The 55,742-nt window shown below is 41.7% G+C and overlaps 8 protein-coding genes across 15 annotated transcripts; 4 read left to right on the top strand and 4 right to left on the bottom strand.

Moving 5' to 3' along the window:
• Window positions 1-877: 877 nt before the first annotated feature.
• Window positions 878-2,955, top strand: LOC140356211 (uncharacterized). Its single transcript, XM_072441022.1, has 4 exons — window positions 878-1,231; window positions 1,478-1,593; window positions 1,729-1,840; window positions 1,994-2,955. The coding sequence occupies exons 1-4, from the start codon at window positions 988-990 to the stop codon at window positions 2,899-2,901; spliced, it is 1,380 nt and encodes a 459-aa protein (XP_072297123.1). The 5' UTR covers window positions 878-987; the 3' UTR covers window positions 2,902-2,955.
• Window positions 2,956-5,446: 2,491 nt separating this feature from the next.
• Window positions 5,447-9,099, top strand: LOC140356215 (nuclear factor 7, ovary-like). The gene is made up of 7 exons (XM_072441027.1): window positions 5,447-5,742; window positions 6,164-6,481; window positions 7,425-7,517; window positions 7,708-7,792; window positions 7,868-7,957; window positions 8,036-8,098; window positions 8,442-9,099. Exons 1-7 carry the CDS (start codon window positions 5,488-5,490, stop codon window positions 8,996-8,998), a joined length of 1,461 nt encoding a protein of 486 aa, XP_072297128.1. The 5' UTR covers window positions 5,447-5,487; the 3' UTR covers window positions 8,999-9,099.
• A 671-nt stretch (window positions 9,100-9,770) lies between these two features.
• tox4a (TOX high mobility group box family member 4 a) lies at window positions 9,771-14,048 on the bottom strand. 2 transcript variants are annotated; one of them, XM_072441020.1, is made up of 9 exons: window positions 13,608-14,048; window positions 13,455-13,520; window positions 13,080-13,349; window positions 12,518-12,742; window positions 12,149-12,442; window positions 11,690-11,770; window positions 11,084-11,605; window positions 10,445-10,581; window positions 9,771-10,298 (listed from the first exon to the last, which is right to left on the bottom strand). In XM_072441020.1, the coding sequence occupies exons 1-9, from the start codon at window positions 13,704-13,706 to the stop codon at window positions 10,241-10,243; spliced, it is 1,752 nt and encodes a 583-aa protein (XP_072297121.1). In that variant the 5' UTR covers window positions 13,707-14,048; the 3' UTR covers window positions 9,771-10,240. The 2 variants fall into 2 exon arrangements, with proteins under 2 accessions (XP_072297121.1, XP_072297122.1); XM_072441021.1 differs by having other exon boundaries at window positions 12,149-12,373.
• A 615-nt stretch (window positions 14,049-14,663) lies between these two features.
• On the bottom strand, window positions 14,664-28,654 carry chd8 (chromodomain helicase DNA binding protein 8). 3 transcript variants are annotated; one of them, XM_072441019.1, is made up of 40 exons: window positions 28,545-28,654; window positions 26,713-27,712; window positions 26,341-26,640; window positions 25,319-25,432; window positions 25,035-25,254; window positions 24,758-24,971; window positions 24,566-24,677; window positions 24,223-24,429; window positions 24,073-24,141; window positions 23,925-23,980; window positions 23,731-23,848; window positions 23,569-23,652; window positions 23,349-23,486; window positions 23,150-23,271; window positions 22,831-23,074; window positions 22,570-22,746; window positions 22,336-22,479; window positions 21,585-21,683; window positions 21,353-21,512; window positions 21,040-21,250; window positions 20,758-20,953; window positions 20,505-20,675; window positions 20,127-20,417; window positions 19,826-20,040; window positions 19,552-19,754; window positions 19,328-19,484; window positions 19,135-19,224; window positions 18,952-19,055; window positions 18,752-18,875; window positions 18,560-18,635; window positions 18,109-18,380; window positions 17,779-18,008; window positions 17,055-17,696; window positions 16,891-16,982; window positions 16,599-16,814; window positions 16,402-16,494; window positions 16,184-16,297; window positions 16,009-16,110; window positions 15,751-15,855; window positions 14,664-15,665 (listed from the first exon to the last, which is right to left on the bottom strand). In XM_072441019.1, exons 2-40 carry the CDS (start codon window positions 27,613-27,615, stop codon window positions 15,300-15,302), a joined length of 7,551 nt encoding a protein of 2,516 aa, XP_072297120.1. In that variant the 5' UTR covers window positions 27,616-27,712; window positions 28,545-28,654; the 3' UTR covers window positions 14,664-15,299. The 3 variants fall into 3 exon arrangements, with proteins under 3 accessions (XP_072297120.1, XP_072297118.1, XP_072297119.1); XM_072441017.1 differs by having other exon boundaries at window positions 24,758-25,254; XM_072441018.1 differs by having other exon boundaries at window positions 24,223-24,426; window positions 24,758-25,254.
• Window positions 28,655-30,110: 1,456 nt separating this feature from the next.
• On the bottom strand, window positions 30,111-31,737 carry cbln12 (cerebellin 12). The gene is made up of 3 exons (XM_072441016.1): window positions 31,195-31,737; window positions 30,921-31,040; window positions 30,111-30,849 (listed from the first exon to the last, which is right to left on the bottom strand). Exons 1-3 carry the CDS (start codon window positions 31,465-31,467, stop codon window positions 30,652-30,654), a joined length of 591 nt encoding a protein of 196 aa, XP_072297117.1. The 5' UTR covers window positions 31,468-31,737; the 3' UTR covers window positions 30,111-30,651.
• A 1,561-nt stretch (window positions 31,738-33,298) lies between these two features.
• trim110 (tripartite motif containing 110) lies at window positions 33,299-37,082 on the bottom strand. Of its 2 annotated transcripts, XM_072441014.1 has the most exons (9): window positions 37,014-37,082; window positions 36,650-36,752; window positions 35,821-36,322; window positions 35,233-35,328; window positions 34,927-35,160; window positions 34,609-34,631; window positions 34,325-34,470; window positions 33,964-34,235; window positions 33,299-33,644 (listed from the first exon to the last, which is right to left on the bottom strand). In XM_072441014.1, the coding sequence occupies exons 3-9, from the start codon at window positions 36,286-36,288 to the stop codon at window positions 33,375-33,377; spliced, it is 1,509 nt and encodes a 502-aa protein (XP_072297115.1). In that variant the 5' UTR covers window positions 36,289-36,322; window positions 36,650-36,752; window positions 37,014-37,082; the 3' UTR covers window positions 33,299-33,374. The 2 variants fall into 2 exon arrangements, with proteins under 2 accessions (XP_072297115.1, XP_072297116.1); XM_072441015.1 differs by lacking the exons at window positions 36,650-36,752; window positions 37,014-37,082 and having other exon boundaries at window positions 35,821-36,376.
• Window positions 37,083-37,801: 719 nt separating this feature from the next.
• Window positions 37,802-45,271, top strand: sall2 (spalt-like transcription factor 2). 3 transcript variants are annotated; one of them, XM_072441010.1, is made up of 4 exons: window positions 37,802-38,363; window positions 39,809-39,948; window positions 40,653-44,191; window positions 44,282-45,271. In XM_072441010.1, exons 2-4 carry the CDS (start codon window positions 39,873-39,875, stop codon window positions 44,573-44,575), a joined length of 3,909 nt encoding a protein of 1,302 aa, XP_072297111.1. In that variant the 5' UTR covers window positions 37,802-38,363; window positions 39,809-39,872; the 3' UTR covers window positions 44,576-45,271. The 3 variants fall into 3 exon arrangements, with proteins under 3 accessions (XP_072297111.1, XP_072297114.1, XP_072297112.1); XM_072441013.1 differs by lacking the exon at window positions 39,809-39,948 and having other exon boundaries at window positions 37,803-38,363; XM_072441011.1 differs by lacking the exon at window positions 37,802-38,363 and having other exon boundaries at window positions 39,432-39,948; window positions 40,931-44,191.
• A 747-nt stretch (window positions 45,272-46,018) lies between these two features.
• mmp14b (matrix metallopeptidase 14b (membrane-inserted)) lies at window positions 46,019-55,095 on the top strand. Of its 2 annotated transcripts, none has more exons than XM_072441009.1 (10): window positions 46,019-46,232; window positions 51,480-51,628; window positions 51,702-51,824; window positions 51,911-52,218; window positions 52,556-52,717; window positions 52,800-52,948; window positions 53,045-53,183; window positions 53,276-53,426; window positions 53,691-53,806; window positions 53,871-55,095. In XM_072441009.1, exons 1-10 carry the CDS (start codon window positions 46,134-46,136, stop codon window positions 54,317-54,319), a joined length of 1,845 nt encoding a protein of 614 aa, XP_072297110.1. In that variant the 5' UTR covers window positions 46,019-46,133; the 3' UTR covers window positions 54,320-55,095. The 2 variants fall into 2 exon arrangements, with proteins under 2 accessions (XP_072297110.1, XP_072297109.1); XM_072441008.1 differs by having other exon boundaries at window positions 52,556-52,723.
• The last annotated feature ends 647 nt before the right edge of the window (window positions 55,096-55,742 follow it).

Genomic DNA, 55,742 nt, shown 5'->3' with positions numbered 1-55,742 from the left:
TTTCCCGGCACCACCATCACCCGGGACCTCAAGTGGGAGCTCACCATCAGCTCCCTCATCAAGAAGGCCCAGCAGAGGATGTACTTCCTGAGGCAGCTGAGGAAAGCCAAGCTGCCAGCGGAGATGATGGTGCAGTTCTACACAGCCATCATTGAGTCCATCCTCACCTCCTTCATCATCGTGTGGTACGCTGGAGCCACAGCCAGGGACAAACAGAGACTACAGCTCATTGCCCTCTGCTGAGAAGGTGATCGGTTGCAGACTTCCATCTCTGCAGGACCTGTACGTCTCCAGGACTCTGGGACGTGCAGGTCATATCACTGCTGACCCATCTCACCCTGGAGATGGACTATTTGAGCCGCTCCCCTCAGGCAGGAGGCTACGGTCCATCCAGACCTGAATCTGCCGTTGGACTCACGACGGCAGTGTTGTGAGTTCGAGTCGTGATTCCAACAGTTTGCTGCATGTCCTCCCTACACTCTCATCCCCATTTTACCCTGTCCTTTCCTGTCTAGTAAAGGCTACAGGTAAAAAAGTAATCTATATAAAAAAAAAAACACCTGCCACTTTAACTACAATTTAATCACTCACTGCACTGTTCAGTTTCTGCACTACATCTGTAAATTTAACCTATTTTATCCTCTTTAAAACCTATTTTTAAACCTATAGTAAATTCAAATTGTTTTTCTTTAATGCAATCCCTTTTTGATTTTATATATATGTTGCTTTATTATTGTTCATCGTTGTATGTCGCACCAAACCACCAAAGAAAGTTCCTGTGTTCGTGAATGTTGTCCATTGGCAATAGAAACAAACCCTATTCTGATATTAGTCGTTGCGCTTCAGTATGAGCTTTGCGCCTGCGCGGTCCGTGGACACGCCTCCTTCCTAAGCCATGTGGTGGTCTTCGATGGTAAATAACATTTAACGGAAAGCTATATTTTGTTGTCGTATTACTTGAGCTCCTGCACGAAGCCCAGGCGCAGCATGCAGTCCCGGGGCGCGGTGGAGCTGCAGCAGCAGGTGGAGACGCTGCTGGGGACTTTGGTGAAGGCGGCCGCGGTGGAGTTGACCAAATTGTTCGAGCGCACGTACTTAGCCACGGCTGTAGCCACGGACACGGGCCACGGCGGAAGTGTGAAGGCGGTTGACCCTTTAAACGCTGCAAAGGCAAAACAAAGTGTCGGAGTGCAAGTGGACGAAGTGAATTGTACGTCGACGTCCTTGCCTAGTACGTGTTGATTGTTATTTTTGTTTTTCTTCAATGGGCTACTTCCTGGTTTAATACACGGTTTCAGGCGTCGGTGTTATGCTCATGCTGGATTTGAATAGAAATGCATTCACTCCCTCGTGTTTTGTTGCATGAATTTGTGCAAGTTTAATGTTGTTTTGTGGTGAGTGTTGCTTGCTCTGGAATCCCATGTTCCGCAAAATGTGCACTGAGCCCTGTCTCTTCCCCTCCCCCTTGCTCTTGCAGATCCATTCTTGTGCTCGGATGGTTTCAGGGTGGAGAGACTCACGCCTTCCGGGCTGTTACGGGGAGAAGATGAAGCCCCCACAGACCCCCTATGGTCACCGATGAATACACAGGAGGTCAGTGGTTCAGTTGGGAATGTGAATCATCCTGAGAATGTTATTTCACCAGCTTTCAGTCTCAATGAATTATTATTATTATTATTTTAAACATTGAGGGAGAGGTTAAACTTGTTTTTTTTGTGTGGGTTTCAGGATTTTGAGGCTGGTGACTTGTTGCAGAATCTTCTTCAAATAGAACCTACTGCTCAGAGTCACACCCAGACAGAGTCACACATGAAAAGTGAACCTCAGGATGAACCCACGGGTATGTGTTAAACCATGTGTATTTGCATTAAAAATAATGTCCCATAACATGAAGAGGATGTCTGGAGTAATTAAACATAAGCATGCAAAAGCAAATATATTTTATATACCTGTTGCTTTATATTCAAAAACATTTTTTTTTTTCCCCCACCAGCATCTACAGACAAATGTCTCAAAAGTCCACAGCGCTCTTCCAGTAAAAATAAGGTGTACATGATCCAACAGAATATCAGTGATGGCACGCTGGACCAGACTAAGTTTGTTTGCCCAATAGTCCTCAAGACGCGCTCTGTAAAAGCAGATTCTGAGAGCTCAGGGAAGTCGTGTCAAGCAGAGCCTCAGCAAGCCAAAGTGAGCACAGCTAAAGGCAGAGCCCACAGCCCGTCTCTGTCCGACGGGACCATCACCCCTGCTCAGGCTGCTGTGTCTCCCCAGAACCAACTCGCGATTAAGCTGCAATCTCTGGATTTGAAGTTACTAACACCATGTGTGGTACAACTGGTCAATGTTCTGTCAGTGCCTCCGAGTGTTCCCAAACCTCAGGATGGGTTTGTGAATGGGAAAGTGGGTTGGTGTCTGCCCAAAGACCTCCGGCCTCACCAGAGTCTTCACACGGGCCATCGTCTGTGCTGCTTCACAAAGTGTGACAACGGCGTATGGCGCTTGCAGAAAATTGTTACTCATTGTCGAAATGGCTACGCATGCAGCAAATGTGGGAAAACGTTTAAGCACAGGAAGATTCTTCGCCGTCACGAGCGCTTCCACACTGGAGAAAAGCCCTACGAGTGTTCACATTGCTCAAAGCCTTTTGCCCTTAGGAAGAGCCTACGGAGGCACATGCGGTTCCACACGGGCGAGCGGCCGCATAGCTGCCCTCAGTGTGGGAAGTGTTTCCGGCTCCGAGAAAACCTGAAAGCTCACGTCCGCTTCCACTCTGGAGAGAAGCCTTACAACTGCTCGGCCTGTGGTAAAACCTTCAGGATTCAGAAGAACTTGGAGAAACACACCTTGAGCCAGTGTAGCTTCTTTGTTCCTTCTTTCAGGAGAATCGCCGGCTTGTAGCGTCACACCACACACAGAACATGTGCAGCTTTACCTCAGGGGGACAATGAACTTTAAGAACACTATGATACTGAAGATTATAAACCGTAGAAAGGTTTGTTTTATATATGCATTCTTTACACTGGAACATTCTTCCTGTTAACAGATTGTTAATCTGTTGTTTACATTAATCTATAAAATCAACATATATATATATATATATATATATATATATATATATATATATATATATATATATATATATATATATATATATATATATAATTACACATTACACATTACACTGGAGTTTCTCTTAAATTACTTAATGCTAAAATCCATTCCCATGAGAAAGTAGCAACCTTCTGGACCTTTTTTTTTTTTTTTTTTTTTTTTTTTTTAAAGAGCTTTGTTCTTCTCATCAGGAATTGTAATTGTTTAATTTTACACTAATAGAAACATGTTAATCTCGGTTATAGTGATGCTAAAGCATACTTTTCTGCTTCTCTGATTTGTGTGCCTATCCTTTTTGTAAAAGAGTGATCATAATTGTAATAAAATCTTATATTTTGTGAAGTGTATATGTCATTATATAATGCCATACTTTAGGTTTCCTTGTAGTCAGAGGTGAGTAAATAAGTAAATGTACTAGCAAATTTAATTTGGGTTTCTAATAAAATTGTACTTGCTGCTAGTTTTCAGCTACCATTTTACTCCTACTTAACAGTCAATATATTGTATACTTAGTGTACAGTAGTTCACTAGAGTAAAAGAGAAATACTAAATGATTGTAATGTGCAATTCTTGCACCTTTCAAATATTTTACTTTTGGGGTATATTAAATGTGGCACAGCCTTGGGACGTTCCTATCAGTCAGATAAAGCTGTAGTCATAGCTGCATTATCTTATCTGTGGTTGGCACAAGTTAGGCTTTCAGGTCACAGACAGTGAGCGCAACTTTTCTTTTCTGTTTAGATTTGTGAGTTTTCAGAGTTGAAAAAGTAAAGAATAATGATAATTGTACAAATTACAAAGACCACTGATAAGAGCTGTTGTGTTTTACAAAATAGTATAAACAAATAAGTAGGTTACGTTGTATACACCATATAAACATATAAATCTATTAAATTATTGAACTGCTGAGAATCTGTTTGACCTTTGTCCCTGAGATTGTGACACACTAATAATATTCCCCTTGTTGAACACATGAGCAACTATTATTTTATGCCTTACTGTAAATTAATAAACAGCAACTTCTATATTTGGTGAAGTCTAATCTCTTTAGTAGATAAACAATGATAAAATGACATTTACAGTCTGAACCACCTCTGAGACCACGCCCACAGGAAGTGCAGCAGCGCTTTCGGTTTGAGCTTCAAACGCACAGCAAGAGAAACAGAAAACAACTCATATTACAACCAAGACTACTGCTTCACGATAAATGGTATGATTCTATGGTTAGACTTTTAAACTGTTTTTATTGCCTATAGTTTGAAGTTGTCATTTCAATAATAGCCCATTCTTTTCCGTTAATGCTCTCGTTATAGCACGGCTATTTTGTACGTTTTAGAACTTTTTTTTTTTTTTGTGGTCGCTTTTAATGTAATTGAAACATCCCTCAGGCTCATTTTAGGATTGAATGAGCCATTCACAAACTCCTTTAGTTGGTGGTTGGTTATCACTTATATGAACGAATCTGAATATTAAAGTTGCCCTCTGCAGTTTTACTGGTGTCTCCACAGAGATGTTATTGTTTTGCCTGGCATGTTCCACACTATGGGATTAAACACATCCAGCTTCACGAAGACTAGCAGCATGCTAGGCCAAGATACAGGTCTGTTCTGTGGAGAGGCAACCCCACTCACAGAATGAAATCCGTTTTTCTATATGTTTTTCAGCTATAAAAATGCCTGTAACTGAATAAAGCTAAATAGATTATAAATAGATTTAATTCCAAATCTGTGTCACATTCTAATCTAGACAAGGCAATAATATCACGTCAGTGGTGGGCACCTGAAAAGCTGCTTCTTAAAAGGGCTTCTTCTTTTTTTAAATAAGGCAATTTAGTGTTGTTCCTCTAAGAATAGAGCAGTATGTTGTGCTGTCTGCATGTAATAATAACAACAACAACAACAACAACAACAACAACAACATATTTTATATCTCATCAATCTGGAAGTAGGAGCTGAAAGCAGCGTTCTGATTGGTCTTACTTTGGTGGTCCACCCAGTTTTATCTGAAAAAAGCGTTAAGCGTAAAGCCGTGCACACAAGCCTGAAAATGTTTGCTTGTGAATATTAATGGTGTGCCAAAGAGTTTGTGAGAACTTGGAACAAGTTAAACACATTTTAAAAATGTGTTCCAGTTTTGCAGTGTGAACATTCGGGTACCCCAGCTTTAATGTGCAGTAGGATTTTAAATGTTTTTTCTATGTAGGACTCATCATTCTGTAATTTAAAATGGTATGTGTGAATCATTTCAAACTTGTTTGAAATATAATTTACTAATCTTGGCCATTCAATACAGAAGTACACATTTCAGTACCAACTCCGGCAGTGGATTAATATTGTACTGTCTCTCCTGTGAAATAAAGCTTGTGGAACCATCATGGCAAACACTGACGAGAATGAGCGACTGCAGTTGGCGCAGTTGTTGACATGTCCCGTGTGCCAGGACATCTTCAAAGACCCACGGCAACTGCCCTGTGGCCACAGCTTCTGCCTCACCTGTGTGCAGAGGATGGTCACCTCAGGGGTCCCCTTTCGCTGTCCTGATTGCAGGGCTGACTTTGGACTGGTCGTGGAGATCCAAAACAACTACACTCTGTCTGGTATCGCAGAAGAGTACAGGAGCAAGGGTAATGTAAGTGAAATATCTACAAAATAATATCAGATTTGGCAAAATTGAAAACTGATGGAAATGAGCTTCTTTGCTATAATTTTGATTAATTTCACTACAATTACTTGTTACAGACGTTCAATAATATGCATTATCCCATTCAAATATAAATATTGAGGTCTGTATTTTCACACATTTTAGAAATATGTGATAAAAGTTGCAAAAAACCTTCATGAAAAAATACAAATAAATTAACGTACGTTTGTACTTTACGGTCAGTTCACTGTTTGGGCAGCACAGTTTTTAAATTAAAACATCCCAGAAGTGTTTGTTCTGGTTCACTACGCCATGATTTGTCTGCTGAATTCTTTTTACTTGAGTATCGTTTTTTGTATAAAGTGCGTTCATTCTGATCTATAACCACTATATTGTTTTCTATGCACAGGAGAAAGAGGAGAAGAACGTCTACTGTGACTGTTGCCCTGATAACTCGACTCTGGCTGTTAAAACATGTCTGAAGTGTGAGGTGTCTTTGTGCCAAACGCATGTCAAATCACACCTGGAGCTGCCGGTTTACACGGGACACCCTCTGGTCGAGCCCCTGAGCGACCTGCCCGAGCGCAAATGTCCCCAACACGACGACCAAGTGCTCCGATACTACTGTCGCATCACCAGAAAGTACATATGCAACTTGTGCTCCCTCAAAACCAAGCAAAATGACCTGGCAACTCAGACCTGCAACGTGATGAAGAGGCAGCTCACTGTAAGTCTGAGGGCTTCACAATGTAGTTTCCTCCTGGTTCTGCGGTGCACTATGGGAAATTGTTCTGTCCGGTGGTGACCAAACCTAGCTCAAGATAGTATATTTTTAACTAGTAAAATGACTATTTCTTTTGTACAATGACACTTAGCATTGTTAAAAATTACACATTTTTAATTAATTTTGTGCCATTTTGATTTAGTTATGCCGCTGTCTTTGTGCTCAAACGTCTAGACCAGGGGTGGGCAATCATTTTCCTCCGAGGGCCATATTCGAATCCAGGCAAGGAGCGGAGGGCCGGCCCGCGATCATTGGTGTGAAAAAAATAAATAAAAAAAAATTAAATATCAAATAAACTATATTGGCTATTGAATCTATTATTTCATAATTCATTTCACATCATATTTATTAAAGATACAAGTGCAGAAAGATGCTTGAGGGCAAAAAACGAAAATAGAAATAAAAAAAAGATATAAAATATTACTTTGCATGTTTGGCTTGGCGGGGCGGATTATAAAGACAAACGGGCCACATGTGGTCCGCGGGCCGTAGTTTGCCCACCCCTGGTCTAGACAATAGTTTATTTTCTTGATTTCACCCAGGGAACACCAGTGTGCCTTGCGGGATTGTCAGGTGCGCCTAAAAAAGAGAAAAGTGTTCACAAATTCACACAGATATTCATTTTGGAGAGTCTTGAAACCTGATCAAACATATCAACCAGAAGAAGACACAATCTGACCACTAATGCAACATTCACAGAGCACCGCAGCGACACAGACATTATTTACACCTCTATATAATAATAATATGATGTTTTAATGGATGGTGTGCTGTGGCATCTTTCAACAAAAACCTCCAAAAAGTTAAATTGTTACACAGTTGTATAGTCCGGGGACTTCTTATCTTACTAATCTGGCGCTAATATATTTTATTATTTTGTTATAAGGAGTACATGAATGGACAACTCAAAGTACTTCAAGAAAAGCTGTCGGAATCTACCTCTTCTGTTAATAGTCTCCAAGAGGAAATCCATCGAGACGTGAGTTTCACAAAGTCAAAAATCAAGCAGATGACTTAAAAAATCACTCCTTTTGCAGTGTATTTCTATTTTGAGTGACTAGAGAAAATAATGGCTAAAGAAGGTTAACACCGGACAATCAGACTGTCAATAATAAATGACCAATCTTCTGTGCATGTCTTTTGATAAATTGTATAAATTCTTTTGACAGAGAAAAAGAATGAACTCCCTGGACTCTTGTTTTAACAGCGTCACGGTCGTCCTACTGTGTTTGTGGTTCATAGTTCTGTATTACGGTAAGAATCAAACCAACGACACCGAACGGCTCCTGAATACAGATTTTTGTTATCGTTTTATCCATTTCCCTGCAGCGTACAACTACTCTTTGGAGAATCATAAACTGACCGACAAGTGGGAAAAGCAGGAAACGCACGTGCAAAAAATGTACTCCACAATAGCAGGTGGTCGTCTTGCACGGTTTCATGAAAAATCAATAATTATGAAATAGGTAACATTTTGTTGTTGTTTGTCCTGCATAGAGCTGAAGTTGGACCAGGACTATTCGTGCAGATGGCAAGCTCCAGTACAGAGTCACGATGAAGGTAAAAAGGTTTGAACACAACGTTTTGTTTAAAAGAGATACATTTAGAATAACTTCACTGATCCTTTCTTACGAACAGTTCAACATCGGTAAGAAGTGTTGAGTTATTATGGATAAGCAGAGTAAAAGTGTTATTTAGCAGATATTTATGCCAGATAGTATTTTTAGAGCTAACTGAAAGTACCTGCCGCTTTTGATATTTCACACACACACACACACACACTTAGGGGTTAAAGCCACCTGTCACTCGTCCAAAACAAACAGGACTTTTATTGTCCTGTTTTTTTTTGGACCAGAGTCTTCTACATTTATGGAAAACATTTCATATTTCTCTTTCTCTCCAGAAAACCTGATGTTGGACCTGGACAGTGTGAGTCCTTACCTGAAAGTGTCTGAGGACCTGCAGACGGTGCAGCGGGTGAAGGCCAAGGTGGAGTACCCCAACAGTAGACACCGCTTCATGGCGGTCCCCCAGGTGCTCTCCTCCCAATGCTTTACCTCCGGGACTCACGTTTGGGAGGTGGAGGCCGACGGGTCCTGGGAAATCGCTGTGGCTTTCAAGAGCATCCAGCGCAAAATCAAAGAAACAAGTTCATTTGGGAACAATGCAAAGTCGTGGAGCCTCGCACACACCGATAAAGGCAAACTGTACGTGCTTCACAACAAAGAGAAAACCGCTCTGGTTGAAAGTCTAAAGACCAACCGCTTAATAGTGACCGTGAACTTTGTCAGAGGAAGCATCGCGTTCAGCACCGGAGAAGGCAAAGTGACAAAGCTTCATGAGTTCAGTGTTGACCTGACGGAGCCGGTGTGCCTCGGGTTCGGACTGTATCGAGCTGAACTCTCCAGCTCGGCCTCCATCTTGAAGGCTTTTAGAGTCAGAGAAACCCCAGTCTCATGATGTACTCTGGCGTTGAGTAGCTCTGCGTAATTGTGAAAGGTTCTTACAATGGATTTATTTTTAATTGAAACATGACGGCAGATTGTAATGACAGGGTTGTGTGTGGTGTTAAAATACACTGGAGTGAAAAGCATTTATTTGTTAAGCTGATATTTATATAAAGGCTTGTCTGTCTTGTCTGTTTTTAACGTGTATAAAATAAATAAATACAATTGTAACCAACTAATGAAGAAAATAAAATATTATAATATATAATAATATATTATTTACTTTTACCCAAGCACTACCAAAGAAAAGAATCATAATGAAAAGTTGGACTAAAGTAGTTCCCGATGAAAAGAGTAAGCCAAAGTGGGACAAAAGCCTGAATAAGTTTGATTCTAAATTGAACAGTTGGTTGCAGAGATGTGTAGCACAACACCAAGTACAGGACGACCTAATGATGCAGGTTGAATCCCTTTGTAAATATCAATTCATATTTGAAAAACAGGACTTTTTAAATAAAAAAAAACTATGGACTGTACCAGGTTTAAAACAGGGCTTCGATCAGCTTTAACCCAGAACTGAATCCTTGGGTAATCAGGCCCAAGTCCCCAATTTAAAGGCATAAATGAATTCAAAACAAAAAAGCCTGTGTACCACCGTTAGACAAACACCGATTTAATAAAATAAGATGAGCAACCATATTATAAAACTGACTGCAGGCAACACTATTTTGTCATATTTATTCATGTGTGTGCACATGAAAATAATAAAAAGATAACTACCGAGAGAAGTTTGTTCTCATTTATTTAGAAATCAGGAAAATTAAGCACTTTGGTGGTCATAGAATCCAACAGTTTTGTATAAAAATGTCTGACTTTGTACAAAATGAATCTTGCATTAGAACATGTATGAAAGAAACAGCCTTGATACCAAGAGCAACAACACAAATGCGAACAGTATCAACACATTTTTAAAAATTACTATTCAGATTCACAGATAGAAAAATACTGTAAGAACAAGTCAAATACAATTGTGGTAAAATGTCTACTGTCTGAACACATAAATCTCTAGCTGCCTAAAGTCTTCAGTTACTGATCTAGTGCCACTGCGGACCAGTTTTATTGCAGTGCCATTTGATGAAAGTTCAACGGTGCAATGTACAAATGAATACGAAAACTATGACCTTCACGTTATATTTTAAATACAAGTAAGACTAACAAACAAATACTGGCAATGAGTTTTTTGTAGGAGCAGAGTTCACTTCACAGCCGCAACAGACTGGCTTTTGATGGAGCACCACGCCTGAAAAATGTCCCTGGAAACAAACATTATTGAGTCGTTACAACCCCGGTCATTTATATTGGAGGCAATACTTTGATCATAACTGGCCTCAAACATGGATATTTTGGCTCAGTAACGGAACTCTTATTTGAGCACATTTCTGCTTCTCGTGTGTCTTACCTGCAGTGAGTGGCCACACATTCGTTGCTGCAGTATTCTTTGTCCCAGTCCTCACTGTCCACAGCGGGTTTGTTACAGCCGGCTCTGAGGCAGACCATCTTCGATCTGAGCGAGGGCGCGCTCACCTCCATCACATCCTGACAATACAGATCATATACTCAATTCTATGTAGTCACGATAACACGTTTCAAGTACTATATGTTCAGAAAATATCACGACTAACAATATCACAATAATAAAATAACCCTTAAATATATTGTTCCATACAGTGTTTATATTGTTTTATAAAGTGATTATAGATACGTTTTAATAAAATAATTTGTGAATGCGATAACAATTATACCTTAATGATAGAAGAAAATATGTTAAGTATTATTATATTCAACACAAAACAATGTGTGATCTTATAATAGTTCTGATATAGATAAAGACCATTCTACAACTTTTCCAATTTTGTCCTGGGTGATTTGTCAGTATCGATACTCGTTTTGAATAAGTATCTTGTTTTGATTAAAGTTTTAGTGTCGATTAATATCTGGGTATCGATTTTTATACCATGGGCGATTGGACAAAAAGCATCTCTGAAAATATACTACAACACTTGCTTTAAATATTTCTACAAATAAAAACGCCGAGCACCTCTTCCACAGGCTCCACTTCCGTTACATCGTCATCTTCGGTGTTTCCTTGCTCATCTGCGGAGCTCACCAACTCCACCGTCGCCGGCTGCACTGAAGCGGGCACTATTTTGATCTGCAGAGGCGGCGGCGCGGCAGAGACAGACACGCTCTGAGCTGTGGAGGGCTTGGCCTGCAGCCGCGGAGGGGCCGGGGCCATCTGCTGAAGCCGTGGAGGTGGAGGAGCGTTTTGCATCTGCTGCAGTGGAGGTGGCCCACGAGCAGCACCAGAGATCAGGAGCGTGGTGGGCTGTAACATGTGCACCCCACCTGGCAACACAGTGAACACCTGGCGCCCGGGCTGCAGCATGTGCTTAGGGATAATAATCTTAGTTATGGTTGGAGACTGCGCCGTAGCTGTGGGTTTTGTCCCTGTGTTTAATATGATGTTGGGAGTGCTTTCTTCTGTGGAGGAGAGGGCTGAATGGGGACTGCCTTCACCCTGAGGTGACGTCGACTCGGCCTCCATCTCTTCAGAGATACACTAAGTTAAGAGCATTGTGAGTTAGTGCAACCAGATGTTATTTGAAATATGTTTTAAAAACAAAAAATGTGGTATTTGCTGTACCTGTGAGAGCTGGTTGGCCTTATATGCTGCGAGGGCTTTTAGATAACCTTTTTTAGCCATCTCTGTCTTTTTCTTGTAAACCTAAGACATAACACAACATAAATGTCTGACCTGATCACTGAAGAAACATTATGTAACTTGGTGGAGGAGGAACATTTTCCAATATGTTTTATACCACACAATAGGATATAAGTCACAAACAACAAAAAAACAACCACAAAAACCAGCGGGAAAAAAAACTACAAATTTGAAATTGAAAAGCGCTTTTCATTTAGTCTATTTTTCAGCTATAATGTTACGTACTGGGGCTTTAACCAATAGAGCAGCAGATATGTTATCATTATTAAAATTATGAAATGTCATTTCAGACATCAACATCATTTCATAATACTTGTTCCAGTACTGTATATTGCTGCATGTATAAAGATAGGCAACGGTAAAAGTGTGACAATGTCCTACCTGTTTCTGCTCCTCGGCCAGACTATCCCACATTGAAGCGACTATTTTGGACACCTCCCCAAAACTTGCGTTTGGGTTTTGGCCCTTAATGGCCGCCTGCGTGTCTCTGAAGAACAAAGCATATGCCGACACTGGCTTCTGAGGCTTTTTTGCTACTGTTGTCGGCGAGGCTAAAGTGGCAGGTTTCCCTCCACCTCTCCGGGCTGTCGAAGCTGCCAAGCCGCTCTGGGACAACATGTGTGAAACGGCAGCGGATGAGGTAACAGAAAGAGGAGAATCTGCAAGAACGCTCCTCTGAAATAAAAATCATTATTGCATCAGCTACAGTCATTCCAGTATTTACCATTAGTCAACAATGTATGATATAACCTTGAAGTCATCCATGTCCTCGTCTTGTAGGGAGCCTGTGGGTGACGGTGCTGTGGGCATCACTTCTGACCTCTCGCTGATGTCGCCAAGGCCCAGCGTCAGCACTGATGGGTTTATAGTGCCGAGTTGACCGCTTACCAAAAGACCTGGCTCAATATCTCCAAGCTGAACATCAATCGTCATTGGAGAGGAACTGCCAAAATGCGAGGCTGAATTTCCCATTTCCTACAACCAGACACACAATAATTACAAATATTTAATAACTCAACAGAATTACACACCGTATATTGAAATTCAGGTAACAATTATAAAGGTTGTTTTGACGATCTGCTAAATTATAATAATGAAAATGATATTCATCGAAAAAATACTACAAAAAGAGCTGATTAAAAAAAGGAAAAGGTTTTGCTGCATAAGGGAATAAAGTGATATTCATTTGAAAATACATTTCACATTCGTCTGATAATTAAGCCTCAACAATTAAAGACACACATAAGTTAAATTGACATAATATTATCTGACTATTGTTATCGGGATATAAATAGAGAGATTAAATATTTACCAAGGCAGAGGAGCTGAGGAGCACGCTTCCCTCACTGTGTGCCTCTCCCCGGAGGTTCTGTTGGGCCATGCCTTGGGACCCCGAGTTGAAAAAGGTTGAAGCGAATGAAGGGTCGTTGGTCTCCACCACCATGTTGCTCACAAGACTGCGGGACCCGGGCGTCTCAAAGGTGGACACAGCATCACTGATGTTCAGGGCTGAATCCGGGTCAAGGGAGATGGGAGGGATCTCAAAGACCTCATCACCCAGACTGGGTGTATGAAAGGTGTGCTGTACGAGACAAGCAAAACAGAACAGACACAGGAATATAACAAAACAACACTTCACAAAAGACCATGATGGAATAATGACTCAAGTGCACTTTTGCACACTCACTTCAGCAGAGAGGAAAGGATGACCACCTCCATCTATTGTAAGATAGTTGTCTCCTCCCCCAGAAAACTGAAAACAGCATTTATCTCCCATTATTGGATAGAATAAATAGCAATGTTTGAAAGGCTTTGAAAATGGATGTGGAGATGGCTTTACCTTATTCTCCTCAGAGTAACCACTAAAAGCTTGTGGGTTTAAAAACTCAGTATCCACGTTTTGGGTGTCAGAAAGTTCAGAGTAAAAATGAAGGTCCATGTTTGACAATTCCAGCGCGAATATGTCGAAACTGTGCTACTATATAACGCGGAGTCCACCTGATAAAGTAGGCGTTTTATTTTGTTTTTAGTTGACAAAGTTTAGCCCACTTACCCTTAGCATGCTTATTAGCTTAGCAATCGACTGGGCTCATGTTGACTAAATTCCTGGTCAAAATTATGATGTTTATTACAGTCTAGCGACATATAGCACTTATGCCCAGAGTCAGTGCAAGTCTGGAGGTTTATATGTAGTAATTATAGGCTAAAAAGTAAGTAAAATGAGCACGCATCACCAGAGCAGTGTGTTTCGCCCTCCATGGCATTGATTGAATGCACAGTAGTCTCACCGCCTGCACACGCGGGGGCGCTAGGGTTTTGTTTTCATATTTCCTTTGTCGAACGAACCATGGATCTATTGGAACGAACCATAATAGATCCATGGAACGAACAGATGATGGATCTTTTAACACCAAAATGTCACTGAATATTTAGCGTGGATCTATTATGAAATGAGGTACATTTTTGCATACATAAATGTTCTGATTAATATTTTTTCCTTTGTCAAACCCCCCCAAAATAAGTTCTATTCAGCAATTTGTATACATTGAATATGTGCCACCAATCATAACCCCCTCAGAACAAACCAACCAAATAGTTAGGTTTAAAACTACATTAGTAATTTCTAATAACTCAAACTTACTCCCCCCCCATCACTGTTTGTTATTACAGCCCACTTGCATGAGCTTATAAATAATTTGTTAGAAAAGCAAACTTATGTTTAATGTATTTCTCATTCAAGCCTATTTTTTATTGGTAGTGTTTGTTCTATAAATATCTATTGAATGAACATCGATACAACATATAAACTGAATGTAGCACATGAATATAACAAAAATTAGCCAGGTATAATTCTCCTAACGCACTCCTCGACCACAATAATTCACACAAAGCAGTGTTCACTGTAGATCGCTGTTATTCATCACAGATACAGTCAGGTCATAAAACAAGAATAGGAACTCATTGCTGTCATCTTTGCACCATAGTACACAATTGACAAGCTCTACAATTTACAACACATCCATCCTTCTAGTTCTGCTTCAGTAACTATATGCTTCTTTCCATCTTCACCCCAAACATTCCACATGAAAACAATAACAGTTCATTCATGCGCTGCTCGCAGCTCCTCTTGGACCGACCAAAGAGCAGAAGATGAATGTGATGGGTTTGAGGTTCTGCGCAGCGCATGTCCAGTTTCATGTAGAACCAGCTTTGGGGTCTGTAAATAAGAAAAGGGGATTGGTAAAGCAGGGATCCTCTTTTGGTCACAGCTGGGAATGTGATCGGAATTCAAGATTTGGTGGAAGAGGAGTCATGAAATTAGTCAGCGTTTTGAGATTTGAGAAGGACGAAAGTAGTAAACATGAAAATTAGATGGGTGCAAACATCAGTTTATGAAAAAGAAAAACTCCTATATAAAATAAATGAATAAAAGTAGCAACAAAACATTTATCCATTAGTTGATACACAGTAAAATAAATGAGGAATAACATGATGGGGACACAGTCTGATTTGTTCGGGGTTGAGAGTCTATTCAATCCTCTGAACTGGATGAGGAGTCGGTGTCTTTCTGAGGCAAGATGACGTCGTCCAAAAGAGCTTCCTGGTCTGAGCTGTCATAGTCCTGGGAAAGGCTGTCTCCGCCCTCCATTTTCATGTCAAAGTCTGGACTGGTAAGGAAGTGGTGGGACGTCTCCAGCTCCTCCTCATCCATCATGTAGGCCCCGTCTGACACCAGGGTCTCTTCCTCCACACCGTCCAGACTAGGCTCCTCGGGGGCAGGGTCCAGTGTGTGGTGGTGGTGATGGTGGTGGTGATGGTGGTGCCGCTTTTTGCTTTTTTTGGGAATTTCTGAATCCTCATTTAGCAGTCGGTGGAAGAGATGTTCAGGCAGGAAGCCCTTGGAAACAAATAACACGTGTTGTTGTAAAGTGCATCAAAAATGAGACAAACCACATATTAAGTGAAATAAATCAACAACTTACAGATTTGCGCACAGTTTCAGACCAATCTGGTGCCACAGCATTATCTGTGTTTTCCTCTAGATATTCTCTCAGGTCTTGTATCATTGGGCAGAAAGCTGCTCCAACCTGCAGGAAAATAATCCAATTACCAAAATGAGCAGGAAAACCACAACGTAACGTTTCTCGTTTCATAATTTAGATAAATACTATAGGTGACCAAGTTATTCATTTATTATAATTATATATCATTTTTAGTTTGAGTGAATTATAAAACCATACCTTTTTGCCCGTCCTCATGTTAATCAGCTTGACCTTTTCTGTGCCTGTCAACACTTTGTCAGCCTTCCGTCTTCGTTTCCGTTTACTCCTGTTCACCAGAAGCTGAACACAAAGAGGTGGCAGTGAAAACACAACTACACATTATTACCAAGTACAGTCTGAGTCTCAACCGTACCTCCAGCATGTCTCCCTCAACCTCATACTCTGGGTTCTCCTTTAGCCACGTGGGAGGATCTCTACGACGAGGAGTACACTCCAGTGGATCAAGGAGCCCCTCTGGGTCTGAAAACTAAAAATAAAAAATGTAACATTAGAAAATGAACTATATTTATAAGTGTAGAAAAGAAACATAAGAAAATAATAAAAACATTTCCAACAAAAATACACGTTTACCTCCAGGTCCTTGCGTTTCTTGCGGCTGCTCTCTCCTCCTGAACCATTGGGCATGAGAGCCTGTTTAGAGAAGGTTAGCTTCAATCCCTCTTCCTGGAAGGGCAAAAATCAACACATGTATTACACAGTATAAGTTGTACAGCTTTACTTTAATTACCTACTATTGACGTTCGTTACTTCATAATGCATGTTCTCACCTTGAGAAGTTTGACTGTGAACTCTCCATCCTCTCCCTCAGCTCCTGGGCCAATCGGCAAAGGTTTACGGATCAACCTTGTGTAGTACAATTCATCACCTCCAAAGTCTGAGCTGGGGTTGAGCTGGACTTCAGGCAAATAGCGCCGCCCTGATGGCCACTGGCCCGACAGCACCAGATTACACAAATTATCCAGTCGGTTGATAAGGACACGGTCCTGAAAGAACGGTACACAAGTTCAGTTTTATTTGTCTGCTGGAATTCTACCAGTACAGCCAAAACGTATCTGTTACCTTGGGCCAGTCGACTCTGACAGGCGGTGGATTACCATCTTGAGATTGAGTGATTGACAGTAAACTATTCTCATCACTCATTTTCATGCCTGCTGGAATAAAAATAACTGTAACACACAAAGAAAGCAGGATGAACCTCATTGTACAGTTTAGAAAAATATTACCTCCATCTCTCTCGTCGTCGCTGTCTCCACTGTCGTCGCTACTGCCAGAGCGATCAGACGAGGATGAGCCTGAATCAGAGTCGGAGTCGGAGTCAGAGCCGCCACCCTCTTTCCTCCGACTCAACTTCACTTTACTCCTCTTAAACCCCCAGCTCTGGTCTAAAGGTTTTACACTGTGACTCAGGGGCATGCTCGTCAGCTCCGCAGACAGCTCAGCTCTGAGCAGCGCGTCATGCTCAGGACCTTCTTCCTTCACAGTGGCCAGCTCGTCCTCAGACTTTGGTTGACCAAGAAGCATTAGGCTCTGGGGCTGTGGTGGTGGTGGAAGAGGCGGCGCTTGCTGATTTAGGACAAATTCGTCTCGAGCTTGAGTAAAAGTGAACTGCGGGTCTGGGAAGATGGAAGCCTCTGTACGGCTGACGCCATGCAGCGATGCGGCCAGCATCAGCTGCCGGTCGTGCTCTGGAGTGCTCCACCAGGCGGGAAGCTCTGCACTGGGAGGAGCCAAGGCCAGATGCTCCTCCACAGAGGGATGAGGCAAGACTCGCTCACGGAGGCGGCGAAGAAGGCTAATACGGTAAAGGGTACGGGAAGCACGCTCCTCAGTGATGGGAGCTACAGCTACAGAGGGCTCAGGTGGATCTAAAAATGACAATAAAAACAATTGTGAAGTTGAAAAACAAAATTAATAAATATTTTTGCATTGTGTTTTAGATGTAGTTACCTTCTGAACGAACTGGATGCAGGTGACAAACTTTCCGACACATTCCAACAAATGACCGGAAGTATCGACTTAGACTCTCATCAGTTTTTTTGTCCAAACGTGCAAACGTGCGGAAGCGAGTCCAATCAAATTCAGCTCCTATGGTCTCAAAACCTGGCTCCTTCAACATCTTTTCCACACCAAAAGTGGACACGACTCGATAGAAATCACATTCCTCTCTGCGTGTCCATCTAAAACATTTTTTTTTAAAGATGTTTCAATGTTTCTACACGGTACTTGGCAACATTTCTGAGTCTTACAATGCACTTCCCCTCATAAATGGGACTATACCTTTGCTGGCGTTCCTGTCGTGCTATTTCCTTGAGCTTGCTCGCTTGTTCACATCTTCTCCGTCTGCGGTCGCCTTTGGCCTCAGCCTCAATCTTAAGCTGCTCCTGTCTGTAGCTGCGCTGGTACGCAGTGATCAGCTTTCGTAATCGTGCCGTTAGTGATGAACTAGAAGGCCACTGACAGGGGCCGCTCTGCGCAGGTGCCGACTCTGAGGACACTGGTCCCGCTTTGTCCTCCACTGTAATTTCATCCTCTATGTTCATAGAGTCAGGCTAGGCAAAAAATAGATCAGTAAATTAAACTATGCATAAAGATCACTGTCATATTGTTTTGGCAATATTAATTAATTTCCCCATTGTGTGGACAAATAAAGGCTTATCTTATCTTAATTATCAAGTATTTACAAATATTTCAAGTGGATTTCTGTATAAAATGCAGACTAATAACACACCTCATCATAGAGGTCTTTGGGTAGTCTGGATGCTGGTTTGAACTCTGGATCCTCAGAATACTTGTCAAAATCCGCACTGCAATTTAAATAAAAACATATGAAAATCTGATCATAAATTTAGTTACTTTAAAGAAATATTGAGAAAAGAACAAAATTCTAATATTTTTTGTAATAGAACTATGAAGCGCTCACTCGTCTCCAAGTTCAGCATCACCAGTGTGTTGTTCAGCATCAATGGCCTTGTCATCCGGACGACCCACTCGCTCCAAGAAACTGAGGCAGGGATCAGCCCTCATGGTAGTATACATCTCGTAGCCTGTTGAAAAAAATATACAATAATTAAAGACAACGGACATTTTAAACATCAGGAGCAAAAAAAAACAAAAGCTTACCGTGCTTAAATACACCTGCAAGTAGTGAGCGGTCCGACTCAGAGTCCCACCACGCAGAGGGCACCTCAGTCTGCTCCATTTCTGGCATCCAGATATCCAGATCTCTGTGAATGTAGTAACCTTGAATTAGTTTCAGAACCAAACGGAAATATTTTTGGGAAAAATTGGTCCTAAATTATTGACCTGATGTCAGCTCCTTTAAGGACGGCGTCCGCATGCTCCCCTATAACTTCCTGCTTTAGATAGTAAAGCATACGCACCCTCAACAGCACTCTGAAAAGGCAGATGTTTTTTAGATAATAAATAAAATGTTCTGAATAACATCCAAATTGAAATGTGCCATGTCAATTCACTCAAAATGTAATTCTTCTCTTACTTGTTGCACTGATGCTTGAGATGTTTACGATAGCTGTCGTCCAGCAGTAAAGTGTCTGGGTTGTACTTTCGGATCCATTCAACCTTCTGAACATCGAAAGTGCTCTGGGCCTTCACCCTCTTTCCCTTCCTCCCTCGGGGTACAGGGATGGACAAGCCTGGGAGAAGGAACTAATGAAAAACCCAATTCTTCGTGTAACTGTTACGCTACTTTCAAAGCCTTACCGGAGTGGTTGAGTAAAGTTTGAGGTTCCCGTCCATTCTCTGGAGGCGTGATAAGTTCCCAGATAAAACTTTTGATGTTTTCATCACCACGGTAATGGATTAGACAAAACACAAGGATGACTCGGCAGATGGTTTCCACATCACGTTCAAGCAGACGCCTCTTACATCGCGCATGGGACAGGATATCTCTCCAGCGCCCCCAACTGGAAGTTAAATAATGTCAGCTAATCTGTAGAGCATAAATTAAAATGTACACATCCAAAATGTTTTATACCCATAAACCAGGAGGTGTTTCTCGACTCTGAAGCAGTCAGTGCGCCCGTAGCCTCCTCCACTGTGGCGCTCCGCTCGTCTCGAGGCTCGTGACTGTCGAGAATTGGCTGGTGGATACTCGTCATCACTGTCCAGGTCTGACCCGTCGCCTTCACCTCTCAAAGAGAACTGTCGAGTTTGTTTGCGCACTCGTGGAGTATCAATCACAAGCGTATTCTAGGAGCAAAGCAGAGATGAGATGGAATAAATAGTCCAACACATTGCAAAAACCATCCATCAAAAATAATTTGAAGACAATGTACCTTTCGGTTCATGGAGTCCATGTCTATGTCGGCTTTCTTTGCCCACTTCTGCCAGAACTCAGGGTCATCCAGTGCAATGTCTGTGCGGTTTTCTGAAGCCACAAAGCTGGCCTTGGAGAAAGTGGAGCCCTTTCCCTCACTCTCAATTGTGATGGTGGTGGCTCTGCGTTGAAGAATTTGGTCGATATCTTCCTCACAGAAGCGACTGCCTTCGTCATTTTCGTCCATAATAGCGGCATAAGCACCTTTCCTCAAAAGATCCTCAATCTCCTTCTTAGAAAACTGTTGGATCTGTAATAGTTGACACACAATGATTGTCGTGATTACATTTTTTAAATATCTACAAGTTATCAACAGTAAACCATGTAAAAATCCTACCCCATTAACACTGGATTCTTTGCTGCCACTCATGCTCTGCAGAACAGCACGATCAAGGCCAAGCTTCAGACTGGCTTTATCCAACATTTCTCTCTCATAAGAGTTTCTGGTGATAAGGCGATATACTTTGACTGCCTTGGACTGGCCAATTCGGTGACATCTTGCTTGTGCCTGTAAAATTGGAAATTGAACAAAAACACAAAAATTTGTGAAGTATTGATACATTTTGAGTTTTGAAAAAATAATTCAGTACCTGCAGGTCATTCTGTGGATTCCAGTCAGAGTCAAAGATGACACAGGTGTCAGCAGCAGTGAGGTTGATACCCAGGCCTCCAGCACGGGTACACAGCAGAAAGACAAAGCGGTCCGAGTCAGGTTTACTGAACCGGTCAATGGCAGCCTGACGCAAGTTCCCACGCACTCTGCCATCAATGCGTTCATAAAGATACCTACAAAAGTTGGGATTCCACAAAAGGTAAATAAAGTAGTCCCACACACCATTAAACCAGAATGCAGATTTGAAAAAAAAAGTTACCTTTTGTTAATGAGGTAGTCCTCCAAAATGTCGAGGCAGCGCACCATCTGAGAGAAGATGAGCACTTTATGGCCACCAGCTTTAAGACGTGGCAGCAGCTTGTCAAGTAGCACCAGCTTTCCGGCCGAACGGATCAAGGCTTGTAAATGAAAGTCGGCGGCAGTGGGGTTATACACCTCTCGCAGCTCCGCCACAATCTTCTCTTCCGCGCCTGTGTGTAGGAGACGAGACTCATTTATATATTTCATATTGAACGGTGAAGTATTTTAGTAGATATACAGACATCAAGACAGTAATGAAAACTGATGCCCACCATTGATGAGGTAGGGATGGTTGCAGCACTTGCGCAGTTCCATCATTGTGTTGAGCAGATTAGGGACATTGCTGTTACTGCTTGCCCCCAAACTGAGAAAACTGAAGTTTCTCTCAAGGATTGCCCGATAGTATTTCTTCTGAACATCAGTCAACTCAACCTGAGCAGAAAAAATACACATAAGACTACAACTCAGATTATGATGAATGTGTGTGCTTTTATAACTATTAACCTCAATTATAGTCTCCTGTTTAGGTGCCAAATTCTTTTCAACATCTTCCTTGAGCCTTCGCAACATCATTGGTTTGAGAATGGCCTGTAGTTTCTGAACCTGTAAAACAAGATCAGACATGGTATTAGATAGGAATATGTGTCTCACATTAACAGTAACTGAATGCCAACAAATTCCCCCAGTTTTTCCCACATGACTTTTGACTTTATTCTGCCCCGCCCACTTTTGCCTCTTTTTGCCACAGATCAGCACTTCTATTGTAATCGCACTTCCAGTCGAGCGGGAACTCTGTTGTTTTAAATGGAGAACGAGGGAAAAGTATGAAATATGCTAAAATGTGCTATAGAGTAGATTGATTTGTGAATTTGTAAAATGTCCATGTGGACCAACAAGTCAACAATGACGGTGCATTGTCTGGACAGCATGAAAACGATTTTTTAGTCCGTGTAGAAATTTTATCTTGAGAGGTGGGGGAAAAAAATTTTTTCTTCCAGACAAATTGTGACAAACCCCAAAAGCCCTGGTAAAAAGTGAATTCCTGTGCAGTCAGAAGTGTTTTGGATGGTCCCATTGGATGGCTGAATATGTCCATGAGAGATGCGAGCAAAGCTGCAAACTGCAGCTGAAGATTTAGCCCCAAATTTGACACAAGACAATGAACTCAAAGTAAAAGTAAAGTCAAAAGTTAAGTAAAGTAAAGAAAAAGAAGATGTTTAAATGCTTCATGTTTAAATGTGTGCACTGAAAATACCTGCTCCTCTGTTTTGAGATCACCAAATTCTCGGAGAAACTCAAACTCCGATGGGAACTGGGCAGGTTCTAGGAAGTGCAGGAGACTGAACAGTTCCTCCACAGTGTTCTGAAGCGGTGTGCCGGTCAATAAAACTTTGTGTTCCTATAAAGAACAAGACAAAATGTTCCATAATTTTGAGTAAACATAATTTTATTCAACTAATATGTGCTTTTAGTATGTTTATCGTCTCACCAAGTCAAGCATTTTCAGACTGTCCAGTAGCTTACAGTTGCGATTCTTCAGGCGATGGGCTTCGTCAATAATAACACAACGCCATGAAATCTCCCTCAACTCAGGACAATCTGACAGCACCATTTCAAAGGTGGTGATAAGTGCATCAAACTTGTACGCACCGGGAATCAAATGCTCCTGCAGACGCCAAAGAATCATGTTTAATAATGACATTTAATACTTAGCTTAATATGTAGCACTCAGTTCAAATGTCAACTCTACCTTATCATCCTTGAAATACATCTCATACTGCTGGATCATCTGTCTACTGGCCAAACTCCCATGATATACAATAGCATTCATGTCGGTCCATGTGGAGAACTCCCTTTCCCAGTTGGTGATGGTTGAGAGTGGCGCAATAACCAGAAACGGGCCCTGGATACCGACATGGTAAATCTCAGACAGTAGCGCAATGGACTGAATGGTCTTTCCAAGACCCATCTCATCTGCCAAAATGCAGTTTTGTCTACAAAAGAAATACACTGTTATTGACATTTCACAAAAGAGTCACAAGAACAATGTTACAGGACAAGTTGAATACCTGTTGTACCAATTGAAGAGCAGCCAGTTAACTCCTTCGAGCTGATACTCTCGGAGAATATTCCCGTTTTTGTATTCTCGGGTATCTTCTAATTTCTTCCATGATGCAGCAGGTGGTCTGGCCTGAAGTAAACCATGAAGCGAGCAGCTTAAAACTGGGGTTCTTAATAAAATAAAAAGAAATGATGTTTAAAACAAACCATTCTTTTCAGACGAGGTTGTCTGCTTTTAAGTTTGTTGAACTCTTCAACTTTGCCCTCATCCACATCTTCTTTAAGCTCCCAGGTAGCATCTTCATAAGGGAGGGAGCACCACTTGACCAAATAATAAATGACAGGCTGGTGGAGGAAATGAGCATAGCAAAATAATGAGACAAACATATGGAAAATAAAATCATACAATTTTTTCAAAGTTCCTCACCTCGCCATTGTCCTTGTCCACACTGTGGGATACATCAAGTATGCGGTCCGCCTCCACATAGTCTGGATTAAAAGCCTCCTCCTCCTGAAAGAGTGTGTAAACCTCATTCATGTAAATCAAAAAAACAAAACAAAATACTCATTTGAATGGAGAGGGTCGTACCTCTTGGAAAATATGCCTCATCTGAGCGTGTTTTGTCCTAAATCTCTTTATCTTTTGTGTTATCCTTTTATCTTTTTCCAGCTGCGCCATAGAGGCCCACTCACAATGTAAGTAAGAACTGTAAACAAATGTATTGATTACGTTTGAGCATCATTTAAAGTTAAAGCTATGGGGAAATAAATTAAGAGACTTACTAATTTTTATATTTGACAAAGAATTCTTCAACATTGGTATACTGACCAGGGCACACCTGTAGAAGAGAGAAACATTGATGTCATGTTCTGCCTGGTAAAACCGGGTTGAATTACATGAAAAATAAGGAGGATAAAAATAAAAACATACCTCTTTTTTAGCTAACCTCACAGACAATATTTTGTCAATAATAGCTGCATCTTCCTCACTTGGGTTTTCCTGTGAACAGTCAGGTTAATACATACTTCAATTAGAAAATTGAGGTTTTCCATCTTTTTTAATTAGAACGACAAGTCTCACCACAAAGAACTGCATGCTGGGTAATCCATCACCATCCAGCTCCACTTCTTGAGGGATGTGAACAGGAGGCACACCGCTGATGGAGGCTACAGCTGCAGCAGTTGTAGTCACATCTACATCCTCCTGTTCATCCTCATCGTCCGTGATCTTTATGTCTAGGTCTTCAGTGTATTTCTTTCTTTTTACCACTCGATTGGAACGCCTCTTCTAGGCAAAACGAGACAAAGATTAGAGAAACAGACTACAACATTTGAATAACAATTGTGAATGTGAATGAGATAAAAAGTTCCTGTGTTCTGGGTTTCAGTGTAACAAGACGTTTTGAAGCTTGTCAAATATATACCATGATCATGTCATCATCAAGCATAGCAGGAGAGGCTGGGCTGAGTTCTCCATCTGAGTGGTCAGAAGACCCGTTGCGTTTTCTTTTCTTTGCTCCAACCAGAGTAATTGTGCTGAAAAAGATATTGACTCAATGATTGTTTCTGCAAAGACCATTTAGTTTTTATTTTTACAACAATTAGTTTAAACTAACTTTGGTTTTGTCTTGCTTTTGCTTTTGTTTCCAGATGCAGTCATTCCTGTGCCCCCAACCACTGTGACTGTTCCTCCGGACGGCTTTGCTTTGCCCTTTTTATCGGCCACTGCTCCCATTTTGGGTGTTGAGTTTAGAGGGGTTTTCTTCTTACTCCCTCCTCCGCTGCTCTTTTTCTTTGGAGTGGTGACGACAGTCACGGTGCCGCCTATTTCTGGAGACATTTGTGAGGCTGGAAGTTCATCCTGGTTCAGGACTCTGGGCAGATTCTTCTCACCTCGAGCTTTAGCCCGGGCTATAGCTTCAGCCACGATGCGATTAGCCTTTTCTTGCTTGCACAAGATCTCCACGCGACGCACAGAGGCTGGCTCCCCACTTGCCTTCATGATGCGAATGGCCTGGGATGGAGAAGTGGTCGTAGTGGAGGTTCCAGCCGCGGAGGTGTTTATTACCTTCACCACAGAAACTGTGCCACCTGCAGAGGATGCTGAGCTCACCTAGGGAAATTGGTAATTCTTGTTAACCTCAACATTAAAAAAACAAAAAACAAAGACGTTTTACCTGTGGCTGCAGAAGCATTTTAAGAGGCAATGCAACCCTCTGTCCTCCCTGGCCCTGGGATATCTGCAAAACTTGTGGGCTGCCAGTATTGCCAGTTCCAGAAACCAGCTGATACTATAAAAGTCAAACAATATCTCTATTAGGGCTGTGCTCAATATATCGATGCTGTGATATATTATGACGTAATTCTTGGCAATACATGTATTGATACAGAGATGCGTATCTTTTTGAAATTGCATAGTTCTACACATCTGAACCTATAGACTGCTGCATCAAGGCTGAATCTGAGGAGTTGAAAATGTGACTTAATCAAAAGGACAGTTGTTTTCTGATATTGAGGACAGCGTGAAATTTTAATGCATTTTGTTTTTCTACTTTATCAAAACATAATTTTAAAAGGCGTAATGGACAATTTTTTGCCGATTTGAGAACTCAAGCGGAAGTGCGCATGCGCACTCCACCCGTGCGAACTGATACAACACACACGTGCGTTTGTTTATTAGCGCGACGGATCGCATCGCGTCTCTCGTCTCCATAGATTTCCGTCTCTTATGAGCCAGCTCGAAACGTCTTTCTCTGACTTCATTTTGTCCTGTGCACTGAGGGAACTATGATGATAGATCCACGCGCTTAGACACGGGTAAACGTGCTGCTCTCCTGGGGACGAGCCGACGAGGCTGCAGGTGAACAGTAGGTGCGTTTTATGATTGATACATAGCAGGACTAATCGGCAGTCCACGCCACGAGGAAATAAGACTCAGATTTGGGCCAAAAAATCGTCCATTACGCCTTTAATAAACTGGTTTAAGGATACCCATAATATCAAGTTCCGTGTATCAAGATTTATATCTTATTGTGGACCCGGTATCGGTATACATATTGTATTGTGAAGTACTAGGCAATACCCAGCCCTAATCTATATGCAGTAACCAGTAGAGAAGGAATAATATGCATTTCTACACAATTTTGGGCAATGAACCTGAGAGCACAGTGCCAACAAGCCATATCATATTTTTAATTACCTTAATTCCGCCCTGTTGGTTGGGCTGCTGCTGCACTTGCAGTTGAATGGTGAGTACTTTTGATTGTCCCCCTGCCTGCCCGGCTCCCCGAGCCTGGGTTAAGGCAGCTAGCTGGCTCCCTTGTAGCACCAGTTTTCCTCCAGGGAGCTGCCCCAGCACGAGTCTGGTGGGAGTCTGCTGCTGTTGCCCTTGTTGAGTCACTTGGACCTGGGTCACCTGCTGCTGTTGAGCTCCTGATGCAGCCGTGGTGGTTTGAGACGGCTGTTGGAGGACGAGTGTGATGCGCTTTGCTTCACTTCCCTAAAATCATGACACCGTAAGAAGAAAGCACCACAGACACAGACACAGAAAGGCAGTGGAAGAGCAACTTACTGGAGTTTGGGGCTGCATGGCAGGCTGGAGTTGTACTTGGGTCTGGACCTGAGGCTGGACTTGAATTTGAGTTGTCTGGGCTTGACCCTGGACCGCCTGTGGCTGGACCTGGGAGACTTGAGAAGCCGCTGGAATCTGAACCTGAATGGACTGGCCTTGAGTCTGCTGCACCTGCTGGGGCATGGAGGTCAGCAGAACCTGTTTAACTGGCCCATTGGGAGAGTGTAGCAGCCTCTGTACCCCAGCAGTGCCCACTTTAACTTGAGTCTGTCCTGCATTTGCCTGATTCAAGACTGTTCCACTTTGCAAGATAGACATGCCTGGTTTGAGGGACGTCCCGGACAACAGTCGAATAACTTTTCCACCGGCCTGCCCTCCTGACACAGTCTGCAGCACCTGAGCTTGACCTTGGGGTCCTTTGAGGATGACTATTTTCCCGCCTGCCTGTTGTGTGATAGCGGCTAGCTGCTGGGGCGTGAGTTGGTGCGTGATCTGAGTGAGCTGCTGTGAGGTGAGAGTGGTGGCAGTTTGAGCAGTAGAAACAGTCAGAGGAGAGCTCAGCAGCACAGTGTTACCAGTGGCCACAGAGGTTTGTATCTGCTGAACAGTTTCCACTGCTGCTGGTGCTAAAACAGTCTGAGCAGGAGCTATCGGAACTGGCTGAGGCGCAGGGATTTGAATGGCAACAGGATCAGGGATGACAGGAGCATGCATACTCAGACCAGTGTTGACCGTGAGCTCTGGAGTGGGTTCAGACTCAGTGGGTGGGTCAACCTGACCCAGCGCAAGCTTTAGTGCCTCCTCCACGGGGTCTGAGGAGCCCTGAGTGAAGGAGTCGTCCGGTATGGCGTCCAGGTTGAACAGAGGTGTGTCCTCAAAAAGGTCCATGATTGGATCGGCCATCTTGCCCCCTCCACAAAGGGAGACGGGCACAATACTACAGAGACGCTGCGATAGAAGCTACAATTTGTTGTCCAGCTCTTTGTCTTGACTAAAGAAACTGAAACAGAGAGTGGAAGGGGTTAAAAGGAAAATTGATAAATTATTTCAATAAAATACCAGAGGAGAAAACATGAGGAACAGCATAACAATAACAACTACAATGTTGCCACTTGATTACAAATCTTGAACTGTTTTGGTCAACGTGATGAATCGATCTATATGAATTATATGAAATATAATAAAACATATAGACATACGTTTGTTAGTTTGACAAATGAGAAATCATTGTGGTTTTCCTAGGCACCAAAACATTGTACTACTCAAACTTACTTTTCCGAAGTGCGAGACACCAAGCTAGTCTTATTTACGCTACATCATTATTGTTTAGAAAACACGAGGATCACAGAAATAATACAGCCCAAGTTCGTCATAAAGAGGCGAACCCACTTCAAAAACCATGAATGAAAAGTGTGTTGTGGGGTCAGCGAGGAGGTACTGATGCTGTGAGCTGGATGCTTTGCTCTTTATCCCAAACCCATGTTAGCATTAGCTTGTGCCGCCACCAATGTGCCTGTATTACACAAGTCCATATACAAACTGCTCGTTTTGGTGACAATAAATAGCATAGTTTGTACATTAGGAGTGATTTGTTTGCCTCACTGTCATTTCCCATCGACCACCAAGTCTCCGGGACTGCTTCAACCTCATCAACAAACCGGACCAAACCAAAGCAGCGTGCCACAATAACCACTGCCTCTACCTTCAGACTAGGCTTAGGCCGCAATAGTCTTTCGGTTGACCTGCACCAGTTATTCGGCAAAAATACCTGAAAATTAGCATCATATCAACTGCCCTAACATTCTCAGTGATATTTCTGGGGCTAAATTTACCTTTGCATCGACACACATGGCTTTCTCCGTCTCACAACACTGTACGATTACAGGAAACGGCCAGAGGAGAGCAGGAACTAACCTTCTTGCCAGAGAAAGCAGAGTGGGCGTGTCCTCCGAGTATCTCAACAGCAATTGGTGGGTTTAGGTCCAAGCCGGCAACACACTGACATTCTATTGGCTAATTTGATTGTCAACAAAATTTACGAGAAATTAAAGGAGGGACAGTTGCCATGTTCGGTTGAGGAAGCAGTAAATGCGGCCTAGTTTGGATCATTTGACTGAATGGTCTTCTACTTACCTCATTAACGCTCAAAGACGGCCATTAAGCCGAATTGTGACGTTTACTTGGCTAGCTGCAAATATTTACCAAATTTAACGTAACAGAAGTATGGTGAAAGCCAACCTCGTGATCTTCTTATTAGCCCACTGTCTTTTTCATATTCATTACACAAGCTGTACAATAGGAATCATTATCGATGCATGAAGCAATCTGTGATCAAGATGTAGTTTTTTTTTTAAATTATATTAGAAACAATTACAACAGAAAGGGACGTATTGTATTTTCTCTAATTAGAAGCGTTGGTAATTATACATGTCAACACACAGAGACGGCTTTTTCTGTTTGATGGCTGTGGTATTTGTTTTAGTGCCATCTAGTGGCCAACCAGGAAGACCGCTATCAACTTGTATCACTCAGACATCTAAAACTACAGCAACTACAGCAAAATTTGGAGGCATAAAGTGCCACTAAAGTTCCCCCCAAAAAGAGTATTTCAAATATGTTTGATTGAAATTCAAAATAAGCAGATTTGTATTTTAGAGGTCTTACTTATACGCAGGCCAATATGTTCGTGTTCTGAAAATAAAATACAAACTGCTTTCTAAAATAGAGGAAACTATATCATAAATGGAGCACTATGAGGCAATACAGGAATTCGTATTGTAAATTTAAGGAGGGGTTGTAATTACATTTTGAGGATGATATGGACACAAGAGTTAATATGTTTTTAATGAAAAAAGAAGAATTGGAAACTGTGTCCTCTTAATAACCCAGGGAAGCTTACATGACTTCATGTGACAGCACACTGCCCCTCATCCACGGCCGTCCTGCAGAGCTCCGCCAAAGCCTCCATCTGTCCGCTGCCCTGCGTGGAGTATCCGCTGTTCAGCACCAAGCTGACTCGTGCCGGTGCGCCTGGTAAACGCCAACGCCAACTCTGCTGGTGAGAGCTATATTTGCAAACATCAGCCATGGCACAGAGCGGAGTCACAAGAGAGAGAAAGAAATGTGCTTATGTGCTCATAGAAACTTGAGCTATTTTCTTTAAGGCAGGGAGGGACATCACCATTGCCATCCATCATTCCCTATTTGGTTCAAGAGACAGCGTCAGGAATGGCAACTGATATAAACCACACAAGAGCTAATTGCATTTACACACAGGAAGTTAGAAAAATGCTCATTCCCTTTTAAAAAAACACAACAAAGAGAAAGACAGCAGACGAAATAGTATTATAAACTGTGATCATGGCTGTATGTGGTGCGTTGATATAAAACATAGACAATTATTTCAATAGTATAATTTAATATAATAAACCTCTCAATATATAGACATTTGTTGCAGATCATAGACATTTTGGCATAGGATATAGAGGGCTCCAGTCATACAACACAGGAGAATAGGGAACAAACTTGGCATGGTTTTAAGATAAACAGGGGGCCATGTGGCAAACAGCAGTGATGGATTAAATAAACAAAGAGTGAGCAACAGGAGTTGTAACACAGAATTGCACATAATTACAATATATTTTTGGATACTTAAATCATTACTTCTATTATAAAATCCAATCAAAAATATAAACATACAACAATAAGGAATAACATGATGAGCTACAGTGTGCGTGGGGATGTTAGCCAACCCTATATAACCACTTCTGAAGAATTTGACCTCTGTCGCCTCCTCGGGTTATTTTTAATACAGCAACAACTCACAAGATCCCATGTTCATCAGTAGCTAAAATGTTATGACTTATTGATGTACATTAGGTTACACACATTTGTTCATGCATGTTATAGAGAGATGTTCATTCTTGATGTTGTTCTTCCTCACAATGGAAACACCAAGAAGCCAGAGAAAGTTGAGTATTTCCATCCGCCCATCAGGTTGCCCCTCTCCAGTCTTAGGTAGGCCTTATCCCCCTTCTCCATGATAACGAGGCCAGCATTAGTTGCAGCTTCCCTGGTAACATCCTGATCTCCGGCAAAAGCAGAAAACATGGCCCAACCATTCACCATCAGGCTCACCTAAAACCAAACAGCATTATTAGTTAGATAACAGCCCATAGCCATCACTTGAATCCTAATTATAATCTAACCTGAATGGTTTGTCTGTTGTATGCCTTCACGACGTGGAAGCTGAAGCTGTAGACTCCTCTTCTTGGTGCCAGGAAGATGCTGCTCTCTTGGTCAAAGTGATTGCCGACATTCACCAAAATCTGATTGAACAAAAAAGGAAAAACAGTGGATATACTTTTTTACAACTTACATCTTAAAAGAGTGAAGCAAATTGAAAAGTGAGGCGTAACTTTCAAATCAAATGCCATTTTAATCAGTTTATTTTCATATCCAAAATGTTGCACAGAGACTCACATTGTCAAAGTAGATGATCATGGTGCGGTTGCTCATGTCTGTGGGCTCGTGGTTGGTCTGGCGGCTGGCAGAGAAAGCCACCCGCCCTGAGCCGGAGCGCACCGACATTCCCAGGGCATTACCGGCTGGCTCGGACGAAGGAGTAGAGTCACAAACTACCAAACACTTTCCTTCAAGTACGATGGGCTCAGTGTCATTCTGGCCCCTGGCTCTCCACAGCAGAAGCACAACCAGCAGTAAAGAGAGGTCAAAGGGGAGAGGCCTGGGATGCATGATAAATTCAGCAACTGTACTATGGACAATTGAAAGACATGCTATGATTGAAGATTTGATTTGTGAATTTTCCTTTGTGAAAAGTGTACACAACACTATTGGATGGATAAAGTTAGTGCCAGCAAAGTGTTGACAAGAAATTGTGGAAGCAGTATCTAAATTATTCAAATTTTATGAGTCATAGTATTTAGTCAAATCCTTTTATTTGCTCCAATCTGTCTACTCACTCACTCACCCTAATCTTGGATTTAACCATGCTATCTTGAATGGGTCAGGCCTCTCCAAATGATCTTGTTTGGCGAAAAATAATATATATATCTATAAAAAAAAAAACTGACACACGCTGTCAACGAGGCTGAAGGAATGTAGCTGTGGATAAGAAAAAGACACAAGAAGATGAGAATGAGCCTAAAGAGAAAACAGTTGGGTGAGAAAGTGGGTGAAATAGATGAGGTAAGGATCTGGATGGGTGTCAAGGGAAAGATGCAGGACTCAGGAGGGAGGCAGAGGGAGACCGAGCTTTAAGGACAACTCCACGGCGTGACCATCTGCTTTTTATACACGTACAGTATCCCCCGGCCCTCGCCCCTCCCAAACCCATTCAGCAACACATTCACAATTTTACTTTACATCAGAATGAGAAAAAGCTTTATACCAACAATAAGTCTGGAGTAGAAACACCTGAATCAATTATTTTCAATTGTCTTTTAAACTTGACAGGGACAGGCAATGCATTCAGTTGGGAAAAATATTGCAATAAGAGCTGCTAAACTAATATAAGAATCACATGTGTTTCAGGGTTGGCAGCGTTTTATATAATCAGACTTTGTGGGGGGAAAAAAGCTCATATTAATTGGAGTTCTATATCAAGTATGTCACTAATAAATAAATATCTCTTGTTTTAGCTACCAAGACAGTACTCAGCAATTTAGCTTGTGATAGCCATATATTTTCAAGCATTATTTCTTACATTAAGAAATAATGCTTGAAAATAGTTCAGATATTTCAATGCTACAAATATCATTGAAATATCTGAACTATTTTCCCCAATTTTCCGCAGTCTCTCTAGTTGTGAATTTAGTATTATGTAAATGAATAATTACCTTGTTTGGTTGAATGAAGATATTTGAGTCCAAAGCACTTGTGTTTCGTCCTTCTGTGTTTAGGAGCAGCAGTATTCTTAACAAAGGCGGCATACGTCTGATCGCCTCACTCTCTCACCTCCCTGTGTGTGTGTGTGCGTGTGTGTGCGTGTGTGTGCGTGTGTGTGCGTGTGTGTGTGCGTGTGTGTGTGTGTGTGTGTGCGTGTGTGTGTGCGTGTGTGTGTGTGTGTGTGCGTGTGCGTGTGCGTGTGCGTGTGTGTGTGTCTTCATCTCACAGCCGCTCCTCTTCTGTTTGCTGCTTTCTCACTCTCTGCTCCAACCGCCCACTCACTGCTTTAATACCTCCACAAATTACAACAATATTTTATGTGCTCCAACAAGCTTAGTTTCAAGTGTCACGTTCACATTGTGGCACACTCAGAAATATGTCAAATCTAAATGTGTGTAGTGTTTGTTATTATGAATAGACATAAAGGCAGGGAAATATGTGAAGAAAAAGTGAACATAACAAGATGTAATTAGGCAGGAGGTTGTAATTTAACCCACTGAGCCAATAAGGCATCTAATGTAATTTTCATGTAGAGTAAAATAATCAATCTTACATAGTGTTTAAACTATATCCAGTTACATTCATTTGTTCACCCACAACAAGCTGCTTCTACAGACTTGGCCATCTGTTTACTTTGCTTCCTTAGAAAACGACATACAGTAAAAGTTGACGTTTTTGTTTGATTTATTGTTCAAAGTGAGTAAGATTAGGGCTACAAAATGCACCACTTTCTCCACAGCAATTTTCATGAAAACTCAAAATTTTACAATGGATATCCGACTTTTGAGCTCAACTTTGTACAGTCCAAAGCCCAGACACACAGGCTCAGTGAGGGATGCTGAGAAAGTGTGAACGTGGGTGAGGTTTCCAAAGGTTCCCACCTCAGAGAAGGTGATGGTGCCCGCACTGTAGTCCAGCGCAACAGCAATTCGATTCCCGGTCATTTGGTGCATGAGGCGGGTCTTCTTACGGTTGTGCCAGGCAGCTAGTTTCCTGTCGTGCTGCTGAGTTAAGCTCCAAGAAAGCTAAAGTTAGAGTGAAACAAAATATTAGGCTTTTGAAAGTATATTGACTTAGTGTTTCCCATTATCAAAGTAGAGTAGACCAGTATTTCCTAACCAGGGGTTTGTTGGAATGTTTTCAAATCTTAAAAGAAATTAAAAAAAGTAGTACTGAAAACAGTTTTACAATCAAATAAAGGCAATCCGTACAATTTGAACCCGAAGAATTTGAATAAATATACACGTTCAAATAAGGGTTGACACCGTAGTCTCAGCGGAAACAGAAAATAAAATAAGGTACAGTATAAATGTCATAAAACGGTATATAACTAAGAGTGTGCACCTTGTTGTTCCCAAAGGCATTGCTCTGTTTGCCCTTTCTGCCAATACTTTTGTAGCATACACCGATGTCCCAGAAGCCCTCGGCCTCCAGTTCCCAGTAGTGTGTCCCAGAGGAGACGGTCTGAACTGTGAGGACCTGGGGCCAGTGGTCGAAGCGTTCGGGATGCGGCGGACAGGACAGGCGCTTTTTCATTCGAGAGACAGAGCGGAGGTCCTCAGCGACATTCAAAAGAGGATGAGCTGTGTTCAAGTCCAGGGTTAACGGACTTGTCACTGGATGCAGGGAAATAGTAAAGCAACAGTTAATAATAGTTTGTGTTTGTACTTTTTGTCCAAAAATCTCATCAAAAGCATGGGCTTACAGAGCTCCCTCTTGAGTTCACTGAGGCAGTGCAGAGTGGATGTGATAAACCCCCTGTACTTGCTTTCTATTTCTTCTAAGACAGGCTTTCTGTCCAAACTGATGGGGTCCGGACGGAATGGAGGGCTGTTCAAGTCAGATAAAAGCCTAAATACAAAGGACAGACAAACAACTCTTTCAACAACTTCATTGAGACGAATAAAATGTGTACTATGTCATGCTACAGTGCATACTATCGCACCTGAAGACACTACATGCACAAAAACATTCAATGGTGAGACTCACTTTGTGTCATCTGACTGAAAGGCCTGAAAGAATGGAAAACATTTTAGAAATTCTTTGTTGCTAATAAAGTAGATAATAGGAATAGAGAACTTGTTGATGTGTTTGTTTGAGAGCAGAGGGCTTAACTATAATATTTGTTTAGAAATTCTATGTGCCCTGTTTTTTAATATAATTATCCAAATTCCTTAAACCTATAAATAGCACAGAAACACAGCGTGAAGTGGCACAAAAGCAGTATGTGATGCATTTCATAAACCTACACCCCTTGTTGAGAAGATAAATTGGTTTACAAGACTGTGTGATCAGCACTGTCCCTACCCAAATGAGGAGGTAGGGGTCTGTTTCTGCCTGCAGCACAGACAGGTACTCCTGGATGCTTTGTGTCTGGCTCACGTCCTGTCTCACTTTGGTGCAGTCTTTGTGGACGCGTTCAATGATCTGCTGCTTCTGTCTCTCGGTCAGATCCCTCAGAGACAGGACCAGGGCTTTTACTTGGGCCTCCAGGTCTGAGCCCATGCGCTCCACTTGGGCATCGTCCTCCCTCAACGACTCCTACCAGAGACAAAGGATCATGCCTGTGCACAAATGTCTCAAACCTAAATGATGTAGGGGTTGTTGTATTACAATTATAGTGCAATCACTGTTTTCATGTTCTTTGAGAATTCTTTCTGCATTTTGAATTTTCTCCTCTGCCGTTTGAAGCAGCACATTGAGAATGGCCTGTAAAACACACAACAAGGGTATGAGTAAGGTTTATATGAAGAGCCCACCTATTATTTTAATAGTATACAATTGCAAAGTCAAGCAGGTAAAGGGTGGCAAATTGAAACTGACATGAGAGAACTGTAGAGTAGAAAGAAATTCATGAGACATGCTTCAAAGATCCTCTGGTGGAGGATCTGTCACATTCTAAACCTACATATCTCTGTAGAGACAAGCAGTTACAGGTCAGATCTGCAGAGACGACCCGGCACAGTAAGAATGCATGCTTGCCCTTTTTTATAGCAATAAAAACACATATACTTGAATAAATGGCAAAGTAAATGTAGACAGGCAGGTAGCTACTACCCACCACGAAAGTTACAAAGGGCACCTTTGAATTTCCTTTCTGTAGTTAGAATCAATAGGGCAAGTCATTACAAGAACAAAAAGTCAAGAAGAGAAACCGAGAAATATGAAAGAGAACCGAGAAATGAAAAATTAAGACATGACCTTCACATCGTCTTCGACATGCTTCAAGGCTTTAACTTGGTGCTCTGCATGGGCCCCGCTCAGCAGACAGTCCCCACACACATACACCTGCTCATCAGTGCAGTAATAGCGGTATATCTCTGAATGAGCTGGACATCTTCGCAGGGAGAGGTCATTCAGTGGATCCACTAATAAGTGACTGCTAAACGCTGGCCGCTCCAGATGAGGCTGCAAGTGTTGGCTACACAGAGACACTTCACATCTCAAACAGGTTTTCACAGCTAATGCCTTTGCTGCCTCAAGGGGGCAGCAGTCACATGGCACCTCGCATGGCTCGTCCTGGCACTGTGGACAGGTCAGGCGTTTGCAACCAATCCAGGCTTCACGGACACAAGATGAGCACAGGCTGTGTCCACATGGCAAAGGCTGAGATTGACTGAAGAGGTCCCGGCAAACAGAACAAGCGAGGTCTTCCTCCACACAGGCCATTGTGAGTCAGCAGCTGAGAGGCACCTATAAGAATCTACACAATTTTAAAAGAAAAAAGAAGACAGGTAAATAGTTGATTTTGTGTTTGCAATGCTTATGTATGAATAAATACATCTTTACATTGTTAGACAACAGGTCAAAATAAATCTTGTATAATCGAGTGCATCTGAAAGCTCAATCAGGCAAGAAGATTATTGGCCAAGGGATCAGGATCACCACAGACTGACTGCACATTGACCCCAGTTTACCTCTTATGCTCTGTATGCCTAGCTCACAAACACCCCAACATGCATCAGTGCCAACAAACATCACCTGTATGTTTAATATCACTGAAAAAAGAAGACACAAAGAAAAGCATTACCTGTTGATGTCCCAGAGCTGTGACTCTTTGGCCATGGCAGAGCGGCACTGGAGTGCTTAGGGAGTTAATCCTGGAGGAAGTCTCCTCATCCTAGTGTTTGCTTCTGTCAAGACACAGAAAGATCAGGTGATTTTAAACCCTGAACATTTATTCTTTTTAAGTATGCTGCATATGCAATTGCTTTGAATGGAATGTGCTGTAGCCCTGTGCCATATTTGGTCATCAGTGGTCATCAATCTCTAATCAGCCTGCTCAAAAGCAAGTGGATAAATGGAAATAATTGATAACTACTCAAGGAATCATTCATCTTTATCGAGACTATACACAGATTGCATGTGTTGAGGGAAGTGGTTCCAGGACAGACCACCAGTATTGATTCCTTGCATCACGCCGGAGGAGATTTGCATGTTTTTCTATGAAGGGTTGTTCCACCATCACCAGGTTTTGAGGTCTTAAAACTCACGAAAAAAAAAAAAAACTAAATTGAGGAGCCAGTACATGGTCCTGTGTAACTAACTAACTAGCCAGTGACCATACTGTTATTTGAAAGAGACTTATTTAAGAACAAATTAACTCACCTGATGTTCAGTTGTAGAGTCAGTTCTTTATTGTCAGTGTGTGTTAATGGATTAAAGTCTAAGTTGAGGAACAGAGCTTCAGACAGAGCAGTGCCTCTGGTTAGCTTCAGACCCAAGTTAATGTTGTTAACATTAACTTGTAAAAAGTATCTCATGGTCAAAATTGAAGATACAAAAAAAGAAATATACTTACCCTTTGCTATCCAATTATTAATAGATGGATTGAAAACAAATAGTCATCAAATTAATTAATTTGCAACATAGCTGTTAGAAATAGGCCACTACTAAGCAATACATGAATTAATGTTTGTTCATTTATTTTAACTGAACAAAACAAGCCAATACAACGTCATCAGCCAAACAGTACAGCAAACTGGTGTTGGCCTTGAAACCAGTAAAGCCTAAAGCCTAAAGCCTAAAGAGTCTTCCTTTTGTTCTGATTAAAGACACAGGCTTCAGCGCTGCAGCTCTTTAGTCCTGCCCAGAAGTGTTAGGCCAACAAATGACAAGCCCATGTAACAGACCTACTGACGTCGACAAATAAACATGCACTGTGAAGAGACACGAGTGCAGATGCCACAGTGATTCTGTGTTTGAACAGTGCAGCCCGTGAGGTCTCAGACTGAGGAACATCGTGGTCACCGTCTCCCACAGGAGCGTCTGGCGGAGAGGGCCATTCATTATAACAGACGGACAGACCGACAGACAGACGGACAGACACACAGACAGACGGACAGACACACAGACAGACGGTACCGCAGAGGAAACAGACAGGCTGCACAGGAGCGGGCCCTCAAACAAAAACGGGGAGTGGTGGAACAGAGAAAAGAACCCCCCACCATTAGCTGCTGATGGGTTAGCTTTTAGCCTCTGCACACGCTCGCTTTTTTATAGGTGCACATAAGGTAAAACACCCAGACATAAAAATCCTTTGTCCCCGAGTGTTTTTAAACAGCTATTGGAGACGGAGATAAATAATTGAACCAGAAAATGCGGTTGTCCGACTGCGCATCCCAGGGAGTGAACAGGGAAATGCAGCGCCAGTGTCCCGGCTGAGGAGCGGATCGCACACCCTCGTCTGCTTTTTGACCCTTTGCCACCAATATTTTTTACCTAAGATCATCGTTTCCGACATGGTGAGTGATATAATCTTATGTTTAACATGCTCAGCGACGATGGTCTAGTGGGGAAATGCACATCCGGGATTGTATTTGTGAGAAGTCATAATTTTATGAATCATAACTTGTTATGATATGGGAGCGCGCCTTGCGCGCAACAGGTCGCAGTACAGTATCCTGTTGGAGCGCGCCTCCAGTGAGGATTAAAACTAAGGTTAGGCGTCGAAGACATCTCAAGCCAACAGACAAAATGGCACGACAAAAAATACGACAACTTAGTCATAGAATAAAAAGCTGTACAAATTCAACTTTGAAAAGGATTTTTTTTATCTTGACGAAAAGTGTTGAGAACATTTGCGCTGACTGGGCTGTGGGGATCGGGGTCATTTATTAAAAAATAATAATTGATATAAAACAAAAATGAGCAACTTATTACTGGAAGAAAATACACGGAACACAATTTAGTCTTAAATAATGGGCACTTAAATTAATCCATCTTATATCTGTTTATATATCTCTGTGTATTTATTTGCCCATTCTGGAAAAGCCACAGGCCTACTATTGACTATAAGCCTGTTACAAACAACATGAGTACATTTTATACAATTGTAATAATCATATTAATACCATCATTAGGCTATTATCCTATACAATTTTGTACGGGTGTATTTTATATAGAAATACATTATGATCTCATGGAGATATAATAATCAGTTATTATAGCAGATATAGATAGAGGGTGAAATTACATTTCTGTCCTCCATCGTGTGGACTTACAGCACGTGTTAAGCTGTGAGATGAGGATAAAAAGGGGGCATTGTGTCCAGTCAGTGGCCTTATGTGTTGGGGAGGCTCCAAGAGGGTGATGTGCACTCAGCTGTGGTGCCTCCATGGCATTGTTGCAAATTCCAAAATTCCACCTAATTCAAGACACTGTTAACTGATTATGGCAGACCTCCACACAACACTGATGACATGCATAACCATATTGTTGTTCTGTTATAAAGATTTAAGCATTTTTAAGCACACCAAAGTTCACTTGTGCTGTTCCTCCCACTAAAGTTACACAGCCACACAAATTACTTGTGTAAGTCATATTAAGTCAGGATTTTAGGTGATGAAGTGTATTGCAATAGGCTTTCGTTTAAAAGGCAGGGGACATTTGGCTCAAAAGAAGGAGCATGCACTCGCCATTTGAATGTAAAGTAGTGGATGAACAAGTGAGCTGTGTGTAAAGAGAGAAAGGGAAAGAGAGCCAATGGTGAAATTTGTGAAAAGGGAGACTTGTTGAGAGACACTGACACACATGTCAACTGGCTCTTTCGTCTTCAATATGCTCAAACTTTCTGTTTTTTGTGCCACTAATGTGGACACACATTTTCCTAAGCGGGATGCCACATTTCATAGATATCCTAATTTTTGTACATTTTTATTAATGTAGTTGCCTACTTTTTGGTGTGCAGATAGACAAAATTAAGGTTGTTTGGTGGCAAGTGATCCCCTGCGTGGGTCCAGTCCTGCAGAGGCATGTCCCGTCGGAAACAGAAACAACCCCAACAGCTTTTGAACCTGCCCTCTGCTGCCGGTCGGATACCTGAAAATGGTGAGAAATAGACTATAGAAAGTTTATTTACTAAAGGCCAATGATTTATTTTTTTTCAGGCTTTTTTTGCAATCTTTTATTTTTAAATGTTTCTTACTTGACACAAATATGGCACTATAATTATAGTACAGTTTAAGTGTTTTTTAATGCTACAGTTGCAAATCCAAACACTAAAAGAATATTAAATTGCTAATTTAATGGCCCCTTTCCTCAATACTAACGTAGCCCTGAAGCCTTTGGCCTTTCTAAAGTCTGGTATCTTAGAGCTTTGTTGCGAGGCACTGAAGCATGTGCATACCGGTCAGTGTGTGTGTGCACCCTCTCTGATTACCGTGCTTGATTTACTTGGTTTATGCCTAGTTTATGTGTAGTGTAGGTCTGTAAGCGCAATTTTATTCTCTTAGTGACCTACTTCTACTGTTACTACGACTTCCGGACATGCTTTCTAAAAATCTTTCACACTAAGCACAATGTAGAATTTGGATTCTGATTTGGTTGACATCCAATTGTCTTGGAAACAATTTGTCTTTTTGTTATAGTCAAAAGTCAGTGTACGTTTGAGTGCAAGTCTGCATGTCTATACACATGTGGTCCCAGGACCAGGGAGCGAGAGCATGAAAAGACAAAGGGCAAAAGAGTGATAGTTATAATTATATACTTTTTCTTTTGCAATGACTATTGTAAATTCTTCTTCTTTCTTTTAGATACTCCATTGGCAGTGAAGTCACACTCTTCATCGTTTACCCCAGACACTTCTTTGGGCTCATCTTTCACACTGCAAAGAACTCAGCTTTCCCTTGATTCCTGTCTAGCTCATAAAAGACCCTACAGTGTTTGCCTCACAGAAATTGCAACAGAAAATTGCTGTAAAATTCAACCACTTGAAAAACTGTCTCTTGTTTTCACTCAAGAGATTCCTAAGCCTTCTATCTCGTCTGCCTCCTCCACCTCATCCTTAAAAGAAATATTCTTTAATTCACAGATGGCTTCTCCAAAGTTGGGGCTATCAGCCACCACAACCTCCTCTTCATCATCACCATGTGCCTCCTTATGTCCTCCAATGCATCCTGGAAGCCCCAGCCGCGTGCCAGAGGGCCCACCAAGTCCAGTTACCCCTGTCCCAAGCCCAGGAGTGACATCTGCAGCTGCTGCACCACCTCGAATGCAGCTCAGCATTGCCCTAATCCTGGAGGAACTGCGGGTGCTGCAGCAAAGGCAGATTCATCAGATGCAGATAACAGAGGAGATTTGTAGACAAGTACTACGATTGGGTGGTGCCTCCTACAATATAGATACACCCTCCCAACATTCTTTATCAACGCTCCCTCAACTCTGCTTGGAAGGAGACAAACGTGCAACAAGCCCTGCAATCATATCACCTGGATCACAACCTTCCACATCTGTGGCGCCTCTGCTGGCATGTTTTTCCTCCCTTCTTCCCACACAGTCAGCCAACAAACCCCCAAAACAAAGCAGTTCCTTATCTCAAATCCTTCAGCCTCACAAACCTGTTGTAGATGGCTCCAGTGGAAGTGTTGGAGCTTATGGCTTTCCAAAAGTTAGTTCTCAATCAACCGCTCAGTCCTCTTCTCCAATGGCTTCTTCAACATTTCCATTGGCCCTCACCTTGGCTCTGCCCAGTCGTCACCTTCATGAGAAGTCCTCAAATACAACCTCCTATAGTGGGCACAGTGGTCTATCCTCACAAAACTCTATGTCTGCATCAGTATCTAATAGTCAACACTCCCAGCAGATAGTCTCTGAAGCAGACTCTGCATCCACCTCCTCTGGCCGCCTTCTACATGTTTGTCGTTTTTGTGGCAAATCTTTCAGCAGCGACTCAGGCCTGCAGATACATCTGCGCTCACACACAGGTGAACGTCCTTTCCAGTGTCCAGTTTGCTTCAGTCGCTTCACCACCAGGGGAAACCTGAAAGTACACTTCCTGCGCCATCGAGAGCAGAACCCAGAACTTTCACTTTCATTGCTTCCTCCATCTTTGTTTGGGATGGCATTAGGGAGTAGTGGAGGTTTGGATATTGGACAAAGCTTGAGCAGTGGGAACAATCAGAAGATGAAAAAAAGATTTGAGGAAGGGCCAGAGGGCAGTGGTACGAGCACTACTTTATCAGGAGGTGGAAACGAAAAATCTACACCTTCCTCCTTACCTCTCCCTCCTACTGTGGACCTGGCTTTATTATCTCACTCTTTGTTACAGCTTAACAGAGCAGCAGCCGCTGTAGCCTCAATAACAGCTAGCTCAACAACTGCCTCCTCTTCGAGCTCTTCTGTTCTGTCTTCCTCCCTCTTCGCCAACCCTACACTGGTTTCACCCTCTACACTCTCGGGAGTGTTCAAGAGTTCAAAGCAACAACAGCATTTTGATGAGAATACTCCTCCCCATGTTCCCATTCTTTCTCCTGGTCCTTATTCCCAACTAGCCCAACATTCCAAGCTCCTTTTCCCATCTGTGTCCTCTTCACCTGCCGCCTCCATTTTCAGTCATCCTGCTTTAGGGTTCCTGCGCTCTCCATTACCTACAAATACAAACCTGCACCACCTCACCTCTACTAGTCATCCTCCAATGGCATTTACATCTTCGTCTTTAGATAGACCCTCCGGTCCATCCACCACAGCACAATGCTCTCTGTCTTCATCAGTGCCCATTTCAACACCTACATCTGAAACATCCAAATTGCAAAGACTGGTGGAGAAACTAGAGAAAGTGTCTTCTCAGACTGCATCGTTATGGTTGCCATCTAGCAGCACTGTTACTTCTTCTGGTTTACCCAGTTGTTTCACAAATGCCAGCACGTCAACAACTTATGTAATGGCATCTCCAACATCCTCGGCGCTGGGTAATACTTCGGTTTCAAACTTAGCCCATGATGTAGTTGCAGCTCTTGGATTGAGTGCAAATGGATCTAACAATTTAGCGAGAGGCCAGCTCTCAGCATACAATATGGTAGGCCTGACTAGCAATTTAGTGGCCAATCAGTGTGGTGTTTGTTTAAGAGTTATGAGTTGTCCACGGGCACTGCGCTTACACCAGGCTACACATCTTGGTGAGCGACCATTCCCTTGTAAGTTATGTGGTCGATCTTTCTCTACCAAAGGCAGTCTGCGATCTCATTTGGCGACACACCACGCTCGACCAGCCAATGCCCGTGTCCAGAATTCCTGTCCGTTGTGCCAACGCAAGTTCACCAACGCCCTTGTGCTTCAGCACCACATACGTATGCATCTTGGTGGGCAGCTGCCCCCAGGTAGCTCAGATGATTCTGTAGGTCAAACTTCCGAGCAGTGTACTGATAAATCATTGCCACAATGTCAGAGCCAGTCTACTGACCCAGGCACAAGCAAAGGACCTTTTTTTGAGACAGACCTCCCAAAGGGCCCAGCCTCAAATTCACAAAACCAGACCTCTGCAACACCCACCGTCAACATTGCTCATGATACAAAATCAAAAGATGCATGCAATTCAACATCTGAAAGTCCTTCCCTCACCACACAGCCCATTTCTGATGCACCTTCAGGTCCTAATACACAACCCACCCCTCCCAGAAGTGTGGATCAAACCTGTAGCATGCTTTCGTCTGAGCACCAGCAAACAGAACAAGATACAGGAGTTAGTGATCAGCAGCAGACTAACACTGAGTTTCAGCTGTCTCTCTCTAACGCATCACCAGAACCTTCCGTTGCAAAAAGCACCATGTCTCCAACAGCAGAGACCATGGAGTCCCAAATGGATTTGGAAGAAGTTGAGGCATCTACCTCCTCTGATTTATTCCCATGTCCTGGATCTTCCATTGAAAACATATGTGAGACTTTGGCATGCTTAACACCTGACCCAACCCAGAGTCAAGAAACATTGCTTAAAACACCACCAATTCTGTCAAAGTCCAAATCTCCAGAACCTGCAAAAGCTGAGATTGAAAATTATTCCAAATCTGGAACTCCAAAAACGGACCACGTGTCTGATCAAGATCCAAAAACACCATCTGCTTTGGAGACCATAGATCCAGCTAGGGATGAAGTAAAGAGTCCACCATCTTCTGCTCTTCTACACTTTAATTATTCATCTTATGAAAAGGAAGACACAGTGGAGTTTAGTGAAGCAGTAGATACTTCTGTACCCATAAGTCTAACTCCAACACTCCCGTCACCTATGTCTCGTCCAGAGAAAAAGACGTACTGCTGTGCCGAATGTGGGAAAGAATATGCCAGCCGCAGCGGCCTAAAGGTAAAAATGACAATTTATATATTTTATATAACATAGTTTGTTGCTTGTACTGTGCATAAAAGGAAACTTCATAACTTTCTTTTTTTCAAGGGTCACATGAAACATCATGGAGTGTACTCAAAAACACGCCCGTCTGTGCGCAGCAGCCGCTCAAGTTCTGATCAAGTCAAAACTCCAGTGAGCTCCTTGAATGTTCCTGCAACTAGGAGTTCTGCTAGTTTTTGGAACCAGTACAAAACCCTCCTCAACACCAGTGCAGACACTCATGATGCTCCTTTGGGCAGCCAGGGGGAGAGTGAGCCTTCCCGGTCTGTGCGCTCATCTGCCAGGTCCAGGACGGAATCAAGAGCTGCTGTTGAAGCTCATAAAGAGGATGAAACATGAGCTCTTTGTGATAGAGCAGTAGGCAATGGGTTGCTGTATAGTGAAACAGTTTTTGTGTAGTGTTGTTTTTAATCATGAATCAAGCCGTCTGACAGTTATTGTAATTTAATGTTTGTCCTCGTCCTTAATAAAAACCAGACTAGTACTCAAATCTCGTAGGGAGGGTAAAACTGGTAAAAATAGTTTAACGAGTTTAAAACATGTAAATGGTGTCCTATGTTTGGATAGAATATTTCATACCATGTCAGATCCCTCTCCCTCTTTTTTGTCTGTATGTTAAATTGAATTAGTTATGACTATTGCTAATGTCTTTGCTGTATCTATAGTTTTAATATTTCTTTTATCCAGGAGGTGTGACATATTTTTGTCAAAATAGGCTACCTACCTGTAAAATATACTTTGCATCATCATCAAAACTAGACAGTGTCTGTGCAGAATCTCTTGTAATCTAATGTGTAGTTCAGATAAACTAATGCTTCAAGGTGATATTTCTTTTGTTTCAATAGACTCATCGTCAAGCCAGAAGCACAGTCTTGTTGCTTGTTATCAGTGAGCATAAGGTGTTCAGTGTAAGTCTTGACCTTAATATCTGTAACTGCCTCTTTGTGATATTACTCAACCATGAATTGAAAAATCGAATGCCTGTCTCTTCAAAAATGTATGTTGCAGTCTCCCAGTATTAAAACAAAAAAAGTGGCTGTGCATCAAATTATTATTTACACACGTTTTGATGTTGGAGCACGTTTCTGCAAATGACGTGCAGTTACCAAACAGCACGTTAGAGGGCGCAACGTGACTATCGAGTATCAAGAAAATACACTCGTTTTTTAACATTTTTTTTTTTTTTTACAATAGGCTATGACAGGGAAAATGCATTAGTAATGTTAAAAGACTATGGAAACTGTATGTCTGTATAAAAAAGAAGTAGCAAAGTAATATAGGCTATGGTCATTTGCTATGTCTAGATTTGCCCGACAATGGTCTAATAGTAATTACACATCTATAACATAAAACGTGCAATCATCGTACAATGGTGGTGAATAATCTGTCGTAATCATTCCCTGGATTGTGTTGGAAGAGGCGGGCTGACTGGAGTGGGACGTTTCACGCGCGCGTCTCCCGGGACTGTCCACTACCACGTCCGCAGCGCTGACTGGAAAAGAGAAGAAAGAAGGGGAAGAAGAATATGGGCCGATCAGAACAGGCCGGGGGCGATCAGGAGAGGGAGTGAGCAGCAAAGAGTTAAAGACTCACCCCGTGCGCACAAAGTCAGCTGGCACCACTTGGAACAAAGCGCACGCTCCTTCTTTTCTCTGGAGAGCGTCTGCCACAACGCAACAGCGCGTCCCGTCCCGTCCCGTCCGCTCCAGTCAGGACATCTGATAAGACGGTGGATATAATGTTGATTTTGGCCGATTGTTCCTCTTGAAGATAAACTTGGTAACGTCTGTGGTGCAAAGCGCAAACGTCACAGATGTTGGGAGAAACATTCCAGCGAAGATAACAGTTTGAGTAATTCACGTTGTGTAGATTTTTTTTTGTGGGGGAAGAGAAAAAGATGAATCCTCGGCTCAAGAGTTTAGTTCGACTGCTTTTGCTGGCTCTGTCCTGGGAGATCCACGCACAAGGCGCCACGGAGAGACAGATCAACCCGCAAGTACGTATGGAAAGAGAAGGCATGATTCGCATTTACCTAATTAAATGGTTAATTGTTTGGCATACACATTTAAATGCATTACAAAAAGTTTTGGTAACAGTTGCCTTTGGAGGCAACAAACAATAATCTTTAAATAAATTGACGTGAGAAATACATTTTCAGTATTAAAATTAGAAATAGGCAATATGACGATTTAAGCGTCCTCCTCCAGGAAAAAAAATCAATAAACCACATGTGATGTTTCCTGTTCAGGTGCATTTTAGATGTTTTATTTGATCTAATTACCCATTGAATAGGCTCCACAAGATAGTACTATTATGTATTATACTGTATTGAAAGATAATATTATTTTACTTATTTGCACAGATAGATATTAATTTTACGTTTTAACACGTATTTATAGTCTCTTTCTGGTCCGGATACAACCCACCAGAGCATGTTGGCTCTTGTTGGCAGTGGCTTCAAACATTTGCTGTTTATGCCACGCTGAGCCCATTGTCCAAAATAATTCATGATCATAAACAGGACAATTAGAAGAATTTGCAAGTAATCATGTAAACCAGAATTTTTGAGTTACAATCCATATTAAATCTAGTTTTGTTGCAAAGGGATCCCGGAAAGACTGGGGTATTGCACAGGCATAATCAACAACTTTACATTGTGTGATTTACAAACAGTCATCTAATCTCAAAGTGCATTATACAGTTTGTGGTGTTCTGCTCCAGGATGATGATGTCAGATGATCTTCTTGCTTGGGCCGGGCTGAGTGTGACCCAGGGTTAGAGCAAACAGAGAATCATGATGATTGCGCTCATAAAAGAACCGAGAAAAATTGCTGAGATGGCAAAACAAAAGAAATCTGAGTGAGGCAAATGTGAAAGAAATGCATGAGCTTGTATTGTGGTCAGGGGCAGAGACAGGGGTGAATTTTGTGGCAAGGGAAAAAAAGAGAGAGAAGCACAGTAGAGGGATGGGCAAGTAGAATAGTTGACATCTGTCCTGAATTATGGTCTGACCAGTGGGGGAGGTGGGTTTAGGGGCATAAACATTTTAGATTTGGTTTGATTGATATGGATTTATTTGACTAGAACAGCTTTGAGGTCAGTCTATATGATAACCTTTGTCAAGTGTTTGATACATTTGTCCCATTACGTTGGTTACTCTTACACATTTGGCCTTCTTTACACGGTCTTCAAATGATTGTATCCAGTGCAGTATCAAATTTCACATCAGTGCGTGGTATTGAAGTCAAAAGGGTTTTTTCCATCTGTAACAGTGAAATATGCTTCACTGACCTACTAAAGCTACAAGCTGGGTAAAGTTCACAAAGGTCATTATGAATACTGCGTCTTTTGTATATGATTATACCTGGGAACTCTGATTGTTCTCAAGTCGAACTTTAATGACAACACAGTCATGCGTATGGGAGGTCATCAGCTCTCCCTCTTCCATTTGATCAGCATCTTAATGTTTTAAACGTCTTGTGTTGAGTCTGCGATTACATTTTCCTTGATGTACTGGTATAGTAACCTTTATAGAGCAAAAAAAAACACTCACTTCTTTATCTGAGCTTTTCTCTAGAGGTGATGCCCATCCTCCTCAGCATGAGTTTTCTTACTTTCCTTTTGGTTCTAGTGTCAAGTTTCCTACAATGAGGAGCAACAGATATAAGCACTCTTCCCTACAGCTTTTTCTACAAAGAGCTGCAAGATATATCCCAATCAAATAGAAATTACACTTTGCGTGCTGCCCGGTGGTCGAGTTGTTAGTCACATCACAGTATGCCAGGCTCCACAGTGTCGTGAGTTCAAATCCTGACTCAGACGATTTACTGCATGTCTTCCCGTCTCTCACCCAATTTCACCCTGTCTAATAAAGCCTACAGGCAACAAGATCTTAACAAAAAAGAAAACTATAAATTGCAAATTAGTGCAAGGGCTGAAATCATTTAGCTGACATAATTTCTTCAGCAACTATTTTTTATTTTACATATTATTATTGATTGGGATTCTTTTATTTAGTAGTAGTTTTGCAGTTCAGTCTTCTCATGAATGTTAATGCTCCTGTTGTTAATGTGTTTACAATGAAAACTTTGAACAGAATCCTACAACAGAAAAATAAAAATGAAATATTTTTCCAAAATGATTCAGGGAAGGAATATCCTTACTTTTTCATTACGATGATACCCATATGTTAACACTTTATTATAATGCAGTACACTACACTTCAGTCTTTTCTCTTTGTTGCAAAATGAATCTTGCCCCATCGTCTTATTTAGACAACACTTGCATGAATATCTGTTTTGGGAACAGTAAAACTGCACAAATGAATTTCTACTGTTAAGGCAATGGACAGGACATTACCTTCATTTGGTGTGTTGTTCTAAATTCTTCCTTCCTCAGCGAGATACACATAAAAGGGCATTGGAACGATTAGAAGGCAATGACCGCATACATAGCCGACAGATGGTTATGAAAGAAGAAGTACAAAGCAGAAAATACAGTAGAACACTGTTTATGACTGAAAGGGAGGCATTGTAGCCAAAAATTATGTAATTTAGGGGGAGAATAGAATAGACAAAGGCAAATTGGGAGGAATAAGGATGCACACAAATTAGGGAAGTCAAATTTTTGTGTCACGATTATTGTGAGAAAAACATCACGATTTAATGATTACTCACGATTATTACTGAAACTGTGTGAAACTTTCTTCTAAACGTTCTCAAGTTTGTGACCAGCTTTATAAAATGTAACTTTCTGTGACAAAACAGCCAGATAAAAAAGGACTTTATATTTATATGTTTTATTAGATCGAATATCACAATGATACATTTTTCATTGTGACCTAAATAATCCCAATTATAGATTGACAGAGTAATCTTGACACTCTTAGCACAAATACATGTATTTGAATATTTTGTATGGAATGAAGCTCTTATCCTGAGGAAGTGACAAGGAAGGAGGAGTGAGCATTACTCCTGAGTCAACACCAAAGGGTGGTCTGGGCCATTTCCTGAACAAAGATACAAGGTGTTAAGGGAAATGGGGTAATGAGTAAAATCATTACTTAATTTCCCATTCGCAAGAGTACAGAGCCAAATTTAACGTCTGTGGTATATTTTGAAGAGTCGCAGAAATGCATTATGGGGAACAGCTGGTTTGATTATACACGCACATATAGAAGAGGTGACGTATTGTGCAGACAGTAAAAGCCCCAAAGACAATAAGTAGGTTTTATTTATTACATTTTTGTTGCTTTATAAAGTTTTGCAGACAACGTGCTGATGTGGGGCACTAGGTTTTTATACATAAGCTTAGCCTCATCATCGTTGGGTTTTTTCCTATTGGCTTTAAGTAAATGGAACAACTGACTTCTTTCTTTGCTGAAATGCGATCCTTGTCACTTTTCCTTGTCCTTTGCACGGCTCTGACATGCATAGCAACCGTTGCTTTATGCTTGTAGATATTACATTAAACAATAAACTCACCGCACACAAACTCAGCTTATAGTTCAAACTGAAACGTTTTAACCCTTCAAAACTATCAACTTTCATCACGCAACAATGTTGACAATAATTACTTCAAAGACTATCATTTGCATGTGCTGTCAGCTCCGGTAACACAGGAAAGAGTGACTTTTCCTTCATACTCAGGTCATTTCTGTAGTCCAAAATAGCCATGGTTATAGTGGTGAATGAGACTTTGTCAGGTCCACCTATGGGAGCTATCCAAGAGGCGTGGGAGTCATGAAGTTAAAACAGGTATAATGTGTCAATGGGCCCCTTTTGCCGAGCTAAAATCAAGAAGAAAGAAAGAGCCCTATATTTTACAGCAATGCCAGTGTGACTATACATGAATCACTGACTAAATCAACATTTATTACGAGAAGATTAGAGAAGTAGGGCAGGTTCTTGTTCTGACTAACCTCAGCCTTTCCTCCTTGTGCTCCTCTCTTTGGCACTGGTGCGGATGAGCTCTAACACTGCGCCTTTATGTGTCCACTGGAGCTCCACGGGTGAGTCACAACCAGACAAGCCTCATTCAAAGGCCAACCACTCAGACCTCCATGCTCCCCTTTAACCGACCAAGGGGCAGAGATTAGAACATAATAAGGCCTCCTAAAGCGCTCATTTAGTATGAAAAGTCTATAGTCTGTCCATGATTCGGGGTTCAAAAAGTCGTAACAAACATGTGCAAGGTTACTCATTGTTAGTCTATGTTTTGTAATTGCTTCCATCTCGTCTCATGTTTTTCTGCAAGTCCAAAGGAGTGGGTCAGTTGTTTATGCAGTCACTAAATCTGCACTCATGAAACTAAAACATTTCTCTTTTTCAACAATACAAACACCAGGTGAGATTTACATCAAGTGTTGGTTCTGGGTGTGGTGTTAAAATAGGTTGGTATATACGCTAGCGAGAGACAGATTGCAAAGGGGTGGAGTGCCAAAGACATGGATATACAGTATAGGCAGAGAGTTTGAGGTTTGGATCTGATGAAGAAAATTCCCAGAAAAAAAATGACTGTCTGACGCTGCAAAAGGACTGGAGACACTAGCTGAGGTTGCCCAAGGCCTTAGGCTCACCCTTGGACACTCCCATGGTCTTATGCTCTGTTGAATGCTGCGGGATTCAAATTCCATCTCTGCTTTTTGCTTATTGGCTGCAATCCAAAGACAATAAGATGATTATTCAACAGAAACAATCCTTTTGACACCATAAACAAATCTGAAATCATAAACCTGAAGTTAAAGGTGAAAAATAAGCTGTCTGTTATACTCTGATCTTGGTTTCCTCAGTCTATAGAGGAAAATAGTTTAGAACTTAGAGTGTGTGCTTTTAAGATTGAAAATACAAGCAGAACAAGGACTGTATGTCAACGTCTTTACCAAATAATGTGAATGTCTGTGTTTCTTATGTTGAAACTCTTCATAGGTTTGGTAAAAATCAATCAAGGATTTTTTAGCTTTGACATTGTTTATATAAAGCAGTTATTACTGAGAGTTGAATATCAGTTTACCGTACTAGCTCATTTTGTTGCTCTCAATTGCTTTCAAAACAGTGTCATATTTTAAGAGCTTATTATTGCTTTCAGTGTGGAATGTGTTTTTATCACCCGACACATTAAAGTTACCATAAAATGATGTACTTTGCTGCTTTGTCAGTTCTAAAACTGTAATCTGAAAGTATTTCTCTATTTTAGTGCAATTAATCAGGTTTAATGTTGTTTCATCTTCTTCTCTACCCAACAGTCATGGCTGCAGCAGTATGGATATCTGCCCCCAGGAGATTTGCGGACCCACTCTCTGCGTTCCCCAAACTCCATCACTTCAGCAATCGCCAACATGCAGAGATTTTACGGCCTCACTGTTACAGGCAGCTTTGATTCAAATACTATTGAGTTAGTACTTTTGTACACATGGACAAAAGAGCCTTTACTGTGTCATACATTGACATAATTTAATTCCCCTTAGGGCAATGAAACGGCCGCGCTGTGGTGTTCCTGATAAGTTTGGTGCCGAACTAAAAAGTAACCTTAGAAGGAAGAGATATGCTGCCCAGGGCTTGAAATGGAACAAAAATGAAATCACTTTCTCGTAAGTAGACAATAAAATGACCCAATCTGCTGTACGTGCATATGATGCTTGAACAATTTATCATCTTTAATTCTCCTTTTGTGCAGTATCCAGAACTATACTCCAAAGGTGGGTGAGCATGAGACCCATGAAGCAATCCGGAGGGCTTTCAAGGTCTGGGAGAGCGTGACCCCTCTCCGGTTCAGGGAAATCCCCTACAGTTACATTCGGGACAAAGTGGAGGATTTTGCCGACATTATGATCTTCTTTGCTGAAGGATTTCATGGTGACAGCAGTCCGTTTGATGGAGAGGGGGGTTTCCTGGCCCATGCCTATTTCCCTGGTAATGGCATTGGTGGAGACACTCACTTTGATGCCGCTGAGCCATGGACTATTGGAAACCAAGACCTGCTGGGTAAGACTGTGTTGAAATGCAATGACGTTTAAGGGATTTTCCTTCATTAGCCAATGTTATTTAAACTAGTGACTCATCGTGTGCATAGATACACGGAGTTTCTTTAGTAGTCCAAATCCATTTGTGTTCATGGTTTTAAAGAGACATGTTGTGTCCAGTCCTTCTTAGTTATTACCACATTAATGCAGAAGTGTTTATTCCTGGGACAAAGCAGAAGTAGAAATGTTGACAATGCTATCTGAGCAATCCTCTGAATCATATGTCACACCGATTCAATTAATATTACTTTCCTAATGTAAGCACAGTTAAACAAAAGTACATTATTTTGTTTTCCAAGGTAATGATATATTCCTGGTTGCTGTACATGAACTGGGTCATGCCATGGGTTTGGAGCATTCCAACGACCCCTCTGCGATTATGGCGCCCTTCTATCAATGGATGGACACAGAAAACTTTGTACTTCCTGATGATGACCGCAAAGGGATCCAGCAACTTTATGGTACAGGTAATGATGCATGTATGTGTATATACAGTATATTTATATAGCATCTTACACAACATTTGTTCTGCTTTGTTTGTAGGCTCTGGTTCGCCTCATGTTACACCTCACACACCATATGAACCAACACATCCTCCTTATTCCCCTGGCAAACCCCGCTATGGCCCAAACATCTGTGAAGGACACTTTGACACAATCGCCATTCTGAGAGGAGAAATGTTTGTGTTCAAGGTACACAGACGAGTCTGTCAGCAAAAATATGTTTTGGTTCAGAACAATTGTTTGATGGAGAGTTACTTACAGTAAATGCCATTTCCATCCCTTCAGGATAAATGGTTCTGGCGAGTACGAAACAACCATGTGATGGATGGATCCCCTATGCCCATTGGCCACTTCTGGAGAGGAATGCCCACTCATATAAATTCTGCTTTTGAAAGGGAAGATGGGAAATTTGCTTTCTTCAAAGGTATTCTGATAACAATTGTATTGATATTTGATTGTTTTGAGACTGTCAATGTTTCCAATGTATTTGGTATTAAAGTTTTACTGTTTTGGCAGGTGACAGATACTGGGTATTCAGTGAGTCCATTTTAGACTCAGGTTATCCAAAATCTCTGACTGAAATGGGCTCTGGACTTCCTAAAGATCGAATAGACGCTGCACTCTTCTACACTCCAACAGGACAAACATACTACTTCAGAGGAAGCAAGTTAGTCACCTCCTTATTCTCTTTGCATCATATGCCAGAAATGATTTCAGAAATAGGTCAGCAAGGGAAATTCCACTTCCATATATCTGACCAAACGGTGAAGCCTTACTATAACAACATGCACTTAAAGAAACTTGGGTCCATAGGTTTGAAATTGAAGGTTTAAACAAAAATAAAAGATATACATAAAAATGGTTCTTGTTTAGAATAATTATTAGCTTTGTACCAATTTCTTGCAATAACAACACTTCTTATTGTTGTTAGGTATTACCGCTTTAACGAGCAATCACAATCTGTTGATGATGGCTATCCAAAAGCTGTTAGTACGTGGCAGGGTGTTCCTGACAACATTAAGGCCGCCTTCATGAGCAAAGACCAAGGTAAGGACTCTGATCTCGTTCCTTTTTTGAGAAGATTACTTATTACTATGTTGCCCTATTATAGCATACACCTACTTCTACAAGTCCAACAAGTACTGGAAGTTCAACAACCAGATGATGCGAGTGGAACCAGGATACCCCAAATCCGCCCTGCGTGACTGGATGGGCTGTCCCAACGAGGACCCCAAGACTGACGGGGGACGAGGCGGCGATGGACACGACAAAGACAAAGAGCGCGAGAAGGAGAAGGAGAAGGAGCGCGAGGACAAAGACAGAAACAGAGACAGAGAGCGGGAGAGAGAGAGGGAGACGGAGGAGGAGACGGAGGTGATCATTATTGAGGTGGATGAGGACGGAGGAGCAAGTGGTGGGGGCGGAGCTGCAGCCGTGGTGGTGCCTCTGTTCCTCTTAGTTTGTGTGATTGCGACACTGGCAGCGCTGGTCTTTTTCCGACGCTATGGCACGCCACGCCGGCTCCTCTACTGCCAACGATCTTTGTTGGACAAGGTGTAAACAAAGGGAGGCGAGGAGAGAAACGGCAGACAAAGGGATAACAAGAAAAGAGATGCGGTTTCAGGACAGATAAGAGAGACCAAACAAGGGACAGAGCAGCGAGGAGTGCTAGATGTGCAAATTCAAATATCCTTTACCACTGCAAAATTCTTTCTGCTCTATCACTTGTTTTCCCCTTTTTTCTCTCTGCTTCTTTCCGTACGGTTACTGACGCCAGCTCTTTGCTGTTTATCCTAGCTTTTTCTCAGAGATTTACACAACGTTTTTCTGAGTGGTCAGTGTTTGTTTCAGTGTGAACGTCTGCTTCAGTCTGCATTGTCACGACCCCATTCTAGCATGCTGTTACTTTGTTTTTGTGCGAGCACTCATCTGAACACAATCTGCACTTGTACACACTCGATTCAAAGTGTCACACACATTTCCAAACAACAGCCACATAGTCCTGTGTTGTCTTATCCAGTCCGTGATGCAACAGAGCCAGTTAGAAACTGAAAAGGAAAAGGATACGCATGAGGGATACTCTTTTTGGAGTGAAGTTAGGGGTGTCCACTGACCACCAGTTTAGGAGAAGTTTGGCTATGCTCCTGGTGAAAAGCGTCTGGACACCCCTGAGTCAAGCAATAAGCACAGCTGTTTTATTTTCATGTCTTTAGTGACTCTTATTGTGATAACGTGGTTGTCATTATTATGACTCTTACTATTATTGTTATTGTCCTCTTTGTAAAGAATGATTTTGTACATTGTCATCAAAAAGTCCTGCTGGACAGTGACATACAGTTTTGAAAGTGGCCTTAATTTTATATGTGGGGAAAATGGGAAAAGGGTATTATGTTCCTGAAACTTGACTGTTTTTTTTTAATTATATGGAGAAAAGAAAATAATAAAAGAAGAAAACTATAAAACGGCTCATTCTTGTTCTTACTGTGGTGCTAACATGGCATTCAAAGGATTAGTATGCAACAATGGTAATATTAGTGATGCGATTAATAATGATAATTTTGTACCAACATTGTAACTGGTTTTCAGTTATATTTTATTGCAAAATAAAAATAAACAATGCAAACCTTACCCTGTCCTTTATTTGCACTTGTTTTCTTGGACTACATTGGAAAGCTTCTGGACTGCACTAACAATAATCTTGTCTTATCATTTATCACAATGATTCTCCCAGTCTTTCTGGACCTCTAGGTTTCTTGCCCCCAAATGCTCCATTGAGAGTTAGTGGGGGTCGGAAACTGGAAGACTATAAAACTAGGTCGGAAAACTCAGACTGGATCCAGAAATTAAGTGGGAACAGATCAGGAGGATTGTCAAGCGCTTTCGGCACATCAGGAAAATGCATCAAAGCTATAGCAGAGAACACTATCTAGAGTAAACTAATAGTTCAGACTTAGTATTTTATATGAAAATCACTGTGTGGTTT

This window comes from Eucyclogobius newberryi, unplaced genomic scaffold, assembly GCF_026437365.1.
Source record: "Eucyclogobius newberryi isolate DKJ021-1_F unplaced genomic scaffold, fEucNew1.0.hap1 SCAF_12, whole genome shotgun sequence".
Taxonomy (NCBI): domain Eukaryota; kingdom Metazoa; phylum Chordata; class Actinopteri; order Gobiiformes; family Gobiidae; genus Eucyclogobius; species Eucyclogobius newberryi.
This window is presented reverse-complemented; position numbering and strand designations above follow the sequence as displayed.

Coding starts and splice junctions, on each gene's coding strand:
- LOC140356215 (XM_072441027.1), top strand. CDS start 5,488: ATGGCAAACACTGACGAGAATGAGCGACTGCAGTTGGCGCAGTTGTTG. Junction 7,518..7,707: donor AAGAGGAAATCCATCGAGAC/GTGAGTTTCACA, acceptor TTCTTTTGACAG/AGAAAAAGAATGAACTCCCT. Junction 7,958..8,035: donor AATGTACTCCACAATAGCAG/GTGGTCGTCTTG, acceptor TGTCCTGCATAG/AGCTGAAGTTGGACCAGGAC.
- LOC140356211 (XM_072441022.1), top strand. CDS start 988: ATGCAGTCCCGGGGCGCGGTGGAGCTGCAGCAGCAGGTGGAGACGCTG. Junction 1,594..1,728: donor CACCGATGAATACACAGGAG/GTCAGTGGTTCA, acceptor TGTGGGTTTCAG/GATTTTGAGGCTGGTGACTT. Junction 1,841..1,993: donor ACCTCAGGATGAACCCACGG/GTATGTGTTAAA, acceptor TTCCCCCACCAG/CATCTACAGACAAATGTCTC.
- mmp14b (XM_072441008.1), top strand. CDS start 46,134: ATGAATCCTCGGCTCAAGAGTTTAGTTCGACTGCTTTTGCTGGCTCTG. Junction 51,629..51,701: donor TTTGATTCAAATACTATTGA/GTTAGTACTTTT, acceptor AATTCCCCTTAG/GGCAATGAAACGGCCGCGCT. Junction 53,184..53,275: donor GAAATTTGCTTTCTTCAAAG/GTATTCTGATAA, acceptor CTGTTTTGGCAG/GTGACAGATACTGGGTATTC.
- tox4a (XM_072441020.1), bottom strand. CDS start 13,706: ATGGACCTTCATTTTTACTCTGAACTTTCTGACACCCAAAACGTGGAT. Junction 12,443..12,517: donor AGGACATGGATGACTTCAAG/GTTATATCATAC, acceptor TTTTTATTTCAG/AGGAGCGTTCTTGCAGATTC. Junction 11,771..12,148: donor TGGCCGAGGAGCAGAAACAG/GTAGGACATTGT, acceptor GTTATGTCTTAG/GTTTACAAGAAAAAGACAGA.
- trim110 (XM_072441014.1), bottom strand. CDS start 36,288: ATGGCCTGTGTGGAGGAAGACCTCGCTTGTTCTGTTTGCCGGGACCTC. Junction 35,329..35,820: donor ATGTCGAAGACGATGTGAAG/GTCATGTCTTAA, acceptor TGTGTTTTACAG/GCCATTCTCAATGTGCTGCT. Junction 34,632..34,926: donor ACCCCTACCTCCTCATTTGG/GTAGGGACAGTG, acceptor CCATTCTTTCAG/GCCTTTCAGTCAGATGACAC.
- sall2 (XM_072441010.1), top strand. CDS start 39,873: ATGTCCCGTCGGAAACAGAAACAACCCCAACAGCTTTTGAACCTGCCC. Junction 39,949..40,652: donor CGGTCGGATACCTGAAAATG/GTGAGAAATAGA, acceptor TCTTTCTTTTAG/ATACTCCATTGGCAGTGAAG. Junction 44,192..44,281: donor CCAGCCGCAGCGGCCTAAAG/GTAAAAATGACA, acceptor CTTTTTTTCAAG/GGTCACATGAAACATCATGG.
- cbln12 (XM_072441016.1), bottom strand. CDS start 31,467: ATGCATCCCAGGCCTCTCCCCTTTGACCTCTCTTTACTGCTGGTTGTG. Junction 31,041..31,194: donor TGATCATCTACTTTGACAAT/GTGAGTCTCTGT, acceptor TTGTTCAATCAG/ATTTTGGTGAATGTCGGCAA. Junction 30,850..30,920: donor ACAACAGACAAACCATTCAG/GTTAGATTATAA, acceptor GTTTGGTTTTAG/GTGAGCCTGATGGTGAATGG.
- chd8 (XM_072441017.1), bottom strand. CDS start 27,615: ATGGCCGATCCAATCATGGACCTTTTTGAGGACACACCTCTGTTCAAC. Junction 22,480..22,569: donor GTCTGAAAATGCTTGACTTG/GTGAGACGATAA, acceptor TGTTCTTTATAG/GAACACAAAGTTTTATTGAC. Junction 19,755..19,825: donor AAACACCTCCTGGTTTATGG/GTATAAAACATT, acceptor TTTAACTTCCAG/TTGGGGGCGCTGGAGAGATA.